Genomic DNA, 60,948 nt, shown 5'->3' with positions numbered 1-60,948 from the left:
ATTGTATTTGGTTTTCAATAAAAAAAATATTGCTTATTTTATCAATTTCTAAGTAACTATACATTGGATTAAAGCAAGGATTATGTTAAAAGTCAGCTTAACTGTTAGGAAAAATCTAGAACTATGTGAAAAAGTTTAATTTTAGCTATAATGGGAGAAAAAAGCAATTTAATGCACATTTTATATAATACGGAATATTTCTTCCTTTCCCCGTACCTTATAAAAATCGTCGGAAAAAGCCGTTTTTTAAGCAAACAAAAGCGCGTTTTGCTCTATCTGTGAGATATTATGAATGAGATAATGTTAAGATTTGATATTAAGATGAGAAAAATTTACGTTCACAGTCCCTTTAATTGCTTTTTTTCTCTTTACTTTTTTCTCAGAGTTTCTCAGAGATTTGTTAACATGAACGTGTAGCTTTTGGTGAGTAGATTTGACTTTATTTCAGCCACTTTATGTAAAAGTCCCGACTATTATGCTTTTTCAAAGCGAAGCTTTTCTATAATTAGGATTGGCCAGTCTGTACGTCCATCCGTCCGTCCGTAACGTATAGCTTTTTTCGTAAATTTAGGCACGTTAGAATTGTCCTATCGACTTTGCATGGTGATTCCTGTAGAAGTTAGGTACGATTTAGAAAGCGTAGCAACTCTATAATCATTACCAGAACATGTTGATTTTTTTACTTTTTTAACAACAGAGTTTTATGTGAAGCAGTTATCCGATTGATCTGATTTTTAGTATACTAATTTCTGAGACAACAAAGTACAATATTACAACCGAAGCAACTCTTTAATCAAGTCCTAAAAATGTAAGTATATCCATAAACATTATTCTGTATCAAGCAGTTTTTCAACAAATTTACTTATCCTTTTGCTTTCACTCTTATACTTTTGTATTCTGACACTATACAAGTGTTAATGTCCGTTTGTCCTACTGTTTCAGTGCTTCGCTTTTATGGATGTTGTCATCCCTGTTTTGCTTTAAAGTTTGTGTAAAAAGTAAAAGAAGGGGACTTTCAAAATTAGGGTTAAGAGTAACTGTCTGAAGAAGGGGAAAATATGGGAAGAAAACATCTTTAAACATTATATAAGTAATTAATCAAAACTTTGATATTAGCGCAGCCACTATATACATAAAAAATCAGCATGTTTTAAATGGACATACGGTAATGATTCTGGTAATTGAGTTGTTACGCTTTCTAAATTGTTGCTAACTGTTACAGGAATCATCATGCAAAGTTTGAAATTGATAGGACAAGTCTAACAAAAAGAGCTAACCGTTACGGACGGACAGACCGACCCTAATTATATAAAAGTTTTGTTATTAATGGTTGTTTTATTATTTTAGTTATAGAGAAGCTTTGCTGCCAAGCCTTGCAGTTATCTTTCATAGTTAGGTAAGGAGTAAAATTCATAATTATATAATAGCATATCTACTCTATGTATCTAATGTATGTCTGACAGTTTTACTCTATATATTATTGATTAGCATACTGTTGGCTGATGATGCCTTTAGAAGCACCTAAAATATTTTCTTTTTAATCTTAACTAAAACCAGGTTTTACCAAAATTATTTTTTTCACCGCTGGATGGGGCTAGTCATTTTTATTCTAGGCGGCGTTTTTAATATTTTAAAAAATTTTTTTGCTGATTTCTCTTGGGTGGGTGGTGGTACCCTCCCACGAAATAGCTATGACCCTTCCCAGGACCTATGAGAAGCTGCACTATAAAGGAGAACCATACCGGTTAGGTGGTTAGCGAGATCCTTTGGTACAAACCGACAGACAGATATCCTGTTACTTTATTATAAGGATACATTATAAGGAAAATATATATAAAGTTATCTTACTTTTTTTCTATTTATTTTTATTATAAAGTGTATTAATATCTTTTGTTTAGTTTTAGTAAAGCTTTGCTCTCAAGGAATAACTTTGGCCTCGGTGTTATCTTTTGTTGTTAGGTAAGGACTTTAATTATTCATTTTCATAAGTAGCGCAGCTACTCGTTAACTATGTCTGTTTGTTCCTCTAAATAACCTTTTCTATCTTTCTTTAAATATTAGCGCTGCTACTCTAATAAGATACATAAAGTTTAGGTAATAAAGAAGTTTTTTTTAGTAGCGAAGCTACTTTATAATTTGAAATGTCCGTCTGTATGTCTGAAACGTTTTGGGGGCTCCTATTCAAGATAGACAGCTGAAATTTTTAGTAAAGATTCCTTTGACATATGCCCATCTAATCTTTGCATTGTTTAGTCCATCTGTCTGTTACTTTGGGTGCTAGATCGAAGTTTTTGTGATTTTCTCAATTCCTATTTAAGTTGGAAGGCTGAAACTTTCAGATATTTATTTATTTTACATTCAGAATATTTTCACAAAGTTTTATTAAGATTTGTTTAATTGGGGTGCTAGATCGATTTCTGGATTTTTAGGTTTTTGTGATTTTTTCTATTACTATTCAGGATTGACGTCTGAATTTATAAGGGATTGAATATGCTTTTATTCTACATATTTCTATCAAGTTTCATAAAGATTTATCTATTAATTGCGGTGCTAGATCGATTCCTGGATTTTTAAGTTTTCGCGATTCAAAGGTTGCGTGATTTTAAAGGCTTAGTGAAATCCCTATTTTATCAGGTTTAATGATTATTGTATGACACTATAGTAATTTTTTTCCCGATATCCATTTATAATTTTTGAGCTTCGCTACATATGGATGTTGTCATCCTTGTTATTAATTAAAGAGAAGATTCGCTTCTAAGGGATAACTTGATCTCAAAGTTATCTGTAACAAAACTACCTATTTATATCAATAGCGCAGCTACTTTATATATCTGTAATATCTGTCTTGTTTTTCCAAAAAAATGTTGCTTAATGCACAGCTACTTTATAGATTTTTTTATCTTTTTATTACAATTTAAAACTGACAACACAAAGTTTTATAAAACAAGGATGAAAACACCCATAAAATCGAAGCTATGAAGCGCTAGGACAAATGCACATTAGAGTGTCAGAACTGAATAATCAGAACATGAACATAAAAGCCTAAATATACAATAGTCGAAACCAAATGGTTGAAAATCCGATAAAATACAAGATAATATTTAAGGACATACTTACACTTTTAGGACTTGATTGTTGAAATGCTTCGCTTATGACATTATACTTTGTTGTCCTAGGAATCAGTATTTAAAAAATCAGATAAATCGTGTGATTTTATCACATAAAAATTAACATGTTTAAAATGAACGTACGTACATTCTTGTAACCATTTTAGAGTTGCTACGCTTTTTAAATCGTACCTAACTAATACAGGCAAAGCTTGAAATTACCTGTTTAAGTTAACGAAAAGAGCTAACAGTCCTTGACATACGGACGGACGGACCAATCCTAATTATAGAAAAGCTTCGCATTTATAAATACTGAAGAAATATTGCTTCTATTGCATATATTTATTTTAGGGTAAGGAGTATAGTTTCATAATTTTTAATAGCGCGACTACTCTTAAACAAGGATATGTCTGTCCGTTATTTTGAATTAAAATTTTCATGAATTGATATTTTGTCTGTGAGTTAACCTCTCACATATGTATTTAGAATTAATTAATTTTTAAACTCATATTATATATTCAAAAACAAAGATGACAACATCCATAAAAGTGAAGCTATGAGACGGTAGAAAAAACCCACATTAGAGTGTAAAAACTGAATAGTCATGAACATGAAAGACTAAATATATAAAAGTCGAAACAAAATTGTTGAAAAACCGATGAAATACAGGAGAATATTTAAGAACGAACTTATATTTTTAGGACTTGGTTATAGAGATTCTTCGCTTATAACATTATACTTTGTTGTACTACAAATCAGTATTAAAAAAATCAGATAAATCGTGTGATTTTATCACATAAAAATCAACATGTTTAAAATGGATGTATGGGCATTCTTGTAACTATTATAAATAGAGTTGCTACGCCTTCTAAATCGTACCTAACTAATACAGGCAATGTTTGGAATTGATAGTTCAATTATAATCTGTTTAAATTAATGAAAAGAGCCAACAGTCCTTGACATACAGACGGACGGACTAACCCTAATTATAGAAAAGCTTCTTTTGCATATATTTATTTTAGTTGCAGAAAAGCTTTGCTCCTCTGGAATAACTGTGGCCTTGGTCTTATCATCCGTAGTTAGGTATTTGTAAAAACATTTTCATAAATAGCTGTCCGTTCCTACAAATAGCTCTTTCTCTATTTTTTGCCACAAAAAACTGGGTTGGTATTTTTTTTGTTGGGGGGGGGGGGAGGGGTGGGGGGTGTTCCAGAAACCAAAAATAGCTTAAAACCAAACCAGGACAAATAGCTATATTCTAATCAGTTCAGCGGTTACCGACATCTTAAGCTTTGAACAGACAAAGAGACAGACAGAAATTTTCCTATTTTGAATTAAAGATAATTTACTAATATTTAAGCTTTCATTAGTAATATAATATAGAAATATTGATTGATTTATCTATCAATAGTTGTAGAGAAACTTTGCTCATAAGAATAACTTGGCCTTGGTGTTATCTTTTGTGCTTAGGTAAGGAGAAGAATTATTCATTATTATAAGTAGTTCAGCTATTCTATAATTAAGTTATGTCTGTTCTTTCCTATAAATTCAACCCCCCAATAAGTATATTTATTAAAACTAAAACTTGAAATTTCCACAAAATAGCTGTTATAAGAATTTTAAAACTGACAAGCAATGATAGAGGAAAAGTAATAAAACTATGGCTCACACTAAAATAAAGAAGATTATATACATATAGTGTAATTATTAATGGACTTATTTTTTATATTCACTTTCTTAAGTATTGCAGTTACTCTTTAATTAGGTTATGTCTGTCCTTTTCTCTAATGATTTTAAAACTTAGTAGATCAAAAAATAAAGAAGATTATATACAAAAGGTGCAATTATTAATGGACATATTTTTTGTTTTAGTTCTAGAGAAGCTTTGCTCCTCAGAATAACATTAGCCAAGGTGTTATCTTCTGTTATTGGGTAAGTTGTAAAATTATACATTTTCATAATAGTGCAGCTTCTAAAATTATGTCCCTTCCTATCCCATTTCATTTTTATTTTCTTACACCAATACAAAATTATTGTATGCTAATATAAATTATATTTCTAAGTAAAAATTTAAGTATATTTTTGCAAGGCTACATAGAGCCCAATATAACCTAACCCAACCTGACTTAAAGTAATAAGCAAACAAACAAGAAACAACTATACTGTGTTTAGAGCTAGATATATTTTTTTAAAGAAGTATTTATTGTTTAGGTTCAGAGAGGCTTTGCTTGTTGGTCTTGGACTTATCTGTATAAGTAAGAGGTAAAATAAACCTATAAATAGCAAAACTTTTCTATAACTGATAATATCTGTTTCTCTTTCTCTACTTCCTTTGTGTACCATTATATTTTCTAATTTGTTTTATCTTTATCATGAAATATAAACATGATTATAATATAACACAAAAATATTTTCATAGACAACAAGAAAATAAAACTACTGTACATAATTGGATAAAAATATTGTAGTAAAACTCTTTGATTTCAGGCAGTTCTGTTGACAAAACTGGTGACAGTGCAACAAGTATAGAAACTAGATGTACATATACTCCAGCTTCACTTGCTACCACAACAACAGCTAGAAGTGCTGCTAATACGACTTCCAATCCTTCAAAGAATAAACATGTTTGCAATGAAATAGCTATTGATAGGGTTAAGGTGAGTCATTCTACAGCATTACAAGAGAAATTATTTTTGTCTGACAGCAACACTATAAGCATTAATTTAACTCTACTTTAGAGGAAAGCTTCTTATACTTCTTGGAAAGAACTATACCTACTATGAGGGAAAGCAAGTCAATTTAGAAAAAGTTTAAGAAATATTTTTAAAAAAACATAGTTTACCAAATGAAATAAAGATTTTAAAATAGTTTCATTGAACATTACAGTGTTAATTATAGAGAAATATTAAATTTCTTTTTTCATATAATCTTATAATTATTATTTAGAAATGAAGGAATTAGGCAGTGGAACTGAAATGGATGAGAACACAGGTTGTGCAGGTCCTAGTAATGATTCTAAAAAGGCATGTATTCTGTATTTTTATGGTGATGAAATTTCTTGTATTAGTCTTTATTTATACAAAGATATTTTGTGACTTTAAAAAAAATACAAAAAATGAAAGACTACTATAATATTCCAAAAAATTTTGTAGATATCATGAAGTATAAGTATCAATTATTTAGCAACCCCATTCAGAAACATTCAAATTTAGTGAAAATCTGTGGCCATTTTTCTGCAGCTTTCTTGCAAAAGCCAAAAACCACTTCAGAAATTTATAAATTCTTGAAATTCTCCCCACTTCCCCTCCCCGTGAGAAATTAAGTTTTGGAAAGTTACCTTAATGTTAAAGATTAACACAGAAAATATTTAGAATGAAGTTGAGATGGAGTCTACAATTCCTTCTACCGAGTGTACTTGTGGATTTCAGTTTGGAGTATTCCCTTTATCAACACAAGATTCTCAATTATCAAATTTAGCTGAAGATTTTGGTAAAATGAGTATAAACTTTCATGGACCTGCAGGAGAAAATCAAAGAATTTTAGCTAAAGAAAAGATTGAAGAGATAAAACAGAAAGTAGCTGAATATTATTATGATCCAGACTGCAAGATTATAGCTATTCCAAATCATTTTGTAACACCCAAGAAACCAACTGTGTTAGGAAACAAGGGAAGGGAAAAGCAAGATGCTCAGATTTTGGATAAACATCTTGAAGAACGTTTACATCATGAGCTTGTCAATGTAGCTAGAGAATTAGAGATGGAATCATTCATCTTCCTTGGCTTTCAAGCAGCTGATTGCATTCACCAATTAGATAAACAAGGAAAAGATACCAGAGGCAAGGATAAATTTGCAGAATTTAATGAGTATGAGAAAAGAGTGAAGGAGATCCTTGAATTAGAAGATGTTGAAGAGGATAAATTGAAGTCTTGCATTGAGGAACATAAGAAGTGGAGGGAAAATCCATTGGAATTTCAAAGCCCACAGAACTGGCTGTTTAAAAAGGAATAAATATATTTCATTAGATTAAATTTCTGTCCTAATTAAATTTTAGCTTTTTTAAAACTTATACTTTTTGGCAATCATCCAGAGGAAGATATTAGAGGGAGGGAAGGAAGGTTATGAAGAAAAGTTTGAAATTTTCTCAAATGTATCAAAGCAATTAACTTGGATACCATATTACTAGAAGATAGAGGGGGAGGGGCAAAAGCATCCACCTCGCTCATTTTATTTTATGCAACATACAGACCCAAACCTTTATGACTTTTCAAGTTGGGCAATGTGTGATTTATATTAGTTATAACTTCTGGTTAAGAGTACAAAAAGATTGTAAATATCAATACCAATTTTATATTTGTAGACCCTACACTCTTTGTCTTTATGTCTACTTATCTGGATTTTTGTTAAAAGGCAAAAGTAAGATTTTCTTGGCTGCTATTTAAGAAACATTGGATTCATTTTTAGATGTTTTACAATATCTAGTTTTCTTGTCTATCTATTGTAAGTGTTTGGTCTTCTTACATTATTGATAAAGCATAAGTTTCAAATAAAAATTGATTATATGAAATTTACAACCTTATTTTAAATATTTGTAAATAAGTAGGGAAGCTGGGGGCAAATTACAAACTTCCTTAAATTTGATAGTGATACATTTCAAAGTAATTTGTGGAGCACGGAAATCCTTCCATATTTTTTTCTGATAAATTGAAAAAACAAGAGATAGGGGGAATTTTGTTTGTTAGTTTGTTAGGTAAGATTTTATTGGGTACTGGGTAGCCATGCAAGGTTTAAGAAAAGAAATAAGGTCTTTTATAGAGTAAGGCCCCCATTTTTTTAAAACATGAAATATTAGCATTGTGAATGTTAGGTGTTGAAAAATCTTGGTTTCAAAAACAATTTAAATCCCAATAAAAAAGTAGTTGGAAACCAACAATCTGATATACAGAATAGAACTGAAGAACACCCAAATACAGATCAGTGTTCTTCTAGTACAACCCCTGAAAGAATAAACAAAACTGATCAAACTGACAAAATCAAAAAAGTTTTATATGATATTCCTGAGGATAAACTTGAAAACTTTTACAAATATCAGTTTTTTAACATTAGTATCCAAAAAAACAAAACTGAATGGGACACCATCATGATTATTCCTGAGTATAGTGCTATTATAAACATAGAAGTCAAACGAGGTTCAAATGATTCAAGTGATAAACTCAAATTTCAAAAAGGAAAACTCAAATTACTAGAGGATGCTTCAGATCAAACCAAACAACACTTTTCTTTCATGCACAAATTATTTGGAGGTATGCTTACCAAAGAGTGGGTATTTGTCAGAGCTGCATGTGTACCAAGTTTGACTATTGATGAAGAAACAACAAAGCCCTGTGTCAACTGTCAGCAATTTATTCTACAAGATGTTAATGACGCAACAACTTGGTTGAAGCATATAACAGAACACAAGATTGTTACATCTGATAATCATGATCAGACAGAATATGAAAATCTTGTTTCTGAACTGATATATCACATTTCAATTAAAGAATCAAGTAGATTTAATCAATTGATATTAGATCCATTGACGGTTAGCAGAGAAGCTGAGGAAGCATTAACAGGAAAAACAAAACGAATAACAGGAGAGAATGATGTTCCTGTTTACATGCTTAACAATGAACAGCTGCAAGCAGTACACTCAACAGCTAAGTGCCTTATCATAGATGGCGACTATGGTACTGGTAAAACATATGTACTAAAGGAAAGAGCTAAAAAATGTGCAATTGATAATGGTAAAGATCAATTATTTTACATTGATATTCTGGTAAGCCGAGCGTTCTCGGCCCACGGGGTAACGAGTTCGGATTCAACGAGCCCTAGCCTTTAATTATTCTACCAAACAAACAAGCAGGATTCAATCATACAGAAATTATATATTTAAACTGAATAATATTTACAAGTTATGTTTACTATATATATACAACAGATTATAACAATAGTTAGGTTTGAAGGGGGTGTGGGGCGCTAGGGCTTAGCTCCCGACGGTAGACAGGCTGTGGGGGCAGCGGTGGTAAAAGGGGAGGCAACGCCTCCCGGTTATATAAGCGCGTGAGGAACTCGTGATAGTTGCATGTTTGAGTCCCCTCCCCACATTTAGGCAGGTCAGTTTGACCGCTGGGTGCGGGGTCAACAGCGGTCATGAGATAGATGGTGATATAATAAGATTAGTGCAGGGGGTTTGTTATCATAAGTCACAGCGAAGCAACTCTGTAAACGGCCTGTCCGTCTGGGTGTCGTATTACCACAACCTCCCCTTCAAGGGTTGCGTGGCTCCCGAGCCACCAGGCCTTGAACCTGGGGATACGACAGCCTATGCCGGCGCAGGACAGGCTCTTCTTGGGGCACAGCTCGATGGAGGACAGCTCGGGCTACACAGGCTCCCCGGGACACTCGTTGCTCGGTCTGACTGTGGTTGGATATCAGCATTGTCAGCTCCTGGTTGGCCTCTAGGCGTGGGTTGGCGACGGCCAAGCCTCGCCGCTGGAAATTTTGCCTCGTCTGCAGGATTAGCTCGGCCTCAGCTGGTAACTGGACACGGAGGCCTAGGCTGACTCTGGTGGTTCCTAAGGGGGGAATGACGATGGCAGAGGGCGCATAGAACTCCATGGGGGCGCCTGCTTGGTTCAGGTTGCTTGGTCTCCTAGCTCCTACCCGGATGGGGATGGCTGTCATCAACAGGGGGCACATGGCTTCAGCTTCGTCTTCTGGGGCGGCCTCTTCCATCGCAGTGGCTGGTTCTTCTCCTACAGGCTCGCTGCTGGCTGGCAGGTTCTCCATGTCCGCGTCAGGATTCCAGATGGCATCTCTGGGTGGCTCTGGAGCAGGCGGCGGCGGCGGTGGTTCGTTGGGCGGCTCCTGCAGGTTCTCTTCTACTGGGTCACGATCCTGGCCGCTAGGCTGTGGGGCGGCTGCGGCTGGCTGGTGTACTGGGAACTGTCCTGGGTCGCTAGCTGCGGGCGCCGCCGCTCCAACTGGCAGCTCGGTGGCATCCTCGTTGCCGTCCATATCAACTTGGATGTCTGCTGGGATCTGGTGGGCAGTCACATCTCCAGTGTATTTGCGCAGTCGGCCTACATGCGCGGTAACTTCTGAGATCCTGGCGACTGGGGAGGCAGGTTTGATGACATAATGTACTTCTGTAGCTTGCCTCACTACTTTCCAGGGGCCAGTCCATCTCTTGGTAATCTTGGCTGCCTTCCCTGGCACCAGGCGGGGGGCCAGGTACCAGACCAAGTCTCCAACTTCATACTTGGCCGTGCCTTCGTAAGCTGCCGCGCTCCTCCGGATGGCTCCCTCCTCCTTCTGCTGGATGGCATCATAAACTGCATAGTAGCGCTGCAGGATAGCTTGGACGTTGGCTGGAACTGACGCATATTCGGTCTCTGGCAGCCGTAGTACCATGTCCACTGGAAGTTTGGCCTCTCTCCCAAAGAAGGCCAGGAACGGGGTCACGCCAGTGGATCTGCAGGCCTTGGTGTTGTAGGCGAAGGCGATGGCAGGCAGATGGGGCTCCCAGTTGTTATCGTCTCTGTCTAGGAACAGGCGCATGCCTGTGTTGAGCGTCCTATGAAACCTTTCCACTCGGTTGGACTGAGGGTTGTAGGGTGGTGGATGTGTCAGGCCAATCTCAAGTCTGGAGGCCAGTTCCTGGAATACCTGGCCGGTAAACTCCATTCCATTGTCGGAATGGATCTTCAGGGGGCATCCGAACGTGGCCAGGTGGCGGTGCAACAGGGCTTCAGCCACCGTGAGGGTGCGCTTGTTGGGGATGGCGTAGAGGCTGACAAACCGGCTGAATCCATCTTGGCAGGTGAGGATGTAGCGGTTCCCAGCTGGGGTCTCTGGCAGTGGTCCCACCAGGTCGATGAATAGGACTTGCTGTGGATACCCCTGGCGGGAGGGCACGTGGATCCCCTGCTTCAGCCTCTCCTTGGTAACTTTCTGGACACACTCAGGGCAGGTTTGTACCATCAGACGGACGTCACGGGCCAGGTTGGGCCACCAGAAGTGCATGGCAACGCGGGCGATAGTTGCGTCCATCCCAAAGTGCCCAGCCATGGGGGTCCCATGGGCTAGAAAGAACGCGTCCTGCTGGAGGGCCGAAGGCAGCAGGTATCTTGTCCTCTCTCCTGTCAGAGTCTGGTCAGTGGTGGTGAGGCAGCCATGCTCGTCAAGCCCCAGGGCTGGGAAGCGGCTGGCGTACTGCTGCTCGTCTCGTTCCTTGCCACGCAGCTCAGCCTTGGTTGGGGCTTTGCCATCAGCCACCCATTGGCGGACACGGAGCAGGAGGGGGTCCTGTGTCTGGGCCTCCAATACTCTAGCTGGATCCAGTCGGGCGGCAGGAGGCCGGCTAGCTGCGGACTCCCCTAGCTGGCAAAGGTTGTGGATATACTCAGCCTGCTCTGCTAATTCTTCGGCGCTAGCCGTTGGCATGTTGGCATCTTCCCGGCGGCTGAGGGCGTCGGCGTTGGTATTCTGGGTGCCGGGCCTGTGGCAGACGGTAAAGTCTAAGGCCGCTAGTTCCTCCTGCCAGCGGGCCACCATCCCTGTGGATGTGTTCAGTGATTTCATCTGTAGCAAGGCAGAGGAATCAGTGTTGATCTGGAAGCTGCGGTAGGACAAGATGCCGTGGAATTTTCGGATCCCATACATAATGGCGGCCATCTCTCCCTTCCAGGACGGGTAGCGCGTCTCAGGGTCGGTTGTCTTGCGCCCCACGGCGGCAATCAGCCTCTCCTTGCCATCCTGACATTGACTCAGTATGGCAGAGATGGCGCGGCTGCTGAAATCTGTGGTGAGCTGGAACACCGCCGGCAAATCAAACCTGGGCGGCGCTCGGATGGGGGCCTTGCGGAACTTGTCCTTGAGTTGCAGCAGCTGGGCTTCCATCTCAGGCGTCCAGGTTAGGGCCTTGGCCGTCTTCTGTCGATTCATCTCGTAGGTGAGGTCTGCATACTCTGGGATGAACAGGCGGTAGTATCCAAAGAACCCCAGCAGCGCCAGCAAATCCTTGGGGGTGCTAGGGGCTGGCCAGTCCAAGATACGGTCAATATAGTCCTCTTGCATGGCTATCCCCTCACGACTGAGGGTGTGGCCCAGATAATCTACCTTGGATCGGAACAGCTTGGTCTTGGCTGGCTTGAGGCGGATCCCTCCCCTGCGGTGGGCTTCCAAGACCTCTCGGAGCCTGGCCAGGTGGGCCCAGGTATCCTGGTGGAAGGTCAGGACGTCGTCAAGGTATGACTGGAGGTTGGCTGTGCCTAGTGGGTTTAGGACCCCTGCAATAAACCTGGAATAGACAGACGTGCCGTAGCCAGGCCAAAGGGCATCCTTTTCCATTGATACAAGCCCTTGGGGGTGGTGAAGGCGGTGCAGGGCCGGCTGTCCTCGGACACACGGATGGTGTAGTATGCGGCCACCGCGTCTAAAGCACTGTAGACACGGTGCCCGCCAGCTCGTTCCACCAACTGCTGGATCCTAGGCAGGGGGTAGCTGTCCAGTTCCAGACACTTGTTGAGGGCTCTGTAGTCGACGGCCCAGCGGGTGCTCCCGTCCTTCTTCTTGATGGGCACCAGGGGGCTGCTCCAGGCGGAGTCTGACGGCTCTATAACTCCCTCCTGTATCCAGGTGTCCAGTTGTTTCTCCAGTTCAGCCTCTTGCCGCGGGTTCAGATCCCTAAATCTCTGGCGGATCGGCTGGGTCCCTGGCTTGAGGCGCAGCTGCAACTCAACCACATCTGTGCAGCCGGGGGTAGAATTGGAGAAAACGTCCCTGTATTCTGACAACATAGTCCAGACCTCCTTCTTGAGCAAGGGGTCCTTGCGTAGGAACTCATTGTCTTCCATCTCCAGGGCCTCCCACAACTCCTGCATTTCTATAGGCTCAGCAGGTTCTTGGAACGAGTGGAGACGCGGAGGAGGCGTATCAGAGACCTCTAGAATGTCAGGTTTGACCAGCTCCCCTGCCACTGGGAGGCCAGCATCCAGCAAGAGGGGCATCTCCCCTTCATTGACCACTAGTACTCTAAACACAGTGGCAGAGCCAGGCCTGTGGGCATACAGGCCCTCTGGAATGACAAGATCCTCCCCAAACCTCTGTTCTGGGGCAGCTAGTTGGATGACATCCTTGGTGCGATGGCCTACTAGCTCAACAGGGACTGCCATAACCCCGCGGCCAGGCAGGACCACCCGCTTGGCTGTGCGGAGCTGGGGTGGCTGGCCATCAGTTGGGGTGACAGCGCTTAGCCTATACGTGGCTGGTGCGGGGTCAGCTTTGGCTCCGGGACCCACCGGCCGCGACTTGACGGGCTCGGCGTCTGGAGAGGCTGACGTGTCGGAGCCAGGTGTGGCTCCGAGGGCGTCCGGCCACGATTTGACGGGCTCGGCGCTGGGAGAGGCCAAAGCGCTGGGTCCAGCTTTGGCTCCGTGGGCGTCCGGCCGCGACTTGACGGGCACGGCGCCGGGAGAGGCTGAGGCCTGAGAGTTGAGTGTGGCTCCGGGTACATCAGACCGCGACTTGACGGGTCTGGACTCGGGCTTGGCTGGTGGACTGGCTGGAGGTCCCAGGTAGAGGGGGCCAGGTGGACACGGCTGGCCGTTGATAAAGGTGTCGGCGGAGAAGATTGGTTCTGGAGGGCTGGCAATCTCAGGAAACGTTGTTGGCAGGCTCTCCCTTGGCACCTTGGGCACTGGGGGCAACCCCATGGCTAGCAGGTTAGCTCCCTTGTGTGCGTTGAGCTCAGCGTCCACCCAGTGTGTGCCTTTCTCAACCACACGCGGCTGCTCAGGCAGGGGGCCTGGCAGAGGCCCCTCATAACTTAGCTCTCTCTCGGCTGTCTCCCGGTCAATGGGGACGCCACGGAGTGGGATAAACTCCCCACGCACCCACAAGCAAGGTGGTTGCATGTCGAAACAGAGCCTAGTTCCGAACTCCTTGAGAAAATACCCTCCTAGGTTCAGAGGGTGTGAGAGGTTCCGGACCACAGTCACGTGGTATAGATGGAGTATAAGAGTGTGTGAGACTGCCATATATAACTCTTTTAACTTTCCTATTACCTGGAGGGGCTGGCCTTCCTCATTAGCAGTCAGGATTTGGGTGTTGTCCGGAATCAACATGCGTTGCACGCCCATCGCGTGCATGAGGTGCTCAGAAATTACAGCAGACCCTGGTACACGGTTGCCAGAATCAATCATGGCATCAACCTGTACATGCTGGGCAGGGTCAGGGGTAGGAAACCTCACCCTGATATGGCAGGGGAAGTGGAGGTCCTGCCCTTGAGACAAGGGGGCCTCTCGTTCGGCTGGGGTTGGCAGAAACTTTGGTGGTGGCCGAACCGCAGCTATGGTGGTATCGCTTACCATGGTGGCTTAGACTGTAGCTTCGAATCACTAGAGCTTATTAATTATCACTGGGTCAACAATTTTATATTTATTTTTATCACTTGGTTGACATTTATACACACTTATGTGTTGTTATCACTAGGAGCTCTAGGTGTGATTCTGGAAGCACTGGCAGCAGGGAATGTCCGTCCTGCAAGGTTCAGAGGGGGTGACGGCGGTAGGGAATGACCCGTCCTACAGCGCCGCTGGTTCGAATCCCGAAAATGGCGGCAGGGAATGGCCCGTCCTGCAGCGCCTCGGGTTCGAATCCTGGGAAGCAGCGGCAGGGAATGTCCCGTCCTGCCGTGCCTGTGGCTCAAAATCTGCTATCCGTCGCAGTGGTAGGGCTTACTTGTGTGCTGAAGCTTCGCAGCCACACATTGCCTTCTTAGGGAGACCAGCACCCAGCTGTCTGTCTCGTAGGTTTGGCCTGGGTGTCCTGGGGCTTGTCCCAGCTACACTTGCCAATTTAGACTCAGTTCTGTAGCCGTCTGAGCTAAATTATCCGATTGCCGTGGCTGCGCACCTAGCGCTACTCCTACACGACACGGAAAAAGCGTCTTAACTGGCGCTTTTAGCAGGCTAAATCTGCTTGCCGTAGGCCAGAGGCCCACATATTGCGTTCAAAATGATGGAAATTCGACCTAAAAAGGCCGTCTCACGGGTCAGTTGGCGGCTGATTGTCCCCTTACTTGCCAAAGGGTCCAATCAGAGGTAGAATAGGCTAGTTTCTGTAAGGCTCGATCTCACAGCTGACACCAAGTTCTGGTAAGCCGAGCGTTCTCGGCCCACGGGGTAACGAGTTCGGATTCAACGAGCCCTAGCCTTTAATTATTCTACCAAACAAACAAGCAGGATTCAATCATACAGAAATTATATATTTAAACTGAATAATATTTACAAGTTATGTTTACTATATATATACAACAGATTATAACAATGGTTAGGTTTGAAGGGGGTGTGGGGCGCTAGGGCTTAGCTCCCGACGGTAGACAGGCTGTGGGGGCAGCGGTGGTAAAAGGGGAGGCAACGCCTCCCGGTTATATAAGCGCGTGAGGAACTCGTGATAGTTGCATGTTTGAGTCCCCTCCCCACATTTAGGCAGGTCAGTTTGACCGCTGGGTGCGGGGTCAACAGCGGTCATGAGATAGATGGTGATATAATAAGATTAGTGCAGGGGGTTTGTTATCATAAGTCACAGCGAAGCAACTCTGTAAACGGCCTGTCCGTCTGGGTGTCGTATTACCACAATATAACAACACTTACACAAATTTCTAAAGGAATGTTTAAAAAAGCTGAATCTTCTGTTATGAGCAAAATAGCTGTACTAGATTTTGACTCTTATCCTAATATCAAAGTTATTACTACTAATGATTTAGGGATTAGTTATGAATACCCTGAACAAACTGATATAATCAATGCATTAAACAGTTTTTTAAGAGATAATCACTGTGATCATTTATTCATTGATGAAATGATAATTGAAAAAATTGTTTTTCCTCACTCTATAGAAACTGTTTGTGTTAACCTTAAAGTATCTAAGGATGGAAATGATAAAAGTGTGGAGTGGATAGAAAGTATGAAAGTGAATCATAATTTTGTACATGTTAATCTCACCAAAAATATGAGAAATTCCCAACAAATTATAAATCTAATTAAAGCTTTAGAACAGGATTCTACTCAACAAATGTCCTATTCTCCTGAAACTAATGTCATGGGTAGCCATAACTTTTACTACAGAAATATTTATGATATTGATGCTAGTTTATTAGCTGTTGCTGCTGTAAACAAATATTTCATACATAAACTTAAAGAAAGTGTTGTTATATTATCAAATGAAACAGGTTGTACTGATTTATTTGAATTGTTAAATAAACACTTTTCCTCAACTACATCAGTTGTCAGAGATTTTAAAGAATACATCGAAAAACCTGATGGAATATTGATAACATGTTTAGAGGAATTACAGGGTGCTCAAGCAAGGAACATTATCATATGTGGTTTAAATATCGGTATCGGTGACCATGTAAACATGAGAAATATAGTACTTAGGACAATCTCCCATGCAATTATTTTTTTGGACAAATATAACAACAATAAACTAAATAGTTCTGGAGCAATTGAAGATAAAAATCTACATGAATTTATTTATAAAAAAGGAAAAGCTCCATTGTGTCATCACTATTGTAATGAAAATAAACATAATATTAGTGCCTTAACTATGGCAATATTAGAGAAGTACAAACTATTTGACCAGGATGAGAGTGTTGCAATCATAACATACTCAAGAGTTTCTAAAGATATTATCAGAGAGGTAAATACAAAGAAGTTTCTTAGTTTACCTAGAGAAGAAAGAAGAAAACAAGTTCAAAAGAAAATCACATTAGAAAATAGAGAATTATATGAAGATGTAAAGACAAACATTTCTAGAAAATATGCTGATATATCTTGGAGTTACTATGACATTAAATTCGACAAAAGAGAAAATCTAAATGATCTAGTAAACAAGCCAAGACATGTCAATTATATCAATATTCATTCTGTACCACATAATATAGATTTCAGGGAAATAAAGAATTTCATTGTATTTGCTGATGAAAATATTGATCATAAACATGAATTTGAAGCTTGGGGAGATGATTGGGAACTAAATTATTCAGATAATGAGACCAGTATTATAGTTGAGCGGAGTAATCAGAGCAGAAATGAATATGATAAATTTTTTAGAAATTCAATAATGTTCCATCAACTAAAGTTTGCCATAGTTGTTCATGATGGTAATTTTGATATGTACAGCAGTCCAAAGGGAGCTCTAAATCTGAAAGAGGATGCTGATCTACATAAACACATTCCTTCTGATTTAGAAAGAAAGCAAGAAAAATGTATACTTCTATGAGTTTTTTTATCTACAAGTATACATAATTCAAAATTTAATTATTTAAACAATAAACAAATGTAATTGAGTGTAATAAAATATTTGAATATACTTAGCAATAACGTAAACTTGTGAAATAAAGTATAATATGTTTGAATTTATTTATGTTCTTTCTCTGCGAATTTTACAGCTACTCTATAATTAATTTTGTAAGTAAATCTTTAAGCTTTCCAGATCTTACCTAATTGTTACAGAAATCATCAAAGTTTGAAATAGATAGGATAATTTTATCATGTCTAATTTAACGAAAAAAACTAACTGTTAAGTATGAACAAACAGACATACATACCTCAAACATAGAAAAACTTCGCCTAAAAAATCAAACATTATTGATATAAATAGGTTAACTTTTACGTTCATGATAGACAAAATTTTTATTTTACTTTTTGGGCTAATTATTATTGCTAACAAGTATTTAACTATATCCTGTCAACTGGAGGTTGGCAGCTGTCCTTTGAAGTGATAGAGGTCGAATTTCTTATTTTCCAAAATTTCTTTCTTTGAAATACATTAATTTCTGTCCAATATTATGTTTCAGTATATTTCAATGCATAAATCCCTTCAAGAATAGCCAATTTAACAGAATCAAACTTTAAAAATGACAGAAAAGTAAAAATAAGTATTTTTTCTGTTAATTTTATGGTATCTGTGCACATAAAAGGTAACACCCAAATTTGCTGTTTTTTAGTATTTTCATCAATTTTCCTTGAAATATAAAGATATCTTAAAACTGATTGATTGGGCTTGTAAAGGAACCATTTGAGTATCTTTGGTCGAAAAAGGTCTAATTTGTGAGCATTTTTGACCAAGTTGTGGCCAAATAATTATAAAACATAAAATAAAGTAACACACTTTAAAGTAGATGCTTATTTACTTATAGATATACAAATTATCCTTTACTATTATAAATTTAGCATAGTTACATAACAGACAGACAGACAGGCAGTAGGAGTTATAGAGTAGATGCTTATTTACTTATAGATATACAAATTATCCTTTACTATTATAAATTTAGCATAGTTACATAAAAGACATACAGACAGTGTGAGTTATAGAGTAGATGCTTATTTACTTATAGATATACTAATTATCCTTTACTATTATAAATTTAGCATAGTTACATAACAGACAGACAGTGTGAGTTATAGAGTAGATGCTTATTTTATTATAGATATACTAATTATACTTTACTGTTATAAATTTAGCATGGTTACATAAAAGACATACAGACAGTGTGAGTTATAGAGTAGATGCTTATTTACTTATAGATATACAAATTATACTTTACTATTATAAATTTAGCATGGTTACTTAACAGACAGACAGACAGGCAGTAGGAGTTATAGAGTAGATGCTTATTTTATTATAGATATACTAATTATACTTTACTGTTATAAATTTAGCATGGTTACATAAAAGACATACAGACAGTGTGAGTTATAGAGTAGATGCTTATTTACTTATAGATATACAAATTATACTTTACTATTATAAATTTAGCATGGTTACTTAACAGACAGACAGACAGTGTTAGTTATAGAGTAGATGCTTGTTTACCTAAAGATATTTGCAAATTATCCCCTACTATTTTAATTGTTAAAATATAGAATTAACAAGGACTAACTTTTCCATAAGTAGCTTAGTGATGCAGAGCATAGGTACAACTAAATGTTTTCTTATGAGAGCAAACAGAAATAAGAAATTTATAGATTGACAAACTGAAAAAGGTTTTAAGATGGCATAAGCAACAGGATCTAGATCTAGAGTGAACAAGGATGTTATCATCCATGAGTAGCAAACTTATTGAAGTTCTTAGAGTACAGAATACAAATAAGCATTACTGACAGACAGACAGACAGAAGAACAGACAATACCATTTAAAGAGTAGCTTCACTAAAAACAAGGATGATAATATCCATAAGTAGCGCAGCACAAAAACATTCGATATCTTGCAAATTACTCGATATTCTGCTGGATAATCAGATTTCCAGCTTAAAAAATCAGTCGGATATCCAGTTTCCGGATAATTTCAATATCCAGTATCAGTCCCAGTACATCCTGTGTAAACCGTTTCTACGTGTTTTTTTTTCTAACCTAACAAGCCTTTTGGTGGGGTGTGTCCAGGTCTCCAGAAATCTTTAAAAGCCTGTTAGAGTTGTATTATCGATTTTAAACTTGAATTGATGATTTCTGTAACAGTTAAGTACGATTTAGAGAGCGTAGCAACTCTAAAAGTATTAAACAATGACTTTGGCATTTTTACTTTATCAATCACTTTATAACAACAGGTTTTTAAGGCATATATATAGTACAAAGTAGCTTGATATCTGTCTGTTTAAAACTTAAGATCTTGTTGGTTTTAAGCTATTTTCTTGGAGGGTGAGAGAAAAAAAATCTCCTCCCCCCCCCAAAAAAAAAAATCTTCAAAATGCAATTTGATTTCCTTCAAAGAAACTGATCAAATCTAGTTCATTACCTCTTAGAGAAAAAGCTCCTAGAGGCTAGGGGCGAAGCTGCTAATTATGTTTTAAATTATAACACGATTGTAATAGAATTATGAAAATTTATGCGTGGTTTATTTTTTTTTATTTAGAATTAAAAAAGCAGAAGGAGGGACAGTCAAACATACAGAAAGATAGAAAAAAGATTTGACAGACATAAATAAGACGCCTCCCCCCCCCCCCCCCCCCCAGCGAACAGGGTTAATAGATTGTCCTATACTTGCAATTATATTATAATTTTTTTTAATTACCGTTGAGAACCAGCTTATATTATCAACAAAGTTAATAAGAATATTACAAAACCTCATTTTGTTCATTTAGGCATATTAGAATTGTCCTACTAAATAATTTCAAACTTTGCATGGTGCTTCCAGTTGTAGTTGGGTACGATTTAAAAAGCATAGCAACTCTATAATCTTTACCAGAATTTCCGTAAGTCCATTTTAAACATGTTAATTTTTCACCTTTTTAACAAAAAAATTTAAGTTGATAAGGTTATCTAATTTATCTCATTTTTGGAGTACTGATTTCTAGAACAACAAATTACAATGTTATAACAAAGCATCTCTACAATCCAGTCCTAAATATGCAAGTATGTCCTTATCCTGCATTTAAGCATTTTGTCAACAAATATACTTAAAATTTAGTTTTGACTTTTATTTTTTATATCATGATTATTCAGTTCTGATACAAGTGTTAATATTTGTTAAGTCGATCTTACCATTTTAGAGGTTTGCAATTTAGTTTTATATCATTGGGTATTTACATCCATTTATTTTCTAATGTCCAATCAATTGGGATCCCTAAGAAAAAAAAACTTGGACTTATATATTTATTTTCTGCTTTTAAGTTATGACACTCTACAAGTATTGATGTTCATTTATCCTACTGTCGGATTTTAGAGATTTCTTTTATGAAAGTTGTTATCTTTGTATTTAAAAATTACATTATAGTATTCCCAGAAATTGAGGAACTTCAAATATTATACTTAAATATTAAGGTTTTTAATAGCTTACTTTATAAGCCGTTTTGAATGAAAATTTTTTCAGCTATTATAAATATACATTTCTCACTTAAATTAACATTCCAAAAAATAGCTTGAGAAAGGAAAGTTTTGATTCATTATAATTGTAGACATTGAGCAAGAAACAATAATAATAATTTCCATAGTTGAATATCCACAATAAGTTTAATATTTATTTTTAATAGTTTTAAATTTATATTTTTAAAGCAAAACTTTTCTGCATCCCATTTCTACTTAACATGTAAAAAATAGACATGTTAAAAGTGACCTTGATTTCAAGAACTTCTTTAATAATCCTTAAAATAAAGTGACTAAATCTATGTCTGTCTGCTCTGAAGGATTTTGCTTACTGCTAAACTGTTATGGTTCTCCTATAACTATAACTATTAGTGGAGGGTACCACCACCCTCCCAAGTAAAATTGCCATTAAAAAAAATTACCGTGATAAACACAAATTTCATAAATACACTTGCCATTAAAGTACACTTGTCATTAATACATTTTTCATGAAGGTATATTTGTCACAAATACATTTTTCATTAAACTGTTTTTAACCTATTTTTGAATGGGGGGTCAAAAATATACTAGGACACCTATAGAATCAGACTGCAGAGCCCAAATTTGAATTAAGTCCCCAGTAAACTTTTTTTGGGGGATTTAAAAATTAATTTTTAGTGTTGCTATAATCATTTTGACCGAAGCAAAAGCTTTTTTTTTACTTCGGGTAATATTGTGGCTTACAGAACATTTTTATATAATTCACTTTATATTGATACAATAAAAAAACATTACTCTGTTCATTGGAAATAATTTTTTTTTTCCAAAAAAAATAATTTCATTGAAAAATCTAACATTTACAATAAAACAAATAATTCTGAAATCTAACCAATGAGAAGTCTTGTTTTATATAATTCTTTACAATTCAAAAAAAGAGTGTTTTCACAAAGTGACTTATTTCCAATGTAGTTAAATATTTTTTATTTAATTAAAATGAAAAGAATGAAAACCGTACACATAAAAGATACATACTTTTTAAAATTATTTTAAAAGATAAGTTTGAATAATCTTATTTTATAACACATTTGTATATGTGACAAAAATAAATTTGTTATATTGCATAAACATTTGTTGTCATTTAACCCTTTACAGCCATTTTTTATGTTTTTAAAATAAGTGAGAGAACACAAACATGTTAATGTTAATTCGTTGATATATTATAAAGAATTTACTTTTTAGTGAATTTTTATAGTAAAATCATAAGGCCTAATTTTACTCTATACCAGAATACAATATTTATGAAGCAAAACACTCTAAAAGCTACGAATTTTACCCAAATAAAAAAAAGACCTTTTGCTCGGATCAAAATGATCACGGCAACAGTAAAAATTAATATTTAAATCCCCCAAAAAAAGTTTATTGGGGACTTAATTCAAATTTAGGCTCTGCAGTCTCATTCTACTGGTGTCATAGTATATTTTTATATACGTTTTAAAAATAGGTTAAAAACAGTTTAAGGTATATTTGTCATAAAGGTACATTTTTCATAATAGTACATTCTCATAAAGGTACATCTGTACTAAATTACATTTGTCATAAATACAACAGACAATGGAGAACTTTTTTTATTTAGTACTAAACATAATAAAAACATTGTATTGAAAACGTAACTAATTTATATTTAGACATTATCTAAGTTTAGTAAAAGTCTTAAACTGTTTTTAAACTATTTTTGAATGGGGGGTCAAAAATATACTAGGACACCTATAGAATCAGACTGCAGAGCCCAAATTTGAATTAAGTCCCCAATAAACTTTTTTGGGGGGATTTAAAAATTAATTTTTACTGTTGCTCTGGTAATTTTTACCAGATCAAAAGGTCTTTTTTTACTTCGTGTAATATTGTAACTTAGTGAATAATTTTATATAATTCACTTTATACTGATACAATAAAAAAAACATTACTCTGTTCAATGGAAATATTTTTTTTTTTCTAAAACAATAAATTTCATTGAAAAATCTGACATAATACAATAAAAAACATAATGCTGAATTTAAACCAATAAGAAATCCTTTTTCATTTCAATTCCTTATAATTACCGAAAGAGTGTTTTCACAAAGTGACTTATTTCAAACGTAGTTAAATAATTTTATTTAATAAAAATGAAAAGAATGAAAACCCTACTCATAAAAGATACATACTTTTTAAAAATATTTTTAAAAATATGTTTGAATAATCTTATTTTATATCATAAATGTATATATGACAAAAATAAATTTGTTGTATTGCATAAACATTTGTTGTTATCTTAATTTATTTAACCCTTTACAGCCAATTTTTATGTGTTTTAATGTATCATAGACATGAAACATTTTTATGTTAATTCATTGATATATTGTAAAGAATTAATTTCTAATTAGTATTGATAGATAAAATCAAAAGACCTAACTTTACTGTATACTAGCATACAATATTAACGAAGCAAGACACTCTAAAAGCTGAGTATTTTACCTACAAAGGAAAGAAACATCACGATTCAGTAAAAATTATTTAATCCATAGTAAAAAATAAACTTTAAAATCCTAATAAAAATTGATGTGGGCAATTGTTCTCATTTTTGGCTTTGCAGTATGATTCTACAGGTGTCAAAGTATATTTTTGATATACCTTTCAAAAATAGTTTAAAAACAGTTTAAGTCAATCAATCCTTAGGATGAATTTATACACAAATTTATGACAAATGTACCTTAATGACAAATGTACCTTTATGACAAATCTATCTTCATGACAAATGTAATTAATGACAAACATAACTTTATGAAAAATGTTGTTTTTTATTACAAGTGTACTTTTGAGACATATGTTTTTTATGACAAGTGTACTTTTATGACATATGTTTTTATGACAAAAATTACTGAGCCAAATTACCCCCCACAAAATTTTTACATAGTTTTGTTTGTTTTAAAACTTCTTCTTTTAAGTTCTGTGAAACTGGTGAATTGAGATAATTTGAGGAATATTTTTTAAGTGAAAAATTTTTAATTGTGATTGAATTTACAGATTAAGTACTAAATTTATCAAAACAACCATAGATGCTTATCTAGTTAAATTTATTTAAAGTTTTGACATAAAATCAAGCAAAAGTGATGTTGAGCCAAATGTTATCAAAGTGCATACCCATGATGACAACTTATATTAAGGCTATGTTACAATTTCTGTAGTCATAGCAGCCTCCAACCAAGCAGTATTAAAAAAGAAAAGAATTTTAATTACTTCAATTTGTAAGGTAAATATTGTAGTTTTTAGATTATGGTTATATTTCTTGTCAGGAGGCTCCATTGGAGGCTGCTATATATGACTATAAAAAATGGTACATAGGTTAATAGACAAGTTGTTGTAATGGTCATGTACTTAGATAATATTTGGCTCACCATCACCACCAATAGGAGCATCTGAAAGGTCATCATCCTCAAAATCAAGATTTTAAAATGTTTTTTTTTTGAATACATCAAAAACATTTTAGTATACTTTTGAGTGTAATTTTACTCTTTAACATGTATTTAGCTTCATCCATAAGACTGGAGGTCAGCAGCTGTCCTCTAAAGTGATAGGGATCAATTTTCTTTTTTCAAAAAATAATTATTTAGAAAAATCATTAAATTCTGCCACATACCATATTTCATAATTATTTATGCATACATCCCTTTAAAAAAATGCTATTTTATCAGAATCAATCTTTAAAAGAGGAGAAAAGTGCCAAAAAAAATATGCCCATTGATTTTCTTTGGATTTGCATATCTTTTTGATTCACCAGTATTTCCCCAAAATGCTGTTTTTGAGATCTTGTGCTTCATTAGTGCTGATTAATAAAAAACTTACAGTTGAAACTTGTAACCAAATGATGCATTTATATTTTATATTTATACTAAAATCATCCCAAATGAATATTGAAGCTGCTATTCTGAAAATTCAGATTTGCCTATTTTTTGGTTCGCAGTGTAATTCAACTTTTAAAGAATTTGATGTTTTATAATATTCATATAATTTTGTAAAACAGTGTTAGTATTAATATTTAAATGATTGTGAACACTTCTCTTATTTCATAGAAAGCAGGTTTAACTTAAAATAAAATTATCACAAAAGGAAAGGAAATAAGAATCAGTAGTTGGTATTAATTTATAACATTAAAAAAATTCAAATCTGCTAACAATGTTATTTAAAAATGAATTTTCTTGCTGCAAACAGATTTTCCACCGCCAGTACAATAATATTCATCCCACTCCCAATCCCCACGATAATAAAACAACTAAATACATAAATGTTAGTTACAAAGCTTTGTTAAAATCCTTAATTTAAATAAGAATAAAATTAAAGAACCTCTGCACAATGCATTGTTTTAGGATTATTTGGTTCTCCAGGATACCAATTTTTGTAGGTAACTGTAATGTAAAACAATACTGTAAATACTGTAAAGCTTTTTAAATATTATTAGGTGGTTTAATGCTATTTACCTGACATTCACTGCCCTCCCTTTAAGACTAGAGTAAATAAACTAGTACATTTATAAAATACAAAGTTAAAATATTGCTGTAGAACAATGCTTCAGATTTACTGCTAATCTTCCAGCAGTCTGAAGAAGCTCTAAATGTTAAAAAAATGATAGGTATGTAACCTGGATCTCCATTTGCCCAGACCCAGTTTCCTTCCTGGGCACGAGAATTCAATCCGATCCAGAATCAACAAAAGAGATGTATTTTTGGTATACAAAGCCTCTTCTTGGCCTCAACTACAACACCTAGTGAAAAAGAAAAATATTTTGAAATATATATCCTGATGTTCAAATAATAACCCTAATGGTCGTGGGGGGGGGGGGGCGTTGAATACCCCCACTCATTGATTAATTAAAAGGGTGAATGAAGCAAAGACAAGATTATAGGGTGGCGTTCAACCCCCCTCGGCCTCCCCCCCCCCCCACAACCAACTGATAAAATTATAAAATAAAACACACTTTCAATAAAGTTTTGTTCTTGTTGAGAATTGATTGATGCTAAATCCGCTCCATTGCCCTCACTCATGCATGCATTCCTTGCTTCTAGCCAACTCAAATGTTGCTCCAGCACAAGGTAGCATATTCCTATAATTTATATTTCTTTTGAGCATTGTAAAGATAAAAAAACAACCATTCACAATTTTCATTATAAACCCTACATTTTTGGTTCATATTTTTATTTTAGTTAATTTAATTCATGCTCAAACAATGACAATAAGAATATAAAGTTGAAATCAAAAAGAATATTGACAATCACACTTTAAAGTTGCTAACTCAAAATTTAAAAAGTACATTTTTTCAATCATTATTTTATTATTTAGTCCTTATAGCTTTGTTTTTATTTCAGATTATATCATTCCATTGCAAAAAACGCGATCTTTGGTTTGTTTAAATGTCCATTTATTTAGCATTTTTCAAGAATGTCAAGCGTGGGAAAATTTTTAGAATGTGGGAACCATTTATTTGGATTTAAATGGTACATATGATTTTCATTTAAATTCATTTTTTGGACCTGTGAGAAAATTTTTTTAACGTGAGAACCATTTAATTTTCATTGAATTTCATTTTTTGGAAGTGTGGGAAAAAACGAGGAAAAAATATGTTTTAGTATTAAGAAATGTTCTATCAGTTTCAAACCTTTTTCATTCGATAGATCATACTGACTTTGGAAAAAATGTCAGACCGATTTTTGAAATTCAATCTGTGAAAAAAGATATTCAAGTTTTCATTTTTTGTTTTGAAAATATTATTTTACATGTATTGACGCCATCTTGGATTATGATAATTTTTTTTTGTTAGAAGATTTTTTTTCTAAAATATTTTTAAAAAAATTACTTTTTACAATAAAAAAATCTTTGAACTTAAATTGACCAATAATTCAAAGATTTTTTCTCTTTAATTTGGAAGATTTTTTATGATTTTTATTTTTAATGTCAAATAAAAACAGAACAGTGAAAGAAATGAAAATTAAATGAAAAAACGTTTTATGATTTTATTCAAGAAATTATTTGCTAACCTCACCTTTTTGTTGCAATAGAATGTTATTTAAGCAAACAAAATTTAGCATAAATGGATATTTAAATCCCTCGGTATTAAATGATCGAGCGTTAGCTCATCATTTAATACCTTGGGATTTAAATATCCATTTATGCTAAATTTTGTTTGCTTAAATAACTCATTTAAAAACATGAAAGTAACAAATCCAAAAAATTTTAAAATGTTTTTTATTTTTAGTTGGAATATTAATAAAGCACAGATTGTGGCATTTAAATATATTAAAGGCTAACCCATTAGTGCCAAACTGGTTTTTATAGCCCGGTTCCAGAAAATCACAAAAATAACAGGTTTCCAGTTTCATAATTGCATCATTCTCAGTGTGAATCCCCCCTCTACTACCCTGGTTTTCATTTCTCCTGGAGCAGGCAGTTTTGCTTACTTCCGTTTGCCAGTATAGCTCAACAAAATTTGAAAACCACGAAAATTGAGGTGAATTCAAAATACCCCTTCTAACTTTTTTGTTTTTATAGTAAAGTCGCTGATTTTTATCGTTAAATCTAAAGTTTATTGGCAAGTACATCCATTTGTGAATTTGTTTTATTGAAATTATTATTTTTCATATGATTTTTTTATCGTTTTATTACGTTCTATATAGGCCCGGCTCGGCTTGGTTATAAATGCCCGTCGTTTTTATTTACCCTGCTCTACTTGGTTATAAATGCCCGTCTACATATAGATATCAAAATTTTAAAACTCCTAGGAAACGGGCTTTTTTAACTGAAAAGGGTGGTACCTTTAGCCAAAACACTAAATGTGATATAAATCGTTTCGTATCTTATTTGTAGCTCTATAGATTACATGAGGTTATGTAGTTTTCAATTACGGATCATATCGTAGTATTAGAAACTGCTCATCTCACTTTAGGCGTTTAAAAATTACATTTTTAATTTTTGGAGCCAAAAAACGGGTTTTAATGCCGGCGGAAACCGCCCAAAAACGGGTCCCTACGCCTGTTGGCTATTTAAAACCATGCGGAACCGGGTTTTATTGCTTTTTAACTTTCCTGTGCACGCCACTAGAGCAAAAAAAAATTGGAATTCCATTTTTACCATAATAAAGCTTCCCTGAGATTTTCAGCTCGATTGGTCCATAAAAGTGGCGCTCGGCACTAATGGGCTAATTTAAGCAGCACTAAAAATATCTCAAAAACAGCAATCAGACCTGTTTCTTTGTCTAGGGTCCATTTGCTGCTACCACAATCTTCTTCTTCTTCCACAACTAAAAGAATTTAATAAACTAAAATAAGGGAGGGTTAATGTAATATGTAAGGGACCTCCAAATCTTCTTAATAGGGAAATTTTCACCTTTCTCTTTCTTCTTGGAATTCTGCCAATAATTCCACCAATACCACCAAGCTTGTTGTTCTTTTGTCCATTGTGTGGTTTGCCAGGTTGCTCCTGTTGCTCCTGTTGCTCCTGGTACTCCTGGTGCTCCTGGTATTCCCATCATCATAGGATTTTGTGATCCTGGAATTCTCACAGGTGTCAAAGGATTAGTCACCATTGCTTGGCAAGAGAATCTTATAATTTGTAATAAAAATATGCCTAACCATATTACCTAAAATATTATCACATTTGTGTAAATTATGGAAAAAACTTGTGACTGCACCCATAGCATCTATGGGAGTTAAAATATCTAAAAACCTCATTACAAATACTGAAGAATATTAATATTAATAAGGTAAGAAAAATTAAAAGAAATGAAATGCCTTATATAATTATATACTGAATATAATCTTAAATTTAAAATCTTACACTTGACATATCTCTAAAGCAACTAAATATAAATCAATATTCTTATCATTAAATTAATTCTTTTATTGTTATTATCTAAAGAGTGTCATTTTTCAAACAACAAATACAACAAAGTTTTTAATATGTTTTATCCAAGGTTATCAGAAAGCAATGATTTCAACACATTATTTAATTCATTGAAATATATTTCTATAATTTGCCCTTGTCAATAAAATTTAAAAGCATAACTTTTCTATATAATAGTAACAGGATCCCTCTCTGTCTGTCTGTGTGTGTTTTTGCTCTAAAGGATCTCACTATTCTCCAATTTGGTTTACTTTTACAGGTTTTTTCATCTGAGTCCAGGGAAAATTTATAACCATTTAGTGGGAGGGTACCACCACCCTCCCAAGATAAATTGACAATACTACCACAATAATGGTTCCCACTGAGCAGTGCTAATATTGTAAACATCTTTATATTAGAAATATTTTTTCTTAAATATTTTAAATGAAAATATTATAAGCACAATTAGATGTGTCTAGTGGAGTAGCCCCTAGTCTAAGAAATAACACAAAAGCATGAACATTTTATTGTTTTGAAGAAATATTTGCTAAGTAAAAAACATAAACACAGAGGTTTTGATATGAATATCTGCTGGGGGCCCTTTATATAAAAAAGTGAAATTCATGTTAAAATGTTTTATAATAATCCATCAACAACTATTTCAATGATGGAATTATATTTTGTCAATTTTAAATGAAATGTTAGCTCTCACCCTTGGCATATCAAATGACAACTAATTAGAAATAGTAAGATCTGTATTAATTCTTGTATTACACCAGTATCAATAAGTGTACAATTTCACTTTAAATACAATCAACTTATTTAACATTAATTTTTTTCACAAAATTTTGTTAAATTAATCTGTGTAGTTCGCCATATATGTGTTAATCCGAGCCGTGGAGTTCTTGCGGCGGACACAAATAGAAAACCTACCAAAGAAAAATATAGGTACCTATCTAAAATAAAAAATAAGGGGGGTTGGGGGGGTTGAGGGTGTCCCACCCCCCAAGATAAACCAAAATTCACCACAGTACCAGTAGGTATATTCCCTAAAGAGTAGAATCCAATCGGTTCTGTGGTTGCCAAGATCTTAAGGGACAGACAGACATCAAGCTACTTTGTATTATAGATAGGTTTTGAAATGTACAAAATCCAAAGGTTCACAAATATCCATAAATAATTTTCAGTTATTTCTTTTTGTGTTTTGAGATGGTTTTAGGCTATTTTTCTACCCTCGACTTCCCCCATCGTATATAGTCCTTTAGATGCTAGGGATGCACTAGCTAGTTTGAAATATATTACAGAAACAAATTTAAGTTTATTTAATAGCTGCACAAAATAGTCCCCAAATTTCTGTGGTAAGTTAAAGTCAGGGATCTTAAGGGATAAGACCATAAGTTGATGTAGATCCCCAATGTTGATATATACAACTACCATTTTGAAGGTCCAAAGTTATAGGTTGAAAAGTTTGTATATTGCCAGCCTAGAATCAACCAATTAAAATCTTATCAAAGTAGCCAAAGTTGTTGAGCCAACAACTAAGATAGCGTGTTTATAAAAATTTCAGAGATTTCGCTAGTTTAAAATAAATATTATATTACAAGACGGTGGACACACATGTCACACATGGTCAATTATTTCAATTATTTATACTATACCACGTCCTGATAGTAGTTGGGTGTGTGTCTGTCAATTTAACCTTAAATGTTTTTATCTTTCAGACTCAGTTAAAATAGTTAAACCACTAAAGATTTAAACTTTTAATACGATGCATTTTAGTTATGAGATTTTAAGATCATTTGGCTAGGTTTTAGCCGCTTCGAATTTGCAAGGTTTTTGCAAATGTAAGATCAGCTAGGTTTTCTAGCTTTTAGCATTAAAGTGATCGCGAATTTAATTTTTTTAAATGCATTTTCGTTTACCTTTTTTTATATTTTAAGTAATTTTCAAAGAATTATGCCTTAAAAGTTCAGTTAAGTTAGAAAAAAATCAGTTTAAAATGCGGAAAGTATTTCCACATGAAAATAATGTTAAAATCTGAGCATCAATTAAACTAAGAGAAAATAAGTTATTTCTTCGCTTGCAGATAAAAACAAAAAAATTTATACTTAGAAAATATTTTTGTAATATATCTCTATTAATATTTATCTTTGAACTTTCTCTAAAATGTAATGAAAAAGTTTGGTTTATTTTATAAAATCATTAACCAAATACCGCTTTGTTTATGCAGGTATTGTGACAAAAGAAAAATTGTTTAAATCTGTAGAAAGCATGATATTTAAGAATTAAAATGTTTAAATAGAATAAACAAATATCATTTGCTGCACATATTCAGCATAAAATATAGCAGTCTTTCTATAGTATTTACATAAAAAAAAGCATTTTATCATCGTAAAATAATCTCGTTATGTGTTGAATTTAATTAAATATCTGTCATTATACACACACACACACACACTCATTCACTTACATTGGCCATTCATGTTTCCCTTTTCCATTCTTCGTCCCCCCTCCTTATCTTTTGTGGTACAAATGGTACCAATGGATTTTGTTAAGTTGAAGTATAGAAACCAAACATTACTAAATATTGTAAAAGTCGCAGTCCCTTCAGTGTATTTTAAGTTGTAAGTTTGGACCAGTACGGGAAAATTTCAATAGCTATAAAAAGTAAATAATTTTATTCCCATAACTGAAAAAACATGTTATTTTATTTCAATTTTTGTATAGGTTTATTGCTAACTGACTTGATTTATTACCTCAGGAACCATCTTTACATTTTGTTTAGGATTAAGATAAAAGCCTTGCTTTAATTAATGTACATCCATGAATAACAGATTAATATTAAAAGAATATAATTTTTGTGCTCTTTATCTTATTCCATGTTTTGAAGTATTAAACAATCAAGTTCTGTGGAGTCCTATGTATGTTTGTGTGTGTGTGTATTTGATTTAACCTGGCTGTACTTAGAAAACGCTTATAGCAAATTAAATCATGTTTCAAAGATTGTTTCTTTTAAATATCTTTTATAGATTTTAGTTAATTAATCAAATATAATCTAAGCAAGAATTTTACCCCAAAATAATAAACCATAATAGCTAAAAACTTTCTCAATCTATAGTAAAATCCCCCAATTATGTGGGGGCCTAATTGTATTTTTAGCTCTGCAGTATGTTGAAGCTTTTTTAGCAAGTAGTAAATATTGAGATAGGATGAGGGTGCTATGTTACACAATCAACAACTATAAATCAGCTGACCTTATACCCATATTTGGTAATATCTTTTCGATTATCGGTAAAAATCATTTAATCTCCCCGTAAAAAGAAATTACAAACTTTTTTGGTTAGTTTAATATGTATGTAACAAAAGAATTTATTCTACTCTAAATTTGCAAGTAAACTTCAACAAAAAGATTGTTATTTGTCGATTTTGATAGGTTTTAAGATATGTATAATAAAATACAACGATGTTTTCAAGGGAATAAATTCGTTTTTTTAAAGTTTGATTTATTTTTAAATGGGAAGTATTTAAGACTTAATTCTCAAAATAGTACTTTTAAAAAACATTAATCAGTGACATATATCAACTTTTTCCCAGCTTCGTGAACACTTTAAGTCTATTAATTTTTTGCAAGGTTTTTGCAAATATTAATCAGCTACGAGAAGAAATTAACAACAAAATATTAGCTTTACAATATTTGGCTAGGTTTTAGCTGGTACGGATTTGCAAGGTTTTTACAAATATGGTTTCAGCTAGGTTTTCTAGCTTACTCTGCTTAAACGTTTTGCAAGGTTTTTGCAAATTTTCAATCGACTAGGTTTTCTAGCCTTAAGATATTATGGGTTTCACAATATTTTTACTCTAGATAATCGAATCTACGGGTCACCTTAATAAATTTAAGTACGCTATCAAGATTTAAAGTGGGAAGATCTATAACTCGCAAGAAAATATGTCCTAGATGTTGTTGTCTTGCATGGCTGAAAGCTGGGCATTCTGTTAGGTAGTGCTCTACTGTTTCAGCATCATCAAATTCTTCGCATTGCTTGCAGGTCGGTGAAACTTCTATTTTCATGTTGTTTAAGTGGTACCCAAGTGTTGCGTGGCCAGTATAAATTTGTGTAATCATGTTCATCATCCTTCTGGGCTTTGTTATTAATTTTCTCCACATACCATTTCTTACACTAGGTAGCATCATTTTTGTCTGTCTACATGTTGTGATCTTCTCCCAGCTTCTCTGCCAGATTTTGTAGGTGTAGTTCTTAATCTCAGCTTTGATATTTGCGTCCGAGATGGGAATGCATTCTCCAGGTGTGTGTATTTTCATCATTGCTCCCATTTTCGCTTTTCTGTCGGCTACCTCGTTTCCAAGGTGGCCTTTGTGTCCAGGTACCCAGGCAACTAGCACTCTGTTGTCTTCTCCAAGCTTGTTTAGCAGCCTCTTGGTTTCGAAGATAACTTTGCTCCGTATTTGATAGTTCTGAATGGCCGTTATAGCTGAAGTATTATCTAGGTAGAAATTTATTGTCCTATCCCTGACATTGTTGTTATGAGTGTGAACGCAGCTTCTGCCAGAGCCAGCAACTCCGCCTGGTAGACAGTCGTCTCACCCCCCAGGTGTTGTGCTCCACTGATCTTTAGTCCTCCTCCAGTTATAATATAGCCAAATCCTGCTCTTCATGCCATTTTGCTACCATCCGTGAAACATGTGATTATCTCCTGATCCTTGCTACCTGGTTTTAGGTTGCTGTTTCTTGCCTCCTTTCTGGTGCCAATTTTTGTGCTGAATTGTGTTGGTACAAATTGTGTGTGTACCATTCTGTCTCTGGGTAAGAAAATTGATTTAATATTTTTGGCAAGCTTGCGGATAATAACTGCATGTGATTTTTCGCTAACTATTTCAGCCTGCTGAACTGTCCAACTGTTATTCCAGATCAGTCTCTTGTATGTGTTGATGCTTTGTGCTTGTAAATGAAAGACTATAGGTTCCAGCCCCAACATTACTTCCATCCCAGCCGTTGGGGTGGATTTCATTCCATTGAGTATAGCTAGGCATCCTTTTCTCTGTACTCTCTCCAGCCTTTTTCTATTCTTTCCATTCAGTTTACCTGTGATGCCTTCAATCCAGATCATGGCTGCGTACATCATCACTGGTCTTACTACCGCCGTATACAGCCATCGGCATATCCTTGGGTTCAATCCCCAGTTTTTTTAAACCATCCTCCTGCAGTACATCATTGACATGGTAGCCTTGTCTGTTATATTTCTTATGTGAAGATCCCATTTAAGATCGCTTCTGAATGTGACTCCAAGGTACTTCATACTGGATACATACTCAAGCTCAGTTTCATACATATAGATTTTTGGTAGCACAGGGTTCTTCTTATTGGTGAACAACATTAGCTTTGTTTTACTTGCACTAAAGCTGAGTCTGTGATCTTCAGCCCATTTCTCCAATATGTGAATATCTCTTTGTATATTTTGTGCACAGGATATTTCATCCCATCCTATTGAGATGTCCAATATATCATCAGCAAATATGTAGAGATCTGTTGGGTTTCTGTCTGGCATTCCGTCATTAAGATTTTGTTGGTTATTATTCCAGAGATGAACACTTGCCACAGAGCCCTGTGGCGTGCCTCTGGTTGTCTGTTTTGAGACCATGACGTCATCGTGCATAGCAGTCACCTTTCTATTCTTAAGCATAGCTTCAGTCCACATAACAGTTTGTCTGGAGGCTCCCATCCGTTCCAAGTTATGTATCATCATATTAAAGGAGGCGTTGTTGAAGGCGGCGTCGATGTCTGCGAACAGAACAATCGCGCATTCGCCGTTCAACTTTGCCTTTTGATTTCTACATGCTGATTTTCGCTACCACAGCATGTAGGCAATCCTCTGTATTAGTGCTCTCCTTGTAAGAAAATATTTTCTTGCTAGTTTTAGATCTAAGATGATTTTCACTAACTTCCCAGTAAAGCGTTCTTTCCAAACCCTTTAATAGGAAGCTTGAGAGGCTAATAGGTCTTTTAGATTTAGGATCAAGACTGTCTTTTTTTCCTGGCTTGTCAATAAACGCAACCCGGGTATCAAGCCAGGTATTTGGGCATTTACTTTCCCTCACACTTTTACGCCACATTTTCACAATGTCCCTCCCAATTATTTCAATTCCTTTTTGCAAATGGCATGGAAATATTCCATCCATGCCAGGGGATTTGAACGGCTTAAATGATTTTAATGAATTAGTTACTGTTTCAATATTAATAACTTTTTCAATATCAATAAAATTATTATTATTATTATGGTCATAGGGTTCCGTGTGTCTGTCATCATGTTCGTCAGGAAAGTGAGTGTTTAATAAAACATTTAAGGTGTCCTTGATGTTGTTTGTGTATTCCCCATCCGGTTTCCTTACAGTACCTAGCTCTCTATTGTTGTTCATCTTCATTAGTTTCTGTATCCTGGCTGCAGCATCAAGTTTGTCCATCTCCTGGCACATGTTTTACCAGGCTTTTTTCTTGGCTGATTTAACTATTGTATCATGTCTATTTCTAACCGCCCTATATTCGGCAGCCCTTTCTTCATTATTAAATCTACCTACCCTTCTCCTATGAAGATTAACTAATTTTTTACTAGCTTCAAGATTAGAACTCCACCATTGTGGTCTATTCTTTACTCTTTTTTTAACACTAGGACAACTTTCATGATATGCACCTATGATATCTTCCCTAAGCTGGTCTGCAGCTGTATCTAAGTCTACCAAATCAACATTACCTCTTTTATTCCGTTTTTCTTGTAGTATCTCCTTGTATCTCCGCCAGTTAGTTTTCTTTATGCATCTAAAATTATCAGAGTTATTTATGTTAATATTTTCAGTTAATTCAAAGTCTAAATATGCGTGGTCCAAAAAAGATTCGATGTCGCTGACCCTCCATCCGAGGACCCTATTAATCAGAACGTCCGAGACAAAATTAATGTCTAAAACCTCGCCTCTTAAGATATTAGAAAAAGTTGGTTTGTTACCTTCATTTAAAACAATAAGATTTTTTGAGATAATGGATTCAAGTAAATCTTCTCCCCGCTTTTGGGTCTCCGTCAAGCCCCAACTCAAATGTCTTGAATTAACGTCACCCCCAATGATAAGTGGCAAGCTATTAACTCTGGCGTACTCAACAAGGTCTATTAATTTTTTGGCGGGCGGCGATTTTTTCTCCGCCTCTGGTTCACCTGGGCAATAAATAGAGCAAAAGATTATTTGTTTATTATTAAACCTGAAAAGAACAGCTGTGTGGTCCCTGTCCGTGAATTGATTAAGTTGGCAACCCCTAATTTTTTTGCTAGTAGCTATACAAGCTCTATTATCATTATCTTTACTGCAATAAATATTAACATTATGAAAAAATTTTACCTTATTATTTGAAATATACGGCTCTTGCACTAAGATGATTGATCTTCTAAATCCTGTCCGTTGGGCATTAGTTGTCGTCATCGTTGTATCCGTCCTATCATGGCTCCCAGTCAGCCTAGCACCACACTGCACCGTGGCTCACTTTTTAAAAATAGTCGCAGATAATCAAAAAGATAACAATAAATCTACTGTTTTTCACCATTGCTTAACTAGAATTTGAACTTGAACTTGAAAATTTGCGGTGACGCTTAAACTAAGTGTACACAATGGTGACCCTAGTGACTCCTTACGGTTGTACTGTGCAACTAATTAAGACAGGGTTGCCGGCAATCATGAGTGTTGGTTGCGCTTTTTTATTTTTATTTTTTTAATTCTGAGGTATTTACTTTAGCTTGGGAGGGTTAAAAGTAAAGTTTTTGATAAAAATGTTAACATCTCTTTTTGTAAAAATATTTAAAAGAGTACCATTTTTGGAGAGAAAAATATTAAATTTTTATTAAGTAGACAACCAGTGGTACTCAATTTTTGGCGACCATGGTATGACAATGATTTATTTAAAAATCACGCAACCTTGTTCCTTATAATTAGATCTCTCAATAATAAGGTATCTAATTATAAGTTGAGCCCTAGTCCTTTGTAGCCTAGTTGAGAGATGTTAACCCTTAACTTAATTTGACTAATTTCCACTTGAAATACTTGTTGAGTAACATCTACACACCTTTTAGTTAAGTCCTGTGGACCGTAAGCCCCCGTGCCTCGACAAGGCTTGGTGTATCTACGACCCTCTCTATTAACCCACCTAGACTGATGCTCCCTTTCGAGCGGCTAGGCAAGGGAGGGCACACGGGAGATACTCCTCCTTACCCCCCCACCCCAAAAATAACCCCTAATGGATGGACAATTCGTCGTATCATATTACCATAGAGGGGGGGGACCGAATATCTATTTTGGCCCTTTGGGATAATTTGAAGATGAACTAGATTTCTTAAACAAGATTGACAACAGCCATAAAAGCGCAGCTCTGAAATGGTAGGACAAACGAACATTAATACTTGAGAAGTGTCAGAACTGAATACACAGATTATAAATGTATAAGTAATTTTTTTTTGCAAAACTGCTTAAATACAGGATAATGTTTAAGGACATACTTACATTTTATGACATGATTATAGAGAAGCAGTGCTTATAACCCCTACCAATCCATGCAAAGTTAACTATAAGCTTGTCCATTTCCTTAATCTGTTAACTTATAATATTACCCTCCCCCCCCCCCACCGCCAAAACGTAAGTTGTAACTAAAGACTTAAATTTAAAATATATTTCCCTTCTTATTTTTAGCAGATTTGTAGTCATTGTCTTATCTCTTAAGATCCCTGATTTTTAGGCACGGACAGACATCATTGGTTCAGTGGTTAGTGAGATCGATCCTTTGGTACAGACAAACAAACATCCCAGATCCTGTTACTTTTTAAAAAGTAATAATTTTCCTTTCAAGTAAAAAGGTAAATACAACTGTGTCCATCAGTTCCGAATATCATCATTTCTACAAATTTTTCATTTATGCATAAACGGAAAAAATAAAAAAGCTTCAAGAAAGTCAAAGATTTTTATTTTGGGTTAAAATGAGGCGTTTAAAAAAATATTAATTAGAGAAGGTTTTTAGTAATATGTGCGGTTCTGAACAATGATTTGTTAAACAAAAAAAATAATAAATTAACCCTCCCCCATCACACCAAACACACATGTATTTTTGTAGTTTTATAATAGATATAATTAAAATACTGACCCCCCCCCCCTTAAACTCTACCTAACTTTTGAGAAAATTACAAGGATGAAAAAATCCATAAAAGCGAAGCTTTAGAATGGTAGAACAATGTGTTTTCTTTTGATTTAAGATCCCTTAATACCTTAAATCAAAGAGTTGATGTGTTGAACATTTTTGTACTACCAAAATTGTGGTACAAATGTGCTGTTTTGCCGTTTCCTGCTGATACTGCTAGACAAGTTGAATCTATAATGATTAAGTTTCTGTGGAGAGGAAAATTGGAGAAGCTAAGCCTGATAGAACTATGCAATGATAAATCTGAAGGGGGCTGGGACTTGTAGAGATACGAAGTAAGGCAGACTCCCTAATGTTGAAACAAACCTGTAGGATTTTGAGTGCAACTGGATCCAAAGGGTGGCACCTGTCAAGATACTGGATGGGTTTGTACCTGGCAAAGCATTTGCCAGACATGAAACCTGGCCCACATAGCTGGAAAGTGTCGGAGATGTACAAGCATATTAAGTTTTTGTTGGATGGTGAAGAATATCTGGATTTGGAGAGGCAGACTGCTAAGACGTTGTATAAGAGTTTTGTTTCTACTTTACCCCCACCCAAAGTAGTATACAAACAGTCTGATGGAATTAATTGGAACCATGTGTGGAAAAATGTAAATAGTCCTATGCTGTTTGTGGAGAGGAGAGAGTTCATGTTTCTTCTGATTCATAACATTTTACCTACTGGAGAGAGACTGCGTAGATTGAGTACAGCAGATGGCTTGTGTGAGTGTGGAAGAGGTTTGGAGACGCCACAGCACCTGTATTTTACCTGACCAAAGGTACAGTGTGCTTGGGCCTGGATGCAAAGATTAATGGAGAATGCAGTGCCTGCTGTCAGGTTGTTTACTGAAGAAGATTTGCTGAACTTTCAATTTATTTTGACTATGTTTGGAAAGTGAGAAAAATAGACAAAAAAGACGTAAACTTTGAGAGCATGAAAAAACATCTTAAAAGTGAATTTGATTCGTTGCAAAAAAGTCAGAACTACAAAAGTTAATTTAGTATTTTGAATGAGATAAATTTGATTTTATCTATTTTTTTGTAGTATTTTGTTATAGTCTAATTTACATTATTTGTTAAAATAAAATTATTGAATTTCGAGGTTGCGTGATTTGGAAATATATAGATCACAAAGGTTTCGTGATTATTTATATATTTAAAATTAAATATGAACATTTTTTTTAGTTTATTTAAATGTTAAAAGATCTACAAAAAGTTTTAGTTTCATATATTTGTTATTGAAAAGTTGTTCCTTATGTATATTTCAATTGTAGTTTTCTATTGGAACCAAGTATTGATTTATATGGCATGATGTTGCTTTTGAAGTTCTTTTCTAAATAAGAAGGTCTATGTTTTCTTTTAAATGTTTTCCTTAAATTATTTAGAAATGTTAAGAATATTCGTTTTTAAACTGTAAAGTTAATTTTTTCATTATTATTAGTTATGAGAATTTTTTAAAATTCGTTGTTTAAATAGAATTTGCTTATATTCTTTTTTATATTTTTTTACAAAAAGTTAAAAAAGAATGGAAGGATTGTTTTATACCTTCAATATTTATTTTATCAGGATTAAGCTGAATTTTATGATATGAAGAAATTAAATGTCGTCTTAGTATTAAAATTATCTTAATACTTAGTTAAATCTACATTAATCATTAATATAATATTGTAAACTGTATTTATTAATGAATAGATAAAAAAAATTCCCGGTTGCTGAGAATATTACCTTTATAAAAGCTAGGGAGACATGCATTTTTACAGCAGGCAGTCAGGTAAACCCACTAGCTTCTCTAGGATGCATATTTCATCATTTGAAGTTGACACCGTTGGACCTGGGTAGCTCAAACGGTAGAGCGTTAGGCTTTTAACCTAATGGTCCAGGGTTCAAGCCCCTGCTCAGTCACTAACATTTTGCTCAGATATACATTAACACAGCAAAAATCGTATGGCCCGTAGGAAAATCGAACCCCTGACCTTTGCGTTATTAGCATGTTATTAGCATTAACTGAGCTAATGGGCCTTCGCATGCATAGCCAACATAAAACTCTGCTTGCATATTGTGTGTTTAACAAATTGTTTGCATAGCTTGTGACTTGAGGCTGCCAGTCATATGACACAACTGTCAGTTTGGCTGAGTGGTCTAAGACAAACAAAACTTTTGCCTTCTGTCCACAATAAGAATGAAACTCCTTACCAGCCCGAGGAAGAAATGGATAGCAGAGTGGCGCAGTGGAAGCGAGCTGGGACCATAACCCAGAGGTCCGTAGATCAAAACTATGCTCTGCTAGGAACGTTTTGTACCAACTTGACCCATTTGCGCAGAGGATAGCACGTTGGACTTCTAGTCCAAAGGTCATGGGTTGGATCCCCAGATGGGTTGAAAAGTGATATTTTGATTTTGTACGCCCCGATCCTAATTACGCCGCTGTCAGAATGGCCGAGTGGTCTAAGGCGCCAGACTCAAGACGTACACCTTGCTTTGCAATACAGAGTAAACTAGTGAGAATTCTGGTCCTCGATGAGGGCATAGGTTCGAATCTCATTTCTGACAAAAATCGTTTTTCAATGTGCAAATGTAAAGTGGTTGCGATGGAGAAGTTTGTTTAGATTTGTTTGCCTCCACTGCCACACACGGGGATATAGCTCAGTGGTAGAGCATCCGGATGCAGTCCGGCAGGTCCTTGGTTCAACTCCGAGTGTCCCATGGATTTTAAATTATGCCAAACTACAGCCGCAATCATACCTCTAGAGTGGTGGGCCTGAATCTAGATGGTTGTCCAAAAAACAACTGATTGGGCCAAATCGGGATTTGAACCCGGGATCTCCTGCACCCAAAGCAGGAATCATACCCCTAGACCATTTGGCCGCTGTTAACATCCAAAGGTTGCCTTGATTGATGTGAGTCACTATTGAATTGCCCCTGCAAGCGGTGGGATTCGAACCCACGCCCTCAAAAGGACTGGTGCCTTAAACCTGCAGTGGTAAAAAAAATAAAATTAATTTGTTGTAATTTATAACAGATTTTTAATGTAATAGCATTCATATTTGATTTTATAAGATATCATATATAAAAAAAAAGTGTTACTAGGCAAACGGCATTTGAGTTTTTTTATTACTGCCATAACAATGCCGCATTTTTTTGCGGTAACCAAGGCGAAATTTAAATTATCTCCCGCAAACATTTATTCAATTTGCAAATGAAAAAATAGGGCTCAGATGGAAGTCAGAGAGCATAATTTGAATTACATAGGTTAAATGTTAAAATTTTTATAAGGGAGGGAGGAAGTTATGACACTTTTGCATAACAGTGATTATAGTCTTTGTCTTTGGAGTGAGAGGATAGATTATTACACAAAAAAAGTTTCAATTTGGGATATTGTTTTTGAATTTGGCCTCCAGGATCAACCTGGAGGCCTGCAGTACCTGAAACTGGAGGCCAAATTTTGCTGCCTTATAAGGAAATATTTAATATATTTAAATCGACTCACTGCAATTTTTTATTTAATTAGAACTTTTCAAACAAACTTCATTTTATACAAGATTAATATTTTTTTAATGTTTATTAAAACATATTACTTTAGATTATTTAAAAGTTTTTTTTCTATGAGATTTAGGTGTTGCAATTTTTTTGCTAATTACGTTTTTGGCTTTTCATTCAAATAAGTTGCACAATTCTGGTTTTTACTGTATAAAATTATTAAATGAATTCAGTAAAACATATTATAATCCTTACATTTACTTTTTATCTAACAATGTGCTTTTTTAGAAGATTATTTCTCTGAAAAAAATGGCATTATTCTGCAAAAAAAATTTATGTTGCAAATGTATTGCTATGAAAGTATCAAATAAATGGTGAACTTTAATTTTTGTTGTAACATAATGGATTATTGTTTCTTATAAGATGAAAATAAGGTATCGCAAATATTTGTTGCAAATTTATTGCGATTTTATTGCAAAAAGGAGGACATAGGATTTAAGTTTTAACAGATTATGATTCTGGACCCAAAATTACATAGGACTGAAGTTTTCGTTTGTTGATTGCTGAAAGTTATTTAATTTTTTTTTACTTTTCTTTTCAAATCAAAAGTAATAAATTGGGTTATCAAATTCGACTCTCCCCTTTTCAAGTGCCCCTAGAGGCCTCTAGGGGCGTATCCGCTAGTAAATGAAAATATAGAAATAATAGACATACTATATCTAGATTACACTTCTGACCCGATTTTTCGTCAAATCTTAAAAGGAGCATTATTAGCAGACGATAGTATTGTTTACTTACGACTCAATCTTTTATGGTGGATCATTAAAAAAAGCAAAAACAAAAAAAATGTCGATTTGACCGCCGTTCGCCGCCGTTTTCAGCTGCTGCCGCCAAATTAGGCGATTTAAAATCATTTAAGACCATGTTGTTTTTTTTGGCAGCGGAAAATGGCGGCGAAAGGCGAGAGTGGCGGTCCCGACACCGTTTTTTTTAAAGATACCTAAACTTAGAAATGATATTGTTTACAGCTGACTTTTATCTATGTATAAAATGAAAAAAAAAAACATGCGTTCGTAATGAAATGTGTACACAATTTCAACCAATGAGATTTAATGTAGGTTCCGATGGGATTCTCCTATATTGGCTCAATCAGACATTACCTCTCTTGTCTTACTACCTTTATTATAGAAATTAACCAGGTATGACAAAATTAATTACGGAATATGAGATAAACATTAAAATAATCATAAAACACTTTTTGTTATTCATACAAAAATTCATAAGAAAAGGTAGGGAGGGAACAGTGGATTGCTTATTACTTTAGTCCTCAAAGATTTTTAGTAACGTGTTCTTATTCGTTGGCTTCGCAAATTTGGAGGCTTTTATTGAATTTAGATTGGTTGGTTTTTTAAGTTGTGTGTCCGAACGTTTTAGCCACTTATAGTAAGCTACATGTGGAATAATTTTGTCATTTGTAATTGGTGTTGTACATCAATTTATCAGCTATTGTCTTATCCCTTTAGCTCCCTGATTTATTTCTACGTAGCGTTATATTTAAAAGTAACAGGATGTCTGTCTGTCAGTTCCGAAGGATCTTACTAACTGATATGGTTCTCAGGGGTCCAGGGGAGGTTTAGAACTATCTTTTTTAGGGGGGGGGGGGGGCAGGGAGCACCTTTACCCTTACACTACCCTCTGAACGCCTACGGTATCTTTCTTATTTATTTATGGATTTTAAAACAAAACAAAAAGCTAACCAAAACAAAACAAATAAACACGATTAACTTTTTTTATGTGAAGTAAAAAAAAATGGTAGAAAAAGATTATAATTATCTTTTAATGATATGAGGTAAAAATAGAAAAAGAGATAAATTTAGCTTAATTGTAAGGAAGGGATGGGACATTGAAGTATGAAATACACTTGTACCCAAAGACTATATTAAATTTTAATTGGTTGGTTCAAAACTAAATAGTAGTTTCTAAATTATGGCCATGACTAGCGAAGCAACAACAAGCTAATTCTTATGTAAAAGTAACACGGTGTTTGTCTGTATATGTGTCTGTTTCACTAGCTGTTAGACTAATGTGGTTTAAAAATATTTTTGGAATATCACCCCTGCAAAAAATCCCCCCCCCCCCCTCCCAATTTATTTTTATATTAGAATTTTAATAAAATTTGAATTGGAGGGTTAATTTCCAAATCATTTGTTTAAATTTTGGTGAAAATCAAAACATCTATAAGTTATAGTTTTTAGATATGATTGGACTGTAAATTATACTGGTACCCAAAGTTTTATAACCGCGTTATCTTATTCGTTGGATCAAAAACTTTGGGTGTTTTAATTGAATTTTGATTGGTTGGTTTAAATGTAATAGTTTCCAAACTTTTCAATCAATATCTATGGGAGGTAATTTTGATTATCATCATTGGGTGTGTGCATTAATTTATTGACCATTGTCTTATCCCTTGAGATCCTTGCAAATGATATTCTATCACCTGTCAAATATATTTGCTTTAGTTATTATTATTAAATTTGAATAATGACAAAATAATTATATATCCATACTTCTATCTTACTTAATGGTAGCTATGGATATTACCCCGTCCCGTTTTAGAAATATTTTGTTAAAATTTTGGCCCCCAGCCATAATATGGTTGATTTATGCAAAATAATGACCCATGCAAAATAGTTTTTCTGCAATGCAAAAATTGCGATGGTACAAGCACTGAAAAGTTATTAAAATTTGCAAAAAGGCTTGTTTTTAAAGCTCTTGTACCATCTCAATTTTAAAAACCATTTAGGAGGGGGTATTTACCCCCCCAAAAAATAAAAAATCTCTAACCAAAAGCGAATTACCCCCCACCCTTTAAAAAAATTTACCCGCCCCCCCCCCCCAAAAAAAAAAAAGCTTGGACGTCTATGTATTCAGGTTTATATTGACACACTAGAATTGAAATTTTGTGTCAATCTAAAATTGAGATTGTACAAACTTTTTAAAATCTGCAAAAAGACTGTTTTTAAAGCTTTTGTTCCATCTCAATTTTGAAGATTTTTACAAAATTTCAATTCTAGTTTTTCAATATAAACCTGAATACTTGATATCCGGAATTATAAATCCGGTTAGCGAGACACACAGATCCTGTTTCTTTTAAATAAGGATTAAAAGAAATTTTACAATTTAGGATGTTCATTATATTATAGTATTTACATTTTAATTGTAGAGCTGCTACGAATTTAATATTGGGCCTAATCGTCTAAGGATTTGCCTTTTTTAAGAAATGTATAGAATTTAAATAATTCTCAATAATAGGGTTTAACTCTTTAAAGATTTTACCTTACATTTACAAGAATCTACATGAAAGATTTACGCCTATGCGGACAGACTGACTTACGGACGAAATCCTAATTACGGACTTTTAATAAAGAGAAGCTTTGTTTTTTTTTGGGATCAACTGCAGTTCAGGGTAAAATATTCCTGGTAACGAATATTTCCAAAAATCTATGAATTTTAAAGGCTGCTAGCTGCCAAATGGCTGAACGTACAGATCATACCCGCACACCATTTTAAGCGGCATAAGAAGGCCTACAAATAATCTGGAATAGCCAAGATCCAAAGATGCACAGGGAAAGATTCACTGAAGAAAAAACGCGTAAAATAGGTCTTTTTCGCGCATTTCTCTGCACTGCGAGATAATTATGCATTAGAGGTCTCCTCAATATTTAAGTAACGAATACGAAACGTGCTCTTTAAACTTTGAGGACCAGTATAATTTACAATCCAATGTCCCCTCCCTCCCATAACAATTAAGATGCAATGAAGCATATGATTATTTAAACCAATGCAATGGATATGGAACATGTGGATATATTGACAGGGGAAAATTTATCGTCAATTTCGGTTGCTAATATGGACCTCATTTATTGGTCAGTTCGTTCATACAGTAGAAATGGAAGGGGTGAAGGGTGTTGATGGGGGGGGGGTATCATTATATAAGACAGCTGCGAGTATCACTTTGTTAGAGTACATGAAAATAAGGTACAACATCCAAGTGATAATATATCGATTTTAAAACCATATGATTATGCTATCATTAACGTTATACATATCTATTTATTAATTATCAATTAGTAATCTAATTGTACATCTATCAATAATTATTTTTATAAAAGAGCATTTAACCATCTAATTCTACAGTCTTTCTTAAAGGAGGGATAAGACAAAAGCTGATAAATTGATGTACATTCCCCATTAGGATACCCCTTCTGTAGAATACAATTAGTGGTTAAAATGTTTGGATGACACTCAAATTAATGACCCGGCTAATCAAAATTCATTAAAAGTCCCCAAAGTTGTTAAGCTAACGAATTATAAAACTTTATTATAAAAATTTGGGGGCTAGTGTAATAAACTGCCCATTGAACGTTATTATAAAGCTTTGGGGACTAGTGCAATAAACAGCCCAATTAACAGCACTGAACCGATTGAGCTCTACATTTAAGTGAAGCTTTTTATAGTTGTATGAGTTTTTTGGTAATTCCCTAGATACTAGAGGCTGTACCGCTTCTAAAGTATTTTTATTAAACATAATGTATAAAAAATTAAAATTTTTGTTTAAGATTTATATTTATACAGACAAGTTTGAAATCGATATGGAAATTCTAACATGCCTAAAATAACAGTAAAGGTTATTAACGGGCCGACCCTAATTATTTAAGTTTAAGGGGTTAAACACAATTTATTTTTTTAAAATATGGTGCTCTGCTCATAGACGTCCAAGGGGGGGGGGTAAAGGGGTGATTACCCCCCAAAATTTTTTTTTCATTTTACCTCCTCCCATTTAACATTTACCCCTTCCTTTTTTTTTGGGGGGGGGGGGGAATTTGCGGTCATTTTACCCCCCCCCCCCCAAATAGAAAGCTTGGACGCCCCTGGCTCTGCTTATAGATAACAATATTCTTGTATTTTGTAATAAACATAAACTTTTCATAAAGTACTTTCATACAACTTATGTTTAAGCTCAGGAATCTTAAGGGATAAGACAATGGACAAAAATTTAAAAGAAAATAAACACTTTTGAAGATTAAATTTATTGGTTATAATATCTGGACACTACTCTTTTGGAATCAACTTAATCAAAATTCTATACAAGTTCCCAACGAATAAGATAACAGGGTTTTAAAAAACTTCAAATGTTTCAACAACTAATAGTAACCTACAGAAGGGGTAATTTTGTGAATTATCGGCCATTGTCTTATCCCTTAAGATCCCTGATTTTTATGTTGGTTTCTGTACGTGTAAAAGACAGTTAGGAAGTTAGAACAATGCCATAAGATAGAACAAGGATGACAACATCCATAAAAAGAAGCTCTGAAGTAGAACAAATAAACATGAAATGAACACTTTTATTTTATATACGTAAATACAGGATTCTGTTTAAGGACACACTTACATTTTGGGACTTGATTATGGAGATGCTTCGTTCAAAATGTTGTATGTTGTTGTTCTAGAAATCATTGCTCCATAAATCAGATGAATAGGAATCATACAAAAAATAGGTGTCAAAATTTGAATGTTTTAAATCATATCAAGGAATAATTTCGTTGCTGGTATAATTGTCATGATTCGTATATTATAAAAAATATAGCTTAACGAATTATTGGGCCTTTTTTACCATCTAGATCTAATATATTAATTCCGTTAATTTCATTCTACTGAAAAGGTATTTTTGTATATCATAATTGGAGATGTACATGAATGTAATTGGGCTGTTTATTACACTAGTCACCAAAGTTTCATAAAAAAAAATATTTTTTTTTCCGTTGGCTTATCAACTTTGGGGACTTTAATTGAATTTTGATTGGTTGATTTATTTAGTTGAGTGTCCAAACGTTTCAACCACTTATTGTAATCTACAGAAGGGGTTATTTTGTTATTTATTATTGAGGATGTAATATGTACATCAATGTATCTTCCATTGTTTTATCCCTTAATACCCCTGGGTTTTATGAATCTTTGTTCTCCACTTTACACCACATTGCAAATCTTACAGAGGGGGGGAGGGGGTGGTAAAAAATTTCCAGCATTGCTTCGAAACCGAATAATATCCGCTGGATTAGAACCGGTCCTCATCAATACTGAAAAATCATGTAAATCATCGTATCACAGACAATTTTACATGATAGTGAAATATAAATCTTTAGATAGATTCTAGTTTTGTTAGCTCGGGTCTTCGGCCCCTAAGGACCAGTAAAACTGGTTTAAATCTGATAATTTTTCATATTCAATACCACGGAAAGCTGTCTATGATACGATGCGATAAATAACTACCAATTCTAACATAACCAGTAGAAATCTACTGCTGCTATGTCAAATGCGCAACGTAATTAGTTAGTACAGGGGAAAGCCTTGGCCAAAAACAAGCACAACTCTCTACTGTGCGCAAATAAGACTTCCAATAAAATTTATTGTCCTTATATAAAAGTACAAGATGGCTGTGTTACTGTGCTTCTTATAGCTTATGGGAAGGTTTATAACTATTTTAATTTTTGGGGAAGGTTCCATCACACTGTTAAGACATTTCGCCCATGAAAGTAGAGGGTCGTCTTGACTTCCCTCTTTCCAACAAATGCTCCTAGAGGCCTCTAGTGGCGTAGCCAATAGTATAAACAAAAATAAACAGATAATCTTCTCCCCTCCTAAAGTTTAAAGCAAATATAAATATTAAATAGAAACCTTTCATGTATGTTTCTTTTAATTTTACTCTACTTTAACAACTTACTTGGATTTTACGAGGGAGGGAGGGGACATTGGACTGTTTATTACACCAGTCCCCAAAGTTTTACAATAACATTTCTTTTTCGTTGGTTTTACAGCTTTGGGAATTTTTAAAAAAATGTTGGTTGGTTCATTATGTTGAGTGTCCAAATGTTTTAACCACTAATTTTAATATTAAGGATAATTTTGTATATCATCATTGGGATGTACATAATTTAATTGGCCATTGTCCTATCCCTTTAGATCCCTGATTTAGTTGGCTTTTACTAGGGTTGGAATTGGAATATTTTTGGTGGCGAAGCTGATTTATAGCCATAGTTTGTCCGTACGTCTATACGTCAATTTGTCCTGGAATGTTATATAAAAGAAGCAGCTGAGCCTCTTGCATCTATGGGCTCTGCATTTAAAGAGTTAAGAAGGTCCCCAAACAAAATAAAACTAAAGCTTAAATCTATAAATAAAATAGCCTAAAACCAATCTTGGAACTATGTGAAGCTTCCCTTAAATGGAGAATCATTTAAATTTTAAGATTCAGCCAAAAAAAATCTTACTACTTTATATAATATCCATAGACACAGTGTTTCGCCCTTTTAGGGCTTATCAGTTTAGCTCAATTCATCAGAGATAATTTTGCACGTGGCTGGGCTTGAAACGGGAACCCTTAGATTACCAGGCAACCACCCTACCCATTGCGCCATTACCCCATAGCAAGTAAGGAATAAAATTTCGACCAGAGAGCGCAACCAACTTATGATTAGTTGGGGGCCGTGCACCTATGGCTATAGGATGACTTTATCTTCCTTATTTACACAGTACATTACATCGCTCTTTTAGCATTCTTACGCTATGCACACACGCCCACACGTTCACCTTTAAAGACCAGTGCAAACAACACACGCATGCGAATATGCATGGATCTTAAGGAATAGGACACTGGATGATAAATCCCCCATTATGCCCCTCCTTTGAATAAAATTATTTGTTGAAAAGTAAGTTTGGATACTAATAATTTAGGAAAAAACAGATATATATAGAAATTACTTATTTTTTTTAAAAAGCGAAGCTTTTCTATAATTAGGGTCGGTCCGTGCGTCCGTGACAGATAGCTTTTTTCGTTAAATTAGGCACGACCTATCGACTTCAAATTTTCCATGGTGATCCCTGTAGTAGTTAAGTACAATTTAGAAAGCATGGCAACTCTATTATAGTTACCAGAATGTCCGTGCGTCCATTTTAACAACATTTTGATTTTTTTTAACAACAAATTTTTATATGACCTAATTATCCGATTGATCTGATTTTTTGTATACTGATTCCTGGGACAATATAGTACAATATCATACGCGACGCTTTTATGGATGTTGTCATCCTTGTTTCTCATTATATTTATGGAATACAATTGTTTCACTAAAAATAGATCATCCGTTTCAATTAAGATGTTAACAAAATGTACGTCTTTTCATTTTGAATCTCTTGAATAGACACTCAATAACGTTTTCTTATTCGTTGACCAAACGTTTTAACTACTTCTTGTAATCTAAAGAAAAAGTAATTTTGTAAATCCTCATCGGCCATTGTCTTATCATTTTAGATCCCTGAAATCACCCTTCCTCTTAGAAAAACTTTTTTCTCATGAAATATGGAAAGGAAAAATTCAGCTTATACCAACAATGAAATTAATTCGAAAAAAAATCACAAAACCTATACGTGTTTTTCAGCTGTCGTTGGGGGGCAACAAATCGTAAAATTGACGACCTCTCCATGTGCCCCCCAAATATTATTTTAAATTTTTTTTGCTTGTTGGTTATACCTATTCCTGGGAAATAATAAGAGTAAGGAAGAGCAGGGATTTTAAGGGATAAGGCGTTTTAGTATAAATGTTACACCTCCAATAACGATAAACAAAATTAACCCTTCTGAAGATTGAAATTGTTAGTGTAAAAGTTTGGACATTGCTAGGTTGTAATACATTTTAATTAAGATTAAAATAAAAGTCCCCAAAGTTTCCAAGTAAATAAATAAGATATATTTTTTTTTATAACTTTGGGGACCAGTATTATTTACAATTTAATGTTCCCTACCTCCCTTAGAGGGAAAGAGAGAAAGATAAAGAAAAAAAGATAGATAGACATTTTGGAAAGAAAAATAAATATGGGTAGATAGATAGATAGATAGATAGAGTGTGAAAATACTTAAAGATGAAAGGATTTATGTAAAATTCAGGAATCTTAAGGGATAAGACAATGAACGATAGATTGATATATAATTACATTGTTCATATCCTACATAACCTACGGGGCTTTCCAGTACCCAAATAACTTTACTCAACCTTATTTAGTCGGGACTTATCATCTCGGCTCCTATTAGAGGTAGAGTAAAAAATTTTGGTAATATTAGCCTTTTAAAGATTTCTGGATACCTGGAGGATCAGGACCTGGAGGATAATACCTACAACCTGAAATTGACTTAAACACCTACATTTATTTCACATGATTATTTTATTATTTTAGTAACATAAAATGCTTTGTTTAAGTCAAATGGGAATTTTTTGCTTTTTACCTGGATGACCCTGCCATGTTTGCTGGCATCTTGTACCCGCCAGGATTGATATATTCCATAAATTCCAACTGCCAGTTATGTGTCATACCTGTATTTAAAAAGTAACTCAGTTATGGTTCTCTATCTTTAACGCAAAGAAAAATGATGTATAGAAAACCGGAGGGTGGGAGGGGGGGCGTTTAACACCCCCATCCCCCCGACTGTTAATGGTTTAAGTAATAAACAAACAAAAAAAACTATTAAACCTCCTGTATTTTAATTTTATTTAAAAAATTAGAGAGAGGGGTTGTTGGGGACACAACCCAATCTGTCCCGATTTTGTATCACTTTGAAAAGTGCGATTCCAGTTACGTCATATACGTTTTGGGAAAGAAAAAGGGAAGGGGGGAAGAAAATCTCTTCAAAAGAGATGGGAGAAAAGGGAAGAGATTTTCTTCCCCCCTTCCCTTTTTATATGACGTCACAGGAATCGCACTTTTCAAAAGTGATACAAAATCGGGACAGATTGGGTTGTGTCTTGTTGGGTTTCAGTGCTCAACAAGATGCTTTGTGTAAAAGCACCAAAATTTTAAAAAATCACGAAACCTGTCCAAATAATTTTAACTACTTAATTCAGTCATTGCAATGCATTGGTTAATGGATAATTAGCAGTAATCTTAAGGGATAAGACAATGGACAAAATTGATATACATTCTCAATAATGATAAATCACCCCCTCTGTAGATTAAAGTTATTAGTTGATCAGTTAGAAATCAACCAATCAATGTTTAATGAAAAAGAACCTAAAGTTTTTGCAGACGAAGATAATGTAGTTATAAAACTTTGGGTACCAGAATAAATAAACTGTTAATTAGAAACAAAAATAGAAAGAAAGAGAAAAAGATAAATATTCAGAAAGAAAAGGAGATAGATAGATAGATAGATAGATAGATAGATAGAGAGAGAGAGAGAGAGAGAGAGAGAGAGAGAGAGAGACAGACAGACAGACAGACAAACAGACAGACAGATAGAGGGAGAGATAAAGAGAGAGAGAGACAGACAGAAAAAGAAAGATTTATAATAAAAAATAAATAAAAGTATTTTTTATTAAATATAATGTATACAAGGATGACAACATCCATAAAAGCGAAGCTCTGAAACGGCAAGACAAACGGACATTAACACTTGTATAATGTCAGAACTGAATAATCATAATATAAATGTCAAAGCAAAATTTTAAGTAAATTTGTTGAAAACTGCTTGATTCAGGATAATGTTTATGGACATACTTACATTTATAGGACTTGATTATAGAGTTGCTTCGCTTATTACATTATACTTTGTTGTCCCAGGAATCAGTATACCAAAAATCAGACCAATCGGATAATTAGGTCACATACAAATTCGTTGTTAAAAATGTTAAAAAAATCAACATGTTCAAAATGGACGTACGGACATTCTGGTAATGATTATAGAGTTTCTACGCTTTCTTACTCGCACCTAACTTCTACAGGAATCACCATGCAAAGTTTGAAATCGATAGGACAATTCTAACATGCCTAAAATAACGAAAAAAACTATCCGTAACGGACGTAAGGACGGACCGACCCTAATTATAGAAAAGCTTCGCTTTTAAAAATTTTTGTTTAAGATTCATATTTATATTTATGTGTCATTTTAAAATTAGGTAAATAATAATGGATATAATATACGTGGATACTATGACAAGGAAAAATTTTGTCGTCAATTTAGTTAGCTACTTTAGTCCTCATTTATTAATCAGTTCGTTCGTCAAGTAGGAAGGCAGGGGTTGGGGTAAAAGGTGTTGTCGTTATTTTAGCCAGCTGCGAGTATTACTTTATCAGAGTACATGAAAATCTGGTGCAACATTCAAGTAATAATATATCTATTTAAACAATAATAAATAGTACTAGGGACTAATAATTGCATTAAATAGTTGTAACATAAAAGGATGTCTGTCTGTATGTATGTGTAACGAAGGATCTCGCTATCCTCTGAACTGATAAGCCTCTCCTTTACAATAAAGCTTCATTTATATCCTAGGAATTCTCACCTCCCAACAAAAAAAAATTGTTCTTGTATCGAATTTTGATAGGTTAGTTTATTAAGTTAAGTGTCCTAACGATTTTTAACTCTAGAAAAGGGGTTAATTTTGTCTATTATTATTGGGGTCGTACATCAATTTATCGTCTTATTATTTGTCTTATCCCTTAAGATCCCTGCATTTTGAAGAATTGTATAAATGCAAGAATCTAAAGGGATAAGCCAATGGCCGATGAATTAATGTACATCCCCAATTATGATACACAATTTATTATCTCTTCTGTAGATTGCAATTAGTCGTTGAAACCTTTGGACTCGCAGCCTAATATACCAAACAATCCAAATTCAATGAAAGTCTCCGAGGTTGCTAAGCTAACGCATAAGAAAACGTTATTATAAGACTTTGGGGACCAGTGCAGTGTAATAAAAAAACTGAATGTCCCCTCCCTCCCTGGTATGTATGTATTTAGGAGATTTAAAAGTGTCAAAACGGATTTATTATTTAAAAGATAAGCTTAAGAACTTAATTTCATTTGTTTACATTGGGTGCCGAGCCCCCTAGCATCTAGGGGCTCTGTATTTGAATGGGTAGATTCAGAAAATACCATAAAAATAGCCTGAAACGATACAATGACTTGTATTGAAAAATGAAATTGCATAAAATTAACCGGGGATTCCTCTCTTAAATGGAGAACCCAATCGGTTCAGAGTTTTATTGCGTCCTTAAGCTGCAGATAAAATGCCTTTCTACTTAATATAATAGAACACTGACAACGGGTTAAAAAAAACAATTAAAGACTATTCATTTATATGGGGGGGGGGGGCGAATAATTAAATAATTAAAAAACAATCAAGCAAGTGGTTCTTACCTTTTCAGAGATTTATTGAACTTTGGATTTATTGAAAGGAACGGAGAACCATATCGGTTCAGCGGTTGGGGACATCCTTCAGTACACACAGACATCCTGTTACTGTTATTAGTAGCGAAGCTACTCTATAATTCGAAATGTCCGTCTGTCAGAGACAGGGTAGGGGAAACGTGATTTTCTCGGCCCTTTATTGATTCCTACATTTTTAAGTTTTCATGAATATCCCAACTTCTATTCAAGATAGACGGCTGAAATTTTCAGGGATTGAATACCCTAATATTCTGCATACTCTTACAAAGTTTTACTCAGATTTGCTTCTTTTGGTTGGAGTTCTAGTTCGATTCCCAGATATTTAAGTATTCATGATTTTCTTTACTCCTATTCAAGATAGACGGCTGATATACTTAGGGATTAAATAAGTTCAAAATTTACATATCCCCATAAAGTTTCATTATGATTTGCTTTTTTGTTGAGGTGCTAGATCGATTCCTAGATTCTTAGTTATAAATCTTAAAAGGTTTCGTGACTTTTTGGTTTAATGTGTTTTTATGAAACTGCTGTTTATTTTCCCCCCGGATATCCATCCATAATATTTTAGCTTTGTTACTTATGAATGTTGTCATCCTTATTTAAATTATTTAATAATTAATTAAGTTGAGACATTTTTATATAGATGCTACTCTTTTTTTAGTGTAAACATTGTTCAGAGTTTTAAAATGATCAGACGATTTCATACTATTAATTATTTCCCTCTCTCTTTATGATATAAGTCAGTTGGTCGTAACGCTATGAGAGAAATGTGATTTTCCGGCTGCTATTAAAGATAGACAGCAGAGCTGAATCTTTAAATCATTTTTGTGGTGCGCCAAATCGGGGTGCGCCGAATTTTAGCCAATCACAGCGCGACATATCATAAAATGCTGTGCTCTCATTGGTGGAAAGTTGGCTCACCCCGATCTAGCGCACAACCAAAATGATTTAAAGATTCTGATTTTTTTTGTATACATTCCTATGACATTATCGCATCTATGTAGTCTATACGATGTTTTGTCCGTTTATCTGTCTGTCATGGTTCAAAAGACATAATTCATAGTTTTGAAAAAAGTTTCGTGATTTTCTTTGAGTTTTTGCTGAGCCAAGTAAACATCTGCACTACTCTATAACTCACAATGTTATATTCGCTTCTCCTCTTGTAACTATTTTGGGTTTTATCTTATCGTTAGGGGGGTTAGGGGGATGTAGATTTAGAAGTGTATGGGCTTTTAAATGTTTAGATGTAAAATGTCAGCTTTTTCCAACAACGAAATTTATTCGAGAAAAAACACGAAACCTATACAGGATTTTCAACTATCCTTGGGGGTGGCAACAAATGGTAGAATTATCCATCTCTTTTATAGGGATTTTCTTTCCCGCTTCTCTCTCATTTTTATGGCGTCACATTGCGGATTTTTAAGTCACTTTGTCTCGCTTAGAAAATTGCTAAAGCAAACATATCTTTGGGATAATTAAGTATATCAAATAATGAATTTAAATAATATGATCATAATGATCTTCAAATAATTGAACAAAGAATAAAAGAATCAATTTAGAATAATATAACTAATAAATCAAATTTATTTTAATAAAATTTATAAACTTTATATCCTCACCTTAGTTTTGTATTTTTTTGAGAACCTATCTAAAATAAACTAAATTTTTAAAAAAAATTATGTTTTGAAACTAGTATTTAATTTTTAATTTCGTAAAATTTTGAAATAATCTTTATTATGTTGAAAAAGATTGACACCTAGTGAGAAAATTTTTAACTAATGTAAGCTTTTTAACTCGAAATTTAACCCCTTGCAGCCGAAATTTTACTTGCCTTAAGAAATAAAAAAAAAGATTTGATACGGTTGAATAGACAACACCCATAAGTAAACAAGGATGACAACATCCATAAAAGCGAAGCACTGAAACGTTAGGACAAACGGACATTAACACTTGTATAGTATCTGAACTGAAAAATCGGAACATAAATGTATAAATGTCGAATCAAAATTGTAGGTAAATTTGTTGAAAAACTGCTTAAAAACAGGATAATGTTTATGGACATACTTACATTTTTGGACTTGATTATAGAGTTGCTTGCTTAAAATATTGTTCTTTGTTGTCCCAGGAATCAATATACCAAAAATCAGATCAAACGGATAATTAAAACACTTGAAAATTTGTTGTTAAAAAAGTAGAAAAATCAACATGTTTAAAATGGACGTACGGACATTCTGGTAATGATTATAGAGTTGCTACGCTTTCTAAATCGTACCCAACTACTACAGGAATCATCATGCAAAGTTTGAAATCGATAGGACAATTCTAACATGCCTAAATTAACGAATAAAAGCTATCTATCTCGGACGTACGGACGGACGGACGGACGGACCGACCCTAATTATAGAAAAGCTTCGCTTTTAAAAAGCACAAAAATATAAAATTATATTAATCAAGAAAGTAATTTACAAGAGATGGAAGCAGAATAATACGTGGATAAATTGTGACAGGGGAAAATTGTCGCCAATTTTATTTATTATAATTTGTAGATAGTTCATTCAGTAGGAAAAGATCGGGGATAGGTAAGGTTGTTATAAACTCACTTGATATACTTTTAATATCCGTAAAAAGCTGTCTATAATACGATGCGATAAATAACTATATATACATATATTATCAGCCATTGTTTACTACAGGTTAAAATCTCGTACTGACCCGCCTTGTATTATAAATGTACCGGCCCGGGCGATACAGATTTAGTCTTCCGTACCGGCCCGACCTAGTCCGTCCAATTATGCCCTACTGGACCGGCCATTAGGCCGTACAGACCCGACAGTCTCAAGTCAATAACGCCGTACCGGCACGCTAACACAAATACTCCATCGATTCATTCGAGATAAAATAAAATTAGTGCCTAAACGATATTGCCAAAGAAGGGTATCATCGTGAATTTTATAAAAATTTTGTGAACAACTCAATTTTTGTGATTTATTAACATATTTAATGATTAAATTAGTGATGGATTAATGCTATAAAAGCGTTTTTTTCCCTGTGAAAAAATGGATCGTGAACAAATTTGCCGGGAATTGTTTAGTTTATCTGATACGGACAAGGATGGCGTTATTTGGAGGTAAATAAACAAATCCGTTGCAATTCCGCTACGAATCCGTTGTATTTCTATTACAAAAACGGTTGCATTTCCGCTGCAAATCCGGTGTATTTCCGCTGTGTTAGAAACGACTGTGAGCCATGATACAAAATGTATATTTCTATTATGGCTATGAAAGCGATTCATATCCGCTGGATTAGAACCGGTTCTCAGACAGCCGGACTGAAAAATCATAAACAGACAATTTTCCACGAATATTGTAATAAAAAATTTTTTTTGTTAGACCGGGCCTCCGGTCCCTCAGGGCTAATAAATCTGAATTTGATTTTAAAATTTTCATTTTAAATACCGCGGAGAACTGTCCTGTCTATACGATGCTAAAAATAACTATTAAATACTAGCGGTTAGGCCCTAGAGGCCTCTAGGGGAACTTGATTGAAAAGGGGAGGGGGATAGAAGTCGTTCCCCCAATTTTAATTCGAATTAAAAATTTTTTGAGGGGTAGGATCTATTTTTCCTGGAAGGTTAGTGGTAACCTCCCCCAAAATAGTTAAAAACCTTACAAGGACCAATGTGAAGCTTCACTGGAAAGGAGTTACATGTAATCGGTTCAGTCACACACAGAGAGACAGACAAACACATACAGACAGACACACACACACACACACACACACATACAGACATCCTGTTATTTTTTTAAGAATTTTACGTACAACTTCTTTTTAGTAGCGCATCTACTCTTAAAATTGTGTCTGTTTTTGTCCGTCTGTCTTTTTTTATTAAGATAGGTTGAAGATACTTTTCTAGAAATTGTAGGGGTTAGTAAAAAATAGCTTAAAACCTTCCCAGGATTAAAATAAGAGAAGTAACAATTTCTCTCATTGTCTGTTTTTGAGACCCAGTAAGAGGGGGATGGGGTAAAGAGGGTGGAAAGGGTGAATCGTAGTTTTTTTAGCCCGCTGCGTTTTTCACTTTATTAAAGATTATTAAAATCGGATGTAAAATAATAGTACATTATTATATAAGCTACGTAGAATCATGAATCAATATATATTTGAAATTCACGAAACCTTATTTTGTAATAAATTGAAAATAAGATAGGGTGGAGCGGGTGGGGGGGGGGGGGGTAGTTTATATTTTGTTTGTTATAAGTATAGGTTAGGTTAGGTTATAATGGGTACCTAATAGCTCGGCAGGGTTAAACCCCCACTTAAGTTAGACTTTCCAAAAAAAATCATCCCCCTTATTTTATTTTTTTTTTTGGGGGGGGGGGGGTTTAATACACTAGTAAGTGTTTTGTTAATTAAAGCAATAAGCAAATTTATTTCCATATAAAAGGATAAAAAAACAATATATTGTATTTTTATTTAAATAGAAGTTCTTTATTCGTAATGGTAGGGCAGGGAAGAAAAATAGCTTAACACCATCCTGTGCCCAATCGTTGCAGGCCTCATCAGTGGCGTGCGCAGAAATTCAACAGGGTGGAAGTGAAACCATTAGGGGGTGAAAAAAAGGGTCAAGGCAGGCCTTCTCAATAGTAATTCAAAAGGGGGTATTGACCCCCCCCCCCTGATTTACTTCTAAATATGATCATCTCCCACTGCAGTAGGGGATAGGGGAGAACCTCCCAACCCCCCCAGTGAAAAATTGACATGCATGGGAAAAATAAAATTTTGATAAAATTATGTTTTTCTATTAATGTCATGTTGACATAAGTATATAAACAAGTCAGGGATCTAAAGGGATAAGACATTTGCTGATAAATTTATGTACTATACATCTCCAATAATGATACACAAAATTACCTCTTCTGTAGATTACAATTACTAGTTGAAATGTTTTTAACAATCAAAATTCAATAAAAGTCCCCAAAGATGTTAAGCCAAGGAATAAGAAAATGTTGTTATAAAACTTTGAGGACTATTGTAATTAACAGTCCAATGTCTTCTCCCTCCCTGATATAAACAATATAATAACTCAGGGAGGAAGGGGAAATTAGACTGTAAATTATACTGGTACCCAAAGTTTTATTAACACGTTATCGTATTGGTTGGCTTTATAACTATGTGTACTTTTATCGAATTTTGATTGATGGGTTCCAAACTTGCCATGTTCAAACTTTTCAACCAATAATCATCATAGGGGATGCATCTAAATTTATCGTCCATTGTCTTATCCCTTAAGATCCCTGATTATAAGAATAATTATTTATACAAGTAGCAAAACAATAAAATAGTTATTTTTCTCGCATCGTATTATAAACAGCTATCCGCGGTTATAAAATGTACAATTTTAAGATTAAGGTATAAGACAATGGAAGATAAATTAACGCAGTACACCTCCAATTATGATAAACCTTCGTTTGAATAATTTTATTTGACACTGTTAGTTTGTCCAACCAATAATTTAAAGTCCCCAAAGATTTTCGGTGAAAGAGTAGCTTTAATCTATATAATTTTTTTTTGATAATTTACCTAAATCACGATGATTATTATTTTGTGTTAAATCAATATGAAAATTAGAGTTTAGTATATAATTTATTTTATTTGGTAGCGAAGCTACTCTATTCTTTGGGTGTATTCGTCCGTATGTCTACGTTTATTCTCAAAAAGCATGACAACATCCATAAAAGCGAAGCTTTAAAATAATTATTAACTTTTGTAGAACATATTAGACATAAGGATACCTATTGTAACATAAAAATTTATTATCAAAAAGTTTTAAAATCAACATGTTTTAAATGGACCCACGGACTTTCTGGTAAAGATTATACATTTGCTACGCTTTCCAAATTGTACCTAACTGTTACAGGAATCATTCTCCTAAGTTTTAAAATGATAGGACAATTTTAACATGCCTAAATTAACGATAAGAGTTTCTGTTTACAGACGGATGTGTGACCACTAATTATAGAAAAGCTTTGCTTTTAAAAATGAATTATGCCCCTTATGTGAGAAAAATATATGTTATTAACTGCTACTTAATGTACATATTTCTTATTCGGGGGGGATGGGGGGGGGATGTAGGGATAGGTATATTATAATTTACAGTCCAATGTCCCAACCCTCCCGGAATAAAATCTAAATATTACTAAATTTTGTCTTTTGTAGCATAAATATAAATATTGATAAAAGCAAAAAATTTCTATAATTGGGGTCGGTCCGTCCGTCTGGAACGGATGGCTTTTCCCGTTAATTTAGGCATGTTAAAATTGTCCTATTGATTTAAAACTTTTTATGGTGAGTCCTGTAGTAGTTAGGTATGATTTAGAAAGCGTAGCAACTCTTTTTATTCTTTACCAGAATGTCCGTACTTACATTAAAAACTTGTTGATTTTTGATTTTTTTTTAACAACAAATTTTTATGTGATATAATAATCCGAATGATCTGATTTTTGGAATAATGATTCCTAGGAAAACAAAGTACAATGTTATAAGCGAAGCATCTCTATAATCAAGTCCTAAAAATGTAAGTATCCTATATTTTCAACAAAACTTACAATTTAGTTACATAAATTTTATGCAGTAATGTTCTGATTATTCAGTTCTGACACTCTAAAAGTGTTAATGTTCGTTTGTCCGTCCGTTTCAGAGCTTTGTTTTTATGGATGTTGTCATCCTTGTTGATATAACATTAATATAATATTGCTTGTACTGATATCATTTTCCTCAAAGCGCCTTCTTAAGCTCAGAAGTCCCCTCCGTTATTTTAGATAATTTAAAAGTAAAGGAGGGTTGAGGAAAATTAGTTTTTGTTTGTTATTTTAGGACAGGTTAGGTTAGGTTATATTGGATACTGAATAGTCCCGCAGGATTAGGTCCCCTAAAAAATACCCATAGTTTTTATTTAAGAAGAGTATTTATTTTTTATTCGCCTATATCTACATGTCTGATATAATGTTAATATTTAACATTAAGGTGGTGATTTTCAAACTTTAAAGCTGGAAGGGAGGGGAAATTTTGCTGTTTAT

General features: G+C 34.6%; 2 protein-coding genes, 1 long non-coding RNA gene and 1 other non-coding gene across 6 annotated transcripts in view; 2 read left to right on the top strand and 2 right to left on the bottom strand.

Annotated features, from left to right (window-relative positions):
* The first annotated feature begins 1,284 nt into the window (after positions 1-1,284).
* Positions 1,285-6,134, top strand: LOC145330474 (uncharacterized). The gene is made up of 8 exons (XR_013883409.1): positions 1,285-1,396; positions 1,899-1,959; positions 4,130-4,190; positions 4,519-4,577; positions 4,980-5,039; positions 5,319-5,369; positions 5,595-5,764; positions 6,054-6,134. It is a non-coding gene; the product is annotated as an uncharacterized LOC145330474 (long non-coding RNA).
* An 18,333-nt stretch (positions 6,135-24,467) lies between these two features.
* Positions 24,468-28,895, bottom strand: LOC145329228 (uncharacterized). 3 transcript variants are annotated; one of them, XM_080173276.1, is made up of 7 exons: positions 28,853-28,895; positions 28,403-28,655; positions 28,260-28,316; positions 26,001-26,126; positions 25,665-25,787; positions 25,370-25,431; positions 24,468-24,591 (listed from the first exon to the last, which is right to left on the bottom strand). In XM_080173276.1, the coding sequence occupies exons 1-5, from the start codon at positions 28,859-28,861 to the stop codon at positions 25,729-25,731; spliced, it is 504 nt and encodes a 167-aa protein (XP_080029402.1). In that variant the 5' UTR covers positions 28,862-28,895; the 3' UTR covers positions 24,468-24,591; positions 25,370-25,431; positions 25,665-25,728. The 3 variants fall into 3 exon arrangements, with proteins under 3 accessions (XP_080029402.1, XP_080029401.1, XP_080029403.1); XM_080173275.1 differs by lacking the exon at positions 24,468-24,591 and adding an exon at positions 25,155-25,298; XM_080173277.1 differs by lacking the exons at positions 24,468-24,591; positions 25,370-25,431 and adding an exon at positions 25,504-25,530.
* Positions 28,896-40,910: 12,015 nt separating this feature from the next.
* Positions 40,911-40,982, bottom strand: TRNAP-UGG (transfer RNA proline (anticodon UGG)). The gene has a single exon. It is a non-coding gene; the product is annotated as a tRNA-Pro (tRNA).
* A 15,796-nt stretch (positions 40,983-56,778) lies between these two features.
* LOC145329226 (uncharacterized) overlaps positions 56,779-60,948 on the top strand; it is a 145,076-nt gene continuing 140,906 nt past the window's right edge. The window contains exon 1 of the mRNA XM_080173273.1: positions 56,779-56,999. Coding sequence (XP_080029399.1) covers positions 56,929-56,999 — 71 coding nt within the window. The 5' untranslated portion in view covers positions 56,779-56,928. The remainder of the gene's footprint in view (positions 57,000-60,948) is intronic.

The sequence above is a fragment of the Acartia tonsa genome, chromosome 10 (assembly GCF_053477335.1).
Source record: "Acartia tonsa isolate MP-2025a chromosome 10, ASM5347733v1, whole genome shotgun sequence".
In the NCBI taxonomy this organism is placed as follows: domain Eukaryota; kingdom Metazoa; phylum Arthropoda; class Copepoda; order Calanoida; family Acartiidae; genus Acartia; species Acartia tonsa.
This window is presented reverse-complemented; position numbering and strand designations above follow the sequence as displayed.

Bases quoted from the DNA above. Each gene is read 5' to 3' on its own strand.
- LOC145329228 (XM_080173276.1), bottom strand. The intron at 26,127-28,259 runs GTCTGATTGCTG...TATAAATTATAG, and splicing joins GACCCTAGACAAAGAAACAG to GAATATGCTACCTTGTGCTG. The intron at 25,788-26,000 runs GTGTGTTTTATT...CTTTTTCACTAG, and splicing joins AGAACAAAACTTTATTGAAA to GTGTTGTAGTTGAGGCCAAG.